The 63,718-nt window shown below is 43.0% G+C and overlaps 3 protein-coding genes across 7 annotated transcripts in view; 2 read left to right on the forward strand and 1 right to left on the reverse strand.

Moving 5' to 3' along the window:
* MLF2 (myeloid leukemia factor 2) overlaps positions 1-6,022 on the forward strand; it is a 22,625-nt gene extending 16,603 nt beyond the window's left edge. For 3 of the 4 annotated variants that reach the window (XM_075215832.1, XM_075215829.1, XM_075215828.1), the window contains exon 9: positions 3,276-4,102. The gene's annotated coding sequence lies outside the window, so the exon portion shown is untranslated. Of the gene's footprint in view, positions 1-3,275; positions 4,103-5,931 lie in introns of those variants that run through there. The other variant, XM_075215831.1, reaches the window with a different exon arrangement.
* A 16,030-nt stretch (positions 6,023-22,052) lies between these two features.
* On the forward strand, positions 22,053-42,842 carry PIANP (PILR alpha associated neural protein). 2 transcript variants are annotated; one of them, XM_075215834.1, is made up of 6 exons: positions 22,053-22,513; positions 23,467-23,547; positions 27,185-27,765; positions 27,841-27,922; positions 32,001-32,183; positions 42,302-42,842. In XM_075215834.1, exons 2-6 carry the CDS (start codon positions 23,510-23,512, stop codon positions 42,321-42,323), a joined length of 906 nt encoding a protein of 301 aa, XP_075071935.1. In that variant the 5' UTR covers positions 22,053-22,513; positions 23,467-23,509; the 3' UTR covers positions 42,324-42,842. The 2 variants fall into 2 exon arrangements, with proteins under 2 accessions (XP_075071935.1, XP_075071936.1); XM_075215835.1 differs by having other exon boundaries at positions 22,054-22,513; positions 23,467-23,517.
* Positions 42,787-60,303, reverse strand: LOC142160826 (uncharacterized). The gene is made up of 14 exons (XM_075215833.1): positions 60,197-60,303; positions 59,199-59,304; positions 56,414-56,517; positions 55,471-55,589; positions 54,445-54,550; positions 54,002-54,120; positions 53,834-53,917; positions 52,529-52,615; positions 51,967-52,055; positions 51,680-51,884; positions 51,344-51,469; positions 45,349-45,517; positions 44,918-44,988; positions 42,787-42,987 (listed from the first exon to the last, which is right to left on the reverse strand). Coding segments are annotated over exons 1-14 (1,476 nt in total). The 5' UTR covers positions 60,199-60,303; the 3' UTR covers positions 42,787-42,898.
* Between the last annotated feature and the right edge of the window lie 3,415 nt (positions 60,304-63,718).

A 63,718-nucleotide genomic window follows, 5' to 3' on the forward strand; every position in this document is an offset into this window, starting at 1 on the left:
CTGAATATGCTTCTACAGGTCTTGCACGTTATTCCTGTTTGAGGATCTTCATTCTGTTTCCTGGTGTGTTCTCACCTACAAGTACATTTATCAGTAAAGTGGGTTCTGAACTGACAACTCTTTCTCACAAGATTCCTTTGTCACATAAACCAGGCAGTCCCTCATTCCAGTCCTAAGGTTGTGTTTGGTATCTGGACCGTCTCTGTTCCTTATGACGGACATAAGACAGGATGCGGTGTCTCCTCTCAGTCGATCTCTCGCTAGTTTTGGATGGTAATCCAGCACACATTGTACTGTGTATGGGCTTCAGTCTCCCCTGGACTGATGGCACATTCAACCAAGACTGTCTATCTTTGGGCCATGGGGGTCGGCAGAGCCTTCATTTGGATGTCCCAGATAGCTTTTCCAGATTTTACAAAGTGGACATCGCTGTCTCTGCAGAAGCCTCCTGTGGCAGTAAGTTTCTTCCATTGCTAGACATTCCTCCCAACGATAAAGTTTTGGGGGCATCCCACTGTCTGTTCCCCCTGGCTTTTGAAGGAGAAAAGGGGAGCTTGTTACTCCCCATTAATCCCTACTGCCAATAAAATGTCAGTACTCCCTCTTTAATCCCCTAACGCCGAGTGGTTTCTCTAGGAGTTCTGCCAGCTGTAGACTGGTGTGAAGAATTTTTAGTAGCAGCTTTGTGGGTTGACCCAACATTTAGGAGTATGCAACGTTGATTATTCCTAGAAACCAGTGTCCTCACTGACTGACCAGTGTTTATGAGGTTCTGGTTCCTGGGGAACCGATGGGCTACATTCTCATGAATGTTAAATTGGTCCACAAATTGCTGCCTCCCTGGTGTAGGAGACACTATAAAGATCTGGTTCTCAGCCCTGTCGGATCGCCTGTCACAATCTGTTTTGTGTATCTCGTCCTAGGAGAGATCTGACAACTATGATCATGTGAGGAGACCACAAAGCATTCACTGTTGGTGGTATTCCATGTGCCGTACTGGCTGGAGAATTATAGATCTTTATCGGTAGGCAGGGGAGGATTGTGTATGTTTCAGAACACACCGAGTCAGATGACCATTCTTCACATTCTGTAGCAGAGCAAGAGTGATTCATGCAAAAGACAGAGGTACCAAGATTGACCCACCTAGGATTTTATTATTACGTTCATCCTCTAGCACAGCCAATATGTCCATTAGTAGCAGAGTCATAAAGGACCTACTTGTCACCAGGCGAGAAGTGTTCAGTCTATCTGTAATTGGTGAGATCAATGGACTGTGCATCAGTTTATAGGCTGAACACTATTCCCTACTTTTCATACCTTGGAGGAGAGGTCTGAAGAAAGCTGGGTGTGATTTTATGACAACATTGGCTTCATCAGATGTACCGGGTACTGCGTTTGATGACACGTAATTGCATTCTCTTGCATTTGCCCGCTCAGAGTTCAATGAGGTGGGTGTGGCTTGATGACTCAACAGATGACGCGATTTGCATCATCCCCACAAGAGAATTGGCTGCTCTTCACGGAGTCTAGAAGGTCTCCCCCCAGGTCAGGATTCTCCTGGACATTCCAGTAGAGTAGGAAACGATGGTCTGAGCCAACATTTATGAAGATGACACTTATCACAGTGACATCACAGCCATGGAGCACACAATACTTTAGTGTCGTCATTAGTTCATGCCATGTTAATAGGCTGCAGTTGTAAAGTATTTGATTAGTATTGTTGGTTGTGGTACACAGCAGTATTAAACTATTTAACATGTTCTATATCCCTCTCTCTGCTATCCGAGGGATTGCTTCACAACCAAGGTCCAAGCTCCCATTGACCAGCATACTGGGAGCGTAACCTCCTCTACACACTGGTGGTTCCATGAATGATCCAGTTAATCTCTCTATTCTCTGATTCCTCAAAATGAAACTTCAAACCATTCTTAGCCTCAGATGGTCCTGGTACTTCTGATCTAGACGGCTTCTCAATCAGTAAACTTTATATCTTGGGCCCAAGGCATATTCTTTCGATAGGGCCCGACAGTACTTGCTTTAACGGCTCTTGAAGCAATGACTTATAAGTGAAAAGGCCTTGCTGACACTGTTGTTCAAACTAGACTGGACACGAAGCCTCTACTCTTCCTGTGTCTATCATAGGTTTGGGGATTCTACCTAGCCTGGTACGAAGAACAGAGACCTCTGTCTGAGGTATTTTGTATCTCTCAATTACTCTAAAGAGGTGTCTGCCCTCTGTTCTTTCAGCAGAAGCTGGGGCTACTTCCTATGTTGGTGTTTTCACAAGTTGCCACCATGTTCGCCCACCCTTCTGTTCTTCACATTAGGCATTCTTCCCCTTCCATTGAAGGTTGCTTTGGGACATCCCAATATCTGTCTCCCTACTGCTGAGGGAGAAAAGGGGATTTTTATACTTGCTATAAAATCTTTCTCCAAGATTGTAGAGCAGTGAGGGTTAACGTGAAAGAGGTGAAGGGCCCCATGCGATCCTACGGAGGAAGGAGAGACAGCACAGTGCACCAAGTCCCCCTTCTCTGCATATGCTGCGTGACCTCCCCGCACTGCGCCAAGGATATCACATGACGCTGGGGGGCGCTGGTGAAGGCTTGGCCGGCCGCCTGTTGCCCACTGCCATTGTAGAGGAACACAGACCAAACAACCCAGGAGTCCATGGTCTGTTTTATTCTGATACTTCTATTGTTTCCCAGCTGGGCTAGTTTTAAACTGGGGAAGCGGCAAAGGAATATAGGTGTTATAGGGAGAAGCCTTTTTGGGGTATTCACATGTGTAAAACATTTCAGGAATCTACCAGAACTAAATATACTTTATAGAAGGGTTTGCTTGTGGTTGAAGCGGTTTCCTATGCAAACCAGATCTGATGTCAGCCTATTGAATAACATTACAGAGAGCCTAAATGGGTGATCACAGAGAACCACCTTTAAAAAGAAAGAGCAAATGCACACAATCATTGAATGCAGAATGGTGTTTTTGCAATGTTTTGTCAGGTATTCTTAATTTAATATAAACAGACATATTTCCATATTGCGCATTGCTCCTTGTATACCACCCTTGTGTCATACCACCAGGTACGTTGTCTTACAAAAGTGTTAGCTCCATTCTCTATAACACCACCCTCACTAGAATGCCTGTTTTGCTCTGTGCTCCAGGTTGGTGTATATTAAATGACTGTCAATGTCTTGTTGTATCTAGTCGCCGCCTCATTGTCTATTGTGAAATGACCTCTGACCCCCACCCTCTCTCGTTCTCTCTTATAGCTAATATCTGCACAAATGGGACAAGATTCCAAATATTCCCAAAGGGACCACTTCCCTCCTCACACCGCTCCATCATCTCCTGATGCTTCTCTTGTTATTCCCTCCCTACCCGCCCTGTTTTGGTTTTTTTTGTTTGTTTGTTTTCGTTTAATTCCCCCCCCCAAAAAAAATTTGGTTTCCCACATCTGCACTTTTTTCCCCCTATAATCTTGAATTCCGTAAAGTATTCTATACAAATGGGAGCTTCTGTAGGGAGGGGGTGAAACATTCTGTGGGGGTTGTAAATGGGGGTAGATGGAGTAAAATACTACACACGGGGGTGGGAAAAAGGCAGTGGGGGTAGAGGGGCGAGATGTCCTGTAAGTGAAAGAGGGTTTAATATTTAAGTTCTCTAGGCGTAGTTTTTAATGTATATAGGCAGACATGAGTTCTGTGGTTGGGGATGGGGGCGGGGGGGGAGAGTTCATGCAGCGGAGAAGTTCCAACGCATAAAGCGGACGTCAGTCTGTGGCTTTTAACAGGTTGTCCTAGGTGGGGGAAAGAAAGGCAGGACGGCCTCTTGTGCGCTACATGCGGGAACGCTGATGGATTGCAGCGGACGCGTTCTGCAGGTTGAAGGACGACGCGATGTTCTGCAGGACGAAGAGCGGGTGCGTTGCTCTGCAGCATGACTGATGGCGGGTGGGGGGGCAGTGACGGAACTATGCTCTACCTAGTAGGGGTTGTAGTATAACAGTTTTTGTTTTTTTTTTGTTTGTTTTTTGTTTCACAATGTTTAATAATAATAATTGTACAACTGACTTAATAAAAGGAGAATGTGTTCTGTTCGTTCTTTTGGTTTCTTAATCTCCAGCAATGATGTGTGTTGGTCTGACCTTCTAACTTATTGGGCACATATGGGTAAATTAGGAGCTTGAACTGGACCCATCTCTTACAGACCGTGGAGGCAGCCTTTCCCTGGTTGGTCAGGTATCCTTGAGATTGCAGCCTATCAAGTCGCTAAGAATTTAGTGCCCAAAATCTACTTGTTTCTTATCGGCCTTTCATTCTATAAAGGGAAAAATCAGAGTCCAGAAAATGCAGAATATTCCCTATATGGTAGAGATGGTTTAAAAACCGTATGGTCTCTTTTTCAAGCCTTTCATTATATAAATAAGTTCTCAGACATTACATTGTTACTACTACTGTTAACGGATATTTCACGGTCATACACTAGATGCCCGCGATCATTTTTACGGAGCTCTGGGCCTTTAAATAAATAAATTGGAAATCTGCACTGGTAATATCTGTAAATCTTCCCCAGCAAAAATAAAAGCAACAAGTGCTTATTAAAAATGCAATAGAACAGAAACGGTGCACTCATCCATCTAATTGTCAAAGGCTGGTAAGTCGAGGAACGAGCGCACGTCCCTAAAGAACAATAACTAGGCCGGTGTGTGTGTGTCTGTGGTGAGCAAACAGAGTTGACCTTTTCATTTATGTATCCCACCCATTTTTGCTAACCTGACTTTATTTTATTATTATTTTTTTTCCCAATTTGATGCTGTTTCTGATTTTCCAACTACAGAAAAACCTGGGCTTTATTATAAAATCATTCCAGCTACAGGCAGACATGGCGCAGCATCAGTCACAGCACGTGCCTCTTCACTAGGGAACCGTGGCGTCGCTGAGCCATGTAGAGGCACCTGATGTTACTGGTTCCCGAGCAATAACGGCCTCAGGCGAGGGCCTTGGGGATCGGAACCGCTGCCTTCAATTAGTGATCACAATGCTTTCTTGCCGGCATTACATACGGTCACCGCATTTTGAAAGCAAGGGGTATAGACAGTCTGTGACCCTTCATCTGTTGTGCAGCTACGCATCCCAGCGTGCCGAGGGGGGGGGGGGGGGTTACATGCTCCTTTGTATGGTGGTACTTGTAATGCCATAATTTATTCCGAGCAATAGTTTGCTGTTGGCATTTGGTATCCCTCCCCGAAACATAAAAAAAAAAAAATGTATAGTATTGATTTTCTAAATGAGTGTATTGGGTAATGCATCCAACAATTATTGCTCCACTTGGAAGTTCGTGTATAATGCAGAACATAAATATTCTGGCACAGGGCAGCCGTTGTGCTGGAGGCTAGGCAGCTAACGAATGTGATGAGCTGGAATCTCCGTTTCCTCTCTTGTCTGCTTTTGATCAGTGAAATAATAGCTCATTTACTGCTCTGAAGCACTTCTTGCAGTTCCTCGTCTTCTCCCGTCACAATCTGTTCTCTCTTGCTGCTTTCCCCCCCTTTTCATACTTAACCAACTGTGTCATTGGTCTGTGTCCTAGTGCTTCAGTGTATTTGCCCAAACTCTGACTCGGGTCTGGCAAATGATGCAGTCATCACTGTAGTGGCTGAAAATCTACCCTACTCAGTCAGGATGTGAATGCTGTATGATGGTGGGGGGATAAACACCTGATCCCAAATTACACACACGAAAAACATGTTCAATATGTAACCGTACTAGCAAAAGTTACCTGTCATTGCCAGGTGTGAAATCATTACTGAAAGGGTTAAATACTCATTTTTATTTTAAACTATAAGGTTGTACCTGTTTACCATGAATGTGATAATGTTTCTAGTATGTCCTAAAACGCAATCTCCCCTTTGCAAAACCTCTGTAGGGGGAACCTTGTATGACGGCACTGTTTCTCAGCAGCAACACATTTGAGTTTTAAGCAGTCAAGCTCGTTCCTGAGGAATGTGTCATCTGGTAAACCAGTTTGAGTCCTCCATCTACACGCTGGCAGAGGGGGGAGGTGGTTGGGGGGGATTGTGCTGAGAACGTGTATGCTAGAAAGTGGAGCATTCAAAAGCTCTGCACAATAACTTTTGTTGCGTTGCGTGACACTTGGCAACCAGTAAATCATTATTAGCAGCTTGAAGAATAATATGTAAGGAAAAGAGAACAATGTCCTGTCTATTGTAACTATTAACCACAATGATTTTTTATTTTATTTTTTTTATTAATGGGCTTGCAGCTTGAAAAGGATACTGTGAAAAGTGTTACTATGCCTGTGTTTTCTCTTGCTTGAGTATGCATATGTCTGTGTTTCGTGACGTAACCTTTTATTCTTCTAAAGGATTGTCAGATGTATCTATATGAATATAATTTGTGTAGGCATGGAAGTACTTGTTTCTTTTGTCCCAGCTTCTCTCCCTGTGTTTCCTTTTGTGCCTATTTCTGTGCATTTTTGTCAGCGCTGTTGTGTAATTGTCAGCAACATTTGTACTCTGTTGCTCCGCTCCGTTTTACACACATCCAGAAACTAGTCCATAATCCCCATTACTAGCCCCATTGCTTAGAGGTCACTTTCCAGGTTCTACTCCTAACCCCAATGCACAAAGATAATCCGGACACATTGTACAGATCCCGTTGCAAAGACACCATTGTAAGACTCATTGCACAGATCCCATTGCCAGCTACCTGCGAGGGGACAGGGCCGCTAGGGTTCATATATTTTATTTGAAAAAACAACCTTGGATACAGAATGGATTTACACAATGAAATGTCTAAGACCTTAACAATATTACAAACCGCAATTGCAAAGACCAACAGTCTTTGCAAAAGGAATGGATTTAATTGTCCTTGTTCTGTCTTGAGAATGCTGAGGTTACATGCATTAGGTACAGTCTAAGACAATGAGACGATAAAGGTTTTTCTGCCTCTGCTTTAATAACCAGGAGTAAGCAGGCTTTACACAAGGGATAGGAAACCAGGATACAACATAGATTAGAGAGGACACGGGGGAATGGATAGAACAAGGGACTAGTGAGAGGACGGGAGCAGCTGGATGGATCAGACTGAAGATCTAATGGTCCAGTGTCTGGTTGGGAGACGTTACTTACGAGACAGGATGTTACTCCATTCCAGAGCAGGCGCTGGCTGGACTGATCGAATATCTCCTGTGGTTATAACATCTCATTATCTGCTTCCACGTTGACTTATCACCTGTGCACAGGGAGGAAGCCATTGTGTGTGCAGAACAAGTGTGTCTCCAATCAATTTGCTAGGAACCAGTGACTTCACTGAGGCACAAACTGACTAATATTCATGAGCTACTGGTCCCTAATAAACTGATAAGCGGCATTCTCATTATTAAGCACACAAAATGGCTCTAGTACATTGTGTCTTGTGCAGCAACCGGGATTCCCTGTGACCTTGTTGGTCTGTGAGAGCTTTTAATAGAGATTGTGGTTTATGCACTATGCCCTGTCTAATCAATAATTTACAGGAGAGGTGCATTATTCCTTGTAGTATACAAGTTTTCCTAAAGAACTCTGATTACATCAAAATGCAGCACTTGCTTACTATAAGCCATTGTGAAACTAGTTACATTTTCTAGTTACAAGTTTCGATCCTCACTGCAGGGAGACTTTCTGTGGATTTTCCTTGGACGTTTTTGATCCAGGCAGAAGGTCATCACCATCCTCACTATTTAATTATATAGCGCCACTGATTCTGCAGCGCTGTATAGAGAACTCGCTCACATCAGTCCCTGCCCCATTGGAGCTTACAGTCTAAATTGCCGAACACACACAGACTAGGGTCAATTTGGCAGCAGCTAATTATCCTACTAGTATGTTTTTTGCAGTGTGGGAGAAAACCTGAGCACCCGAAGGAAGCCCACGCAAACACGGGGAGAACATACAAATGTCACACTGATAAGATCATGGTCTGGAATTGAACTCGTGACCCCAGTGCTGTAAAGCAGAAGTGCTAACCACTGAGCCACCAAGGTCTTTAGAGGTGCGCTAAACCCCACAATTTAAATATTAAATTGAATGGAGGTAAAATACCATTGTTCAGTGTTAAACTGGCATTCAATGACTGCTGTCATCTGAGTTAGTGTGACATTACTCCCACCCCTATATATGAATCAACCAATCCATACAGTGCATTTCTGAAAAGCAAGTCTGTCATGCTGTCAGTCACCCTGTATCTGATTTGTTAGTGAAGTGCTTCCCTCCTAACATAATTGTCTGCTGCAGAGGGGTGAACGAGAGCATGATCTGTATATGTAGTTACCGACAGTGCGGTTATTTCAGCTCAGTGAGGGCAAAGCACGGTGCTATGGGTTCAATTCCGAGCCGGGCATCATGAATAGAGTTGAGCCGTTCTCCTCACGTTCCTCCAGCTGCTCTGACTTCCTCCCACTATCCAAAAATATACTGACTTATTAACTGGCTTCCTAAGAAATTGACCCTAGTGCGTTTGTGTGTGCGCCTATGGTAGGGAAATTGGAGCTGTAAGCCGCATTGGGGACAGGGATTGAGGTGAGTGAACTAATTCTCTGTACGGAGTTGGGCGATAAGTTGGAGTTCTATAAAATATTAAAGATAATGATAGCTGTCAAATTGTGTCTTTAGCCGGTTCCTCTCCCTTCCCCTCTCCAGCTTACTTCTTGTTTACTTTCACTTGGTAATTCATCTGTTGAAAATGTTTGGGGTGTTTTTTCTTTTAAATCCAGAATCTCAGGGTATTTCTTGACAAGGTTATCTGGGTAGTTATATCATGCATAAGTTAGATCCAGCAGACTGGGCTGCAGGTGGTGCTGTGTACTGTGGTATTTATACAGAACGATTTACATACAAACATAGAATTTGACGGCAGATAAGACCCACTTAGCCCATCTAGTCTGCCCATGTTTTTAACTTCTGGTAACCTCAAACCCTTTATGATCCTTAAGCAGGGTACACACTACAGAATTTTCCACCAACTTTTTATGCCTATTGATTTTACATGCGATCGATGGTCCGATCGCTCGGTCCATGGACTGCATACACACTAGCCTTGTTTTAGAAGATAAAGGGAAGAGCAGACGTCCCTTTAGCGACTTTTTACAGCCATGATGTCGTCAGCAATGATTGCAATTTCGTACACATCGGTCGGAAGTTTATACACACTACACAACGGAAACGAGATTGGAACAAAAATATTTACCGGTACGACCAAGCAAATCAGGCGACAATCGTCCATTTGGGCAGACTTTCGACCATCGTGTCACTACACACACTGACCCGACTTTTGAACGAGCTGAGCAGTGTGACCCAACAGTCTGCGTATCCTTACAATTTACATAGCGGCTGATTGCTGACTGCAGATCAAAGTGCAGCCCCCAACTCCACTCCCAGAACCCCCCCCCCCACCTTTCTCTGTTAGAGGATGTTCTTATTACACATCCTCTATATAAGTAGAGATCAGGCCTGGGGCTATATCCATCAATGTGACACTTTTTATATCTCCCAGATGCTATGGAGACAGCAAAGCGCATTTGTACCAGTGTAATAAAAACAAATAAATGTACGATAGTGACACATGCAATAAAGAAAGATGTTCCCTCAGTCTCAGGATTAATTGAACACATAAATGAAGCTGGAACGGGCAATATTTTATTAAAAAAGGGAAAATGAATGCAGCAGATGGGTTGTAGCCTTAATCCTGCACTACTGAGTGCCCAGTACCTTTCAGGGGGCAGTTTCATGTATTCACGAGAAGAATTAATAGATGCATTTGTGTAAATAAAAATGTATTGCAGGACCCGTTTGTAAATGGGGTCTGACTGCAAGTTGAGAACCCCTCACTCTTAACGTTGAACTGCTAAAAGGCAACAAACAACCGTCTATATCACTGCACTGGTGTGGTGGCGGTGCACCCCAGTGCCACCTACCCAGTCATCTTCAGGCTAGTTCAGGCTGTGGTGGGTTTAAGTGAACAGCTGCCCCCTGCCCATACAGGTTAGATCGTGAGCAGCTGACACAGGTGTAGTAGCGCAGTACAAACACAGTTGTTGGAAGGTACAGACATCAGACCATATCGAAGGATGAAATAAATGCAAATATTTATTACCTCTCTCTTGTCCCTGCACCGTTAGTTACAGTATACACAAAGACAGGGGCTGACACAGACTGTCTCAAAAGCTGACACTCTCGGCCTCTACCCTGCCAGCCTCTGTACTTTCCCCCTTGCTCTCACTTGGCAACGGGTCTCTATTTGCTAGCTGCCACCCTGGGGAATCCTCTGCCAGGGTTTCCCATGTTGGGCTCCTCAGCCAATGCTATTTGATTCGTTTGACCGATCAGATTTGCTACGATCTGCACTACTCTCTTCGCGCATCTTTTATGCACTTGACATTTATGACTGCGCGAAGCATTCACAGAGGCCCCTTCTCGGGACGGAAGCTTGTAGTCGTATGGGCATTTGGTGAACTTTAGGAGCAGCAGTCCACGTGGGCCGGTATACAGTGTTTCCACTTCGACCTCTGCTTCGGAGAGTGACGTTCAAGACTTAACTCTCAAGGACCTGGACTTGACCACCTGCTGTCTCAGATCTCCCACATGCACAGAGCGAAGGTAATGAAGGAACAGTTCTCCATGGGGATAGGCCAGGTATCTTCTTAAACTCTATAATCCTATCTGTGACACTCGCTGCAAGTGGTACCTTGTACCCCATGAGCCACTGCCCATTCCTATGCATCAAAATGGGGTGTTACAAAAATGTAATTGCCAACCACAAACATTTTTTAATATGTTATTAAAAATCTGTATTTATAAAATCCTGCTGCCTCCAGCTCTATCGTCTTTCTTCCAGCACAGACGTCTGACTCTAAGGGGTAGATTTACTAAAAATTTGAAAAAGGGAAAGTGGAGGTGTTGCCCATGAACACCCAGCCTGCCTGAGATACAGCAATTTGAAACAGTTGGTCGTGACTGGAGCCACCTTAGTCACTTACCAATGAATACACCTTTTCTGCCAACACAAAGGATTTACCATGGAGTCCAGACTTTGGAAATTACAAATTTATTTTGGACTTGGATAACAGCCATTTTAGGATTAAAAGCTGCTAACGAAAGAAGAAAACTTCAGTGGTGAGTATAGGGAATTTATTATTTTTAATAAAAATATATGGTGTAAATGAGGGTGTTTACTGTTTTTATTATGGGTTTATTATTTTTAATAAATGTTAGTGGTTTTAATGAGGGTGTTGTGGTTTTGTAAACATTTTGGTTTGTGGAACTACAGGTCCCAGCCAGCCATGGGTGTCAGGGCATGTTGGCACTTGTGGTTCTCCAAGTGCCAACATGCCCTGGCTGCAATGGGTATGCTGGTGCTTGTAGTTATACCAGTAGCAGCATGCCCACACTATTTATGGCACCCTCCCTGGCTGGGACTTGTAGTTCCACAAAACAAAATGGTGTCCTTTTGTTCTTTTCACCTAAAATCGCCGTTATTACCCAACACCCACCATCCAGGAGTGTAGGAAGAGTCCTAGTGCTATCAGCACTGGGCTGGGTGTTCCTAGGGGTTGTTTTTTTTGGCGGACCCCACTCTCTAGGGAATCCAGGCCAGCGCTGAACAGCCTGGGGTTGGTTTGTCATTATGGCAGGGGGACCCCTGCCGCGTGTCCCCCCTGCTATAGTGCCTCCAACCCCGGCTGGTTTGCCTAGTGCTGGTTCCGTGAAAATAGGGGGGACCCCACGCAAAATTATTCCCCGATTTTCACGGAACCAGCACTAGTCAGGCAGCACTAGGGTTAAGACTGAATAGAGGGAGGGACCACACGCTTATTTTTTTAAAACTTTTATCTATTCTTTACAGTTTTGACAGCTGCCGGAGCTCCGGCAGCTGTATGACAGGCAGTGTAACAGTGATGTGTATACAACACGCTGCTAGCAAGCAGCGTGTTGTATCTGGCGTGTTTTACAGCAACCTCTCCTGAGTTTGCTTAATCGCAGCTTCATACATTTGAGACTTGTATAGCTGCAGTGGCAAACAGTCAGGAGTTTGATCTCTGGCGATTTTGGCAGAAGCACAACTCTGGCGATTTTACATGAAATCTCAGCTTCATACATCTGCGAGTTTCAACTCTCCCGAGAAAATCGCTGGATTTGTAAAATCGGAGCTTGATACATTTACCCCCAGGTGTTGTGAAACTACAAGCCCCAGCATGTTTTGCCAATATATAGCAACTTATTGCTGGAAGGGTTTGCTGGGACTTGTAGTTTCACAACACCTGGAGCCTCATAGGTTAGTCAAGCCTGTTCTAGAATGTACTGGCTAAATGATAGCTAGAATCTGATTGGTTGCTACGGGCAACATCTACACTTTTCCTATTTAGACACTTTAATAAATCTATCCCTAAGACTCGGTTGTCAACACCCTCTGTCTCTCTGTGGACTGTGATTGACTTCCTTCCTTCCTTCTTTAGAATGTGCCCAGAGGACTACCAACTACTGCAACACAGGTGAATCGAAATGGGAAACATATAAAGCCATTAACATGAGCCTCAAAGCCAGACCATTCAGGAAACAAAGACATAATGCCAGGATGCAGCAATTGCTCCCCTTGTGCCTGGCCTATGACACATACTTACCTGTTGTCGTGGGACGACTAAGCTGTACTACAGAGAACACTGCTGTTTACAGCCAGTGCACACACTGGAAGACACAGGAGGGCTTTCCGGACTCTTATGACACAATGATTTAAAGAATAAAACATTTTAAGGGTGTAATTTGTTGTTTGCAGTGTACTGAATTTCTTAAGGGTGGTTAGTTCCAGAGTTGTATACAGTAATAGGCTCCGTTTCTACTTCTTTATCAATACCCACGGAGGGCTTAGGGAAATATCAGCTACATCTGTAAGAATTTGCAGGAGAAATTGCAAAGGGAGGCCCTGGACAGGATTTCTGGTCTTTCTGTGCCAACCGTACAAAGAGAAACAGAATCATAGAAATGAATCGTAAGGCCTGTGTGGCTCTCACTCACAGAACATTATATTTACTGTAGTTTGGTTAAGAAATCCCCTCCAAAGGCAGGGAGGGAAGATATTTTGTATCCAGCCCACAATGAAACCTTTTTACATTCATGGTTTGTATATATCACACCTGCCAACATACCTGAATGGACAGTCAGGACTAAATACGCCATATACCCAGTCATCATCATCGTCATTTATTTATATAGCGCCACTAATTCCGCAGCTCTGTACAGAGAACTCATTCACATCGGTCCCTGCCCCATTGGAGCTTACAATCTAAATCCCCTAACTTACACACACACAGACCAAGAGAGACTAGGGCCAATTTAATGGCAGCCAATTAACCTATCAGTGTGTTTTTGGAGTGTGGGAGGAAACCGGAGGAAATCCACGCGAACACGGGGAGAACATACAAACTTCACACAGATAAGGCCATGGTCGAGAATTGAACTCAAGACCCCAGTGCTGTGAGGCAGAAGTGCTAACCACTTAGCCACCGTGCTGCCCATTTTCATGCAGGTCATCCAGTTTTGACAGCTGAATTTCAGGACTGGCTTAGCCAAATCTGCACCATTGGCAGCTATGTTACACGCTAGTGCAGAATCATATTCTTTTATCAGCTTCTCCTATGAAACCATGCCCTGACTTCTGAGGCTGGAGAGCAAAACCTACTAATGATCACACCCTTGTATTCTATTACTGCCACAAAACCAGACGTGTGTTATTGTAGTGGGGAACCTACTGATCTGGCCCATACTCATTTCAGGGCCCTCCATCAAAGATTTAAAAAGATAAGAAAACGACAAAACCCCAGAGTTATATGCTTAAAGATACTTACAATCACCTGGTAGGATTCCGCCATGATATATACGTGGCGGAATGTTTTTTTTAAGTACCCTATACATACTTTGAATAACAAGCATCAGGCATGGTACTACTTTAAGCAAGATTGAGAGGTCCGCCATGCAGAAAGATCATTAATCACAGTCCACAGCGAGTGAGTGACAAGGAAAAGAGTCTAAATTGCCAGCCTGGGAGGAAGAGACATGATAAGCCAGTAGGACGTCATGCAGATTGTGAGCCTACGAGCCAGGCCCTCCGTGTGTTCCCACAATGTGTTTCTCCTGTTCTCTAAAGCAATGTATGAACAGCATGTCATGTTATGTAAGGGAAATATTAATTGAAACAGGGACTGCAGCTAAGCTGCATGCACTTGAAAGGAGACAATGCAAAACAAAGACACAGAATGAAAGTGATAGCATCTACCGCTTGATTGATGTCAGGGGAGAAAGACCCCCCAGCCAGTGAGGGGGAACTGCATACATACCTTGCATGAATTAATTCACCAGCACATTAACACATGGATCAGTCAGTGTGTGCAAGCAGATGCTTAAATTAGCAGCTACTTACAATGCTTTTTTTTTTTTTCTTATGGATGTGAAAAAACAACTTCCCCTCTAAGGACTATATATATCATATAAAGGCATTGAGGACTTCATTTAAAAGAAGGGTATAATTTTCCTTTAATTATCCTGCCAGGAAATAAAATGATCACAAGACTTGGCTGCACAGTATGTCAGACAGATATCTCCCATGAACAAAAATTCTGAGACATCTCATTCATTATTAAAGAGACCAATACCTATATAAAACCATGTAACATATTATTTCTTCATATTAAGAATATTGTTGGACCAGAATGACACTAAGAACAAAGTCATTTCTTACCCACCTCTAGACCTATCCGGGCTTTACGTTACCTATACTAGATATACAAAAATCAACATTTCGTGATTGCCCAGCATAGATAGAAAAACAGAAAAAACAATTGCCCACACAGAGGAGATAAGAAAGTGTCCACAGAGAGGATAAGAGTGTGCCAAGGACAGGTCTGAGACAAGTGTCCACAGAGAGAGAGAGAGCGGAAAAGAGTGTGCCCAGAGATGGTGTTGATGACCTTTTCATAGAGGAGGTAGGGGGAGTGCTCACAGAGAAGGTAGAAGAGCACCCACATCTTATCTAAGCTCAAGATAGAGAAGGTAGCAGAGTACCCACATCATATCTAAGCTCAACATAGAGAAGGTAGGAGAGCACCCACATCATATCTAAGCTCAAGATAGAGAAGGTAGGAGAGCACCCACATCATATCTAAGCTCAACATAGAGAAGGTAGGAGAGCACCCACATCATATCTAAGCTCAACATAGAGAAGGTAGGAGAGCACCCACATCATATCTAAGCTCAACATAGAGAAGGTAGCAGAGCACCCACATCATATCTAAGCTCAACATAGAGAAGGTAGGAGAGCACCCACATCATATCTAAGCTCAACATAGAGAAGGTAGGAGAGCACCCACATCATATCTAAGCTCAACATAGAGAAGGAAGGAGAGCACCCACATCATATCTAAGCTCAACATAGAGAAGGTAGGAGAGCACCCACATCATATCTAAGCTCAATATAGAGAAGGTAGGAGAGCACCCACATCATATCTAAGCTCAACATAGAGAAGGTAGGAGAGCACCCACATCATATCTAAGTTCAACATAGAAAAGGTAGCAGAGCACCACATCATATCTAAGCTTAACATAGAGAAGGTAGCAGAGCACTCACATCATATCTAAGCTCAAGATAGAGAAGGCAGGAGAGCACCCACATCATATCTAAGCTCAACATAGAGAAGGTAGCAGAGCACCCATATCATATCTAAGTTCAACAAAGAGAAGGTAGCAGAGCACCACATAATATCTAAGCTCAACATAGAGAAGGTAGCAGAGCACCCACATCATATCTAAGCTCAAGATAAAGAAGGTAGGAGAGCACCCACATCATATCTAAGCTCAACATAGAGAAGGTAGGAGAGCACCCACATCATATCTAAGTTCAACATAGAAAAGGTAGCAGAGCACCACATCATATCTAAGCTTAACATAGAGAAGGTAGCAGAGCACTCACATCATATCTAAGCTCAAGATAGAGAAGGCAGGAGAGCACCCACATCATATCTAAGCTCAACATAGAGAAGGTAGCAGAGCACCCATATCATATCTAAGTTCAACAAAGAGAAGGTAGCAGAGCACCACATAATATCTAAGCTCAACATAGAGAAGGTAGCAGAGCACCCACATCATATCTAAGCTCAAGATAAAGAAGGTAGGAGAGCACCCACATCATATCTAAGCTCAACATAGAGAAGGTAGCAGAACACCCACATCATATCTAAGCTCAACATAGAGAAGGTAGCAGAGGACACACATCGTATCTAAGCTTAACATAGAGAAGGTAGCAGAGCACCACATCGTATCTAAGCTTAACATAGAGAAGGTAGCAGAGCACCACATCGTATCTAAGCTTAACATAGAGAAGGTAGCAGAGCACCCATATCATATATAAGCTCAACATAGAGAAAGTAGGAGAGCACCCACATCATATCTAAGCTTAAGATAGAGAAGGTAGGAGAGCACCCACACCATATCTAAGCTCAACATAGAGAAGGTAGCGGAGCACCCACATCATATCTAAGCTCAACATAGAGAAGGTAGCAGAGGACCCACATCATATTTAAGCTCTACATAGAGAAGGTAGGAGAGCACCCACATCATATCTAAGCTCAAGATAGAGAAGGTAAGAGAGCACCCAAATCATATCTAAGCTCAACATAGAGAAGGTAGGAGAGCACCCACATCATATCTAAGCTCAACATAGAGAAGGTAGGAGAGCACCCACATCATATCTAAGCTCAAGATAGAGAAGGTAGCAGAGCACCCAAATCATATCTAAGCTCAACATAGAGAAGGTAGGAGAGCACCCACATCATATCTAAGCTCAATATAGAGAAGGTAGGAGAGCACCCACATCATATCTAAGCTCAACATAGAGAAGGTAGGAGAGCACCCACATCATATCTAAGTTCAACATAGAGAAGGTAGCAGAGCACCACATCATATCTAAGCTCAACATAGAGAAGGTAGCAGAACACCCACATCATATCTAAGCTCAACATAGAGAAGGTAGCAGAGGACACACATCGTATCTAAGCTTAACATAGAGAAGGTAGCAGAGCACCACATCGTATCTAAGCTCAACATAGAGAAGGTAGCAGAGCACCCACATCATATATAAGCTCAACATAGAGAAGGTAGGAGAGCACCCATATCATATCTAACCTTAAGATAGAGAAGGTAGGAGAGCATGCACATCATATCTAAGCTCAACATAGAGAAGGTAGCGGATTACCCACATCATATTTAAGCTCAACATAGAGAAAGTAGCAGAGCACCCACATCATATCTAAGCTCAACATAGAGAAGGTAGGAGAACACCCACATCATATCTAAGCTCAACATAGAGAAGTTAGGACAGCACCCACATCATATCTAAGCTCAACATAGAGAAGGTAGGACAGCACCCACATCATATCTAAGCTCAACATAGAGGAGGTAGCAGTGCACCCACATCATATCTAAGCTCAACATAGAGAAGGTAGCAGAGCACCCACATCATATCTAAGCTCAACATAGAGAAGGTAGCAGAGCAGCCACATCATACCTAAGCTCAACTTAGAGAAGGCAGCAGAGCACCCACATCATATCTAAGCTCAACACAGAGAAGGTAGCAGAGCACCCACATCATACCTAAGCTCAACATAGAGAAGGTAGCAGAGCACCCACATCATATCTAAGCTTAAGATAGAGAAGGTAGGAGAGCACCCACACCATATCTAAGCTCAACATAGAGAAGGTAGCGGAGCACCCATATCATATCTAAGCTCAACATAGAGAAGGTAGCAGAGGACACACATCGTATCTAAGCTTAACATAGAGAAGGTAGCAGAGCACCACATCATATCTAAGCTCAACATAGAGAAGGTAGCAGAGCACCCACATCATATATAAGCTCAACATAGAGAAGGTAGGAGAGCACCCATATCATATCTAAGCTTAAGATAGAGAAGGTAGGAGAGCACGCACATCATATCTAAGCTCAACATAGAGAAGTTAGGACAGCACCCACATCATATCTAAGCTCAACATAGAGAAGGCAGCAGAGCACCCACATCATATCTAAGCTCAACATAGAGAAGGTAGCAGAGCAGCCACATCATACCTAAGCTCAACTTAGAGAAGACAGCAGAGCACCCACATCATATCTAAGCTCAACACAGAGAAGGTAGCAGAGCACCCACATCATACCTAAACTCAACATAGAGAAGGTAGCAGAGCACCCACATCATATCTAAGCTTAAGATAGAGAAGGTAGGAAAGCACCCACACCATATCTAAGCTCAACATAGAGAAGGTAGGAGAGCACCCACATCATATCTAAGCTCAACATAGAGAATTTAGCAGAACACCCACATCATATCTAAGCTCAACATAGAGAAGGTAGCAGAGCACCCACATCGTATCTAAGCTCAACATAGAGAAGGTAGCAGAGCACCCACATCATATCTAAGCTCAACATAGAGAAGGTAGCAGAGCAGCCACATCATACCTAAGCTCAACTTAGAGAAGGCAGCAGAGCACCCACATCATATCTAAGCTCAAAACAGAGAAGGTAGCAGAGCACCCACATCATACCTAAGCTCAACATAGAGAAGGTAGCAGAGCACCCACATCATATCTAAGCTTAAGATAGAGAAGGTAGGAGAGCACCCACACCATATCTAAGCTCAACATAGAGAAGGTAGCGGAGCACCCATATCATATCTAAGCTCAACATAGAGAAGGTAGCAGAGCACCCACCCACATCATATCTAAGCTCAACATAGAGAAGGTAGCAGAGCACCCACATCATATATAAGCTCAACATAGAGAAGGTAGGAGAGCACCCATATCATATCTAAGCTTAAGATAGAGAAGGTAGGAGAGCACGCACATCATATCTAAGCTCAACATAGAGAAGGTAGCGGATTACCCACATCATATTTAAGCTCAACATAGAGAAAGTAGCAGAGCACCCACATCATATCTAAGCTCAACATAGAGAAGGTAGGAGAGCACCCACATCATATCTAAGCTCAACATAGAGAAGTTAGGACAGCACCCACATCATATCTAAGCTCAACATAGAGAAGGCAGCAGAGCACCCACATCATATCTAAGCTCAACATAGAGAAGGTAGCAGAGCAGCCACATCATACCTAAGCTCAACTTAGAGAAGACAGCAGAGCACCCACATCATATCTAAGCTCAACACAGAGAAGGTAGCAGAGCACCCACATCATACCTAAGCTCAACATCTAAGCTTAAGATAGAGAAGGTAGGAAAGCACCCACACCATATCTAAACTCAACATAGAGAAGGTAGGAGAGCACCCACATCATATCTAAGCTCAACATAGAGAATTTAGCAGAACACCCACATCATATCTAAGCTCAACATAGAGAAGGTAGCAGAGCACCCACATCGTATCTAAGCTCAACATAGAGAAGGTAGCAGAGCACCCACATCATATCTAAGCTCAACATAGAGAAGGTAGCAGAGCAGCCACATCATACCTAAGCTCAACTTAGAGAAGGCAGCAGAGCACCCACATCATATCTAAGCTCAAAACAGAGAAGGTAGCAGAGCACCCACCCACATCATATCTAAGCTCAACATAGAGAAGGTAGGAGAGCACCCACATCATATCTAAGCTCAACATAGAGAATTTAGCAGAACACCCACATCATATCTAAGCTCAACATAGAGAAGGTAGCAGAGCACCCACATCGTATCTAAGCTCAACATAGAGAAGGTAGGAGAGCACCCACATCATATCTAAGCTTAAGATAGAGAAGGTAGGAGAGCACCCACATCATATCTAAGCTCAACATAGAGAAGGTAGCGGAGCATCCACATCATATTTAAGCTCAACATAGAGAAAGTAGCAGAGCACCCACATCATATCTAAGCTCAACATAGAGAAGGTAGGAGAGCACCCACATCATATCTAAGCTCAACTTAGAGAAGGCAGCAGAGCCCCCACATCATATCTAAGCTCAACATAGAGAAGGTAGCAGAGCACCCACATCATATCTAAGCTCAACTTAGAGAAGGCAGCAGAGCACCCACATCATATCTAAGCTCAACATAGAGAAGGTAGCAGAGCACCCACATCATATCTAAGCTCAACATAGAGAAGATAGCAGAGCACCCACATAGAATGCTGATGTGAATTCCCACAGAGAAGGCAGAAGAGCACTCTGGGATTATTTAAGTTCCAACAGAGAAGGTAGTAGAGAACCTACATACAGAGGGTAGGACATTTCTCTATATGGGCACTGAGATAAGTGCCTACATAGAGAAGGTAGGAGAACTGCCCACATAAAGGAGGTAGGAAAGTACTCACATTGAGGGCTGAGGCAGTGCTCACACAGAGAAGATTGAAAAATGCCAGCATAGAGGACTGAAGAGTGTGCCCACATAGAGGTGAGTGCCCACATAAAGGTGGTAAGAGAGTGCTCATATAGAGGGCCCAGAAAAGTGCTTACAAGACCGTCCACATTCAGTGAGTGCCATTAAAGAAGTGGTAGGAGATTGCTCACATCGGGGTGAGGCAAGAGCCCGGAGATAGGAGAGTGCCCGGAGATAGTGTTTGATGACCTCCTCGTAGAGGAGGTAGGGGAGTGCTCACAGAGAGTTTATCCGAGGGCACACAGAGAAAGTAGGAGAGCACCCACATGGTATTTAAGCTCCAACATAGTGAATGTAGCAGAGCACCCACATAGAAGGTTGAGGTGAGATCCCTCAAATAAGGTAGAAGAGTGCCCACCTGCAGAGCACACATAGAGGGCCCAGGTAAGTGCACACATAGCGAGGGTAGGAGAGTGCCCACATGCAGTGCACACACAGAGGGCCCAGGTAAGTGCTCACATAGAGAGGGTAGGAGAGTGCCCACCTGCAGGTAAGTGCTTACATAAACAGGGTAGGAGAGTGCCCACCTGCAGTAGTGCTCACATAGAGAGGGTAAGAGAGTGCCCACCTGTAGTGCACACATAGAGGACCCAGGTAAGTGCATGCATAAACAGGGTAGGAGAGTGCCCACCTGCAGGTAAGTGCTCACATAGAGCGCCCAGGTAAGTTCTTACATAGAAAGGTAGGAGAGTGCCCACCTGCAGGTAAGTGCTTACATCATGGATGTTATGAGAGCACCCACATAGGGTAGGAGAGTTGCCACATAGAGAGTGCTCACACACAGTGTTGCATACATAGTACTATACTACATGTAAACATGGTAATACTGAACTTGAGAGTAAGATGAGGAGACACTTGTGTAGAACAAGAGAGAGATAAGGCACATACAACATAAGAATAACATAATATAAGATACTGTCTGCCTAAATGAGAGAGACAGTCATAGGGAGAGTACACAGGCAGGACACGGACTGGACAGACTGAGGGGCAGCTGCCTGGAAAAGAAGCAAATATTGGACAGACACCTTGGGGGGAAAGGGCCATTTACGCCTAGATATAGACAATAACCAGAGAGATATTCAATGATTCGTACAACTGAGACTCTCAGGCAGATAAGCCAGGACGACAGACATCCAGACCACAGTTACCAGAGGGAGGAGAAACGTGCAGAGAGCAGGTAGGACACAGAGACCTGCAAAATAAGAGACAGACCAGACAGAGAGAGATCAGATAGTACAACATGCAAAGAGAGAGAGAGAGAGGAGGACATTTGGGAGGAGAGGAGACAGCTGGTACCAGAGATGTTCTCTCCTCCGTCTCCATGGTAACCTCTAGGCATCTTACAAGGAGACAGGGAAGAGATGGGGGAGAGCGGGGGGTGGGAGGTTGGGAAGTGGGGGGGGGGGGGGGGGTGCATTGAAGATGGAAAGAGACTCAAAGTGTGATGTAGAAAGAGAGAGCCAAGGAGTGAGTGAGATACCGAGCAACATCACAATGTGACAAAGTGTGACTGAGTGACATAAAGAGAGACATACTGAGTCATTCACAGAAAGTGAGTGAGTGAGACGCAGAGGAGATACACAACGATGGGTCTTCTGTTCTGTACAGAATGTGCCCAAACCTGCAATAACTTGTTGTATTATCACCGTCGCAGCCCTGCAGAATATATAAAAGCTGTGTATCACTGGATTAACCCCTCGCTTACCAGAGACCTACTAGACATTGCTCAATTTAACCCATGGGGCAAAGTTATTCTTCTCCGAACTCGCTCTGCAGAGCATCGCTCCTGTAACCCAGGTTCCCAAGGCACTGCAGAGTGTTGCATCTTGCATGCAACAGTGGACAAGGAAGGGTAAAGACCATAAGAGAAAGGTGGAGACAGACTGCGAGGGAGGGAGAAAGATAATATGAGTGGATGGAAGGGAGAGGGAGAGCACTGTGATCCTGCCAGACAGAGCGAGAAAGAGAGAGAGAGCAGAGATAGAGCGAGAAACATCACACTCAGCTGCTCCCCCCTCAGCACCCCAAAACCAGCCTGCACCCCAAACTGAGGTCAGAGCTGTGCATGTACCAGTGCACTAGTTGACTGTTTGTGTGTGTATGTGTTTGCAGCTGTGTAACCAGTTTTGTATATGTGTGAGTGCAAAAAATGCATCATTGGTTTATGTGGCAACGAAGCCTTCTGCATGTGCAACAATCCACCTGTTGTACATCCATGTAACATGTGCACTAGCTGGGTATAGCTGCAGCAGTATGTGTGCGTGTGAGACACAGATAGTGCATGCTTTGTGGGTGTGTGACACCCTGACTTGTGTGTATTACCTATTAGTCTCGTTGTGGGTGTGTAACAGTAAATTGTGCATTTGTGCTAGGAACACCAGTTGCTTTTCATACACGGATATATTTGTGGGTTTTCCATATACAGTTAGATGATGAAGACAAAACATTAGTGCAGCTACAGTCTTATCTAAAAAAGGTTTCATACGTCTCAATCAGAACAAGTATTAGTGTGATAAAATATTTGCTGACATCTTGTTACGTTCACAGGAGTCTCAACCTGCAACAATTGCACATCTTAATGGTTTTCTTACATGCAGAAACGGGCAATCTATGGCTCACCAACTGTAGGGGAACTACAAGTCCCAGCACATGCAGGACACAACAGTTGGAGAGCCAAAGGTTGCCTATCTCTGTTATAGCAGCTGCCAATTTTGGGGTGCAACTTTGAAAGCTGATGCTCTTGTCTACAGTTAGCCTTTGTACAAGCTCCCACCTATATCCAATCCTTGACCTCCCTTTACATTTAATTCTAGAATATATTTGGAGGGCATTTTCTTAACCCCTATTTGCAGATATTAGCGAACAGAGGACCTATATAACAATATTGGGAGGGCTCTGGAGGTACATGGGCTCGACTGGAACGATCATTTAGATAATAATGTGTAATCAGGGAAGTGTGGGCTATTCTGCAATTGCCTCTGTGTAACTGAATTCCCGTCCCACAGGCAATGATCATCTCGTCTTGGGGTTAACTCTGTGCGGTCCAAGATGAAGTGGTATGTAAGAGCCCTTGAAGGGGCAGCAGTGTAAGTTGCAAGGGCAATATAAGAGCAATTAGTACATAGGAAGCAGGGAAAGAGATTGAAGAACGAGTGCTGCATGGTAAAAGAGCTGAATGACTAGGGAGAGCTTAATGTAATGGTTCTTCAGTTTGTAGAGCATTTATGTAGGAGAGCAGTTTATTAGATTTGAGTGTGAGATGGCTGTGAGCTACTGTATTGTAGTTGGGTTTGTGGGTGGAGGGGGGCAGTCTAAGGTGGTAAGGTGAAGAAGCACTTTTAGCATGGACATATGAGAAGAAACAGTGTTACAGGATTTGGGAGGAAGTGTTGGAATGTTCAGTGTGTGGGGAAGCAGTGATTGAATGTTCCGTGTGTCCAGAAGTAATGCTGAATGTTCATTGTTTGGGGAAACAATGTTAAATTATTGAGCTGGTGGGTAACCAATGTTAAATTGTCCACAGCAATGTTCAATCCTCAATGTATAGGAAAGCAATTTAAGAATGTTCCATGTGTTGGAAACTAAAAGAGAATGTTCACTGAGAAGGGAAGCAATATTAGAATGCTCAACTTTTGGAGATGTAATGTTAGAATGCCCCTTGTGAGGAGAAGCATTGTTAGAATGTCCAGTGTAAAGGAAGTCAATGTTAGAATGTCCAATGTGTGGGAAAAGAAGGGTTGAGGGAAAACAATGTTACAATGTCCAGTATGTGGGGAAGCGATGTTAGAATGTCCAGTGTGTGGAAAAGTAATTTCAGAATGTCCAGTGTAAAGGAAAGCAATGTTAGAATATAAAGTGAAAGGGTAAGCAATGTTAGAATGTCCAATGTGTGGGGAAGTAAATGTTGAATGCCCTGTGTGCGAGGGAAAACAATATACCCACCTAAGGAAAAGCAATTTTTGAATGTCAAGTGTAAGGGAAAGCAGTGTGAAAATGATCTGTGTGTAGGAAGCAATTTTGCAATCTCTAATGTGTGAAGAAGCAATGTTAGAATGTTGAGATTGCAAGGGGTTAGAATGTTGAGATTGTTGAATATGTGGGGACACAATATTAGAATATCCAGTATGTGGGTAGAATGTTACAATGACCAGTATATGGGAAGAAATATAAGAATGCTCCATTTGCAAGTTAACATTAGAATGCTGAGTGTATGGGATAGCAATATTAGAATATTCAGTGTTCACCTTGAAGCAATTTCCAGTGCGTAGAAACCTAATTCTAGAATATTCAGTATGTGTTAGACTATTTAGTGCATTAGAAACTGTATATAGGGAAGTGTATAGGCAAGCAATATTAGAATGTAAGGAAGCAATGTTAGAATGTATATTGTGTGGAAGCAATAGTAGAATGTTCAGTGAGTATGGAAGCAATATTAACATATCCAATGTATGGGGAACTGCTAGACTGTTCAGTGTGCAGAGAAGCAATGTTAGAATGTCCAGTAGGAGGGAAAACAATATTAGAATGTTTTGTGCGGAGGGAACAGTGATATAAAGTGAAGTGGAGGGGGCATTGCTAGAATGTTTAGTGTTAGAATGCCCAGTGGTGGGAATCAATGATGAAATGCATTGTGGGACGGAGGCAGCAGTGTTTGATGTTCAGAATGTGGGGAAGCACCTTTAGAATGTCCAGTATATGGTATAGCAATGTACGAATATCTAATTTTTGGGGAAGCAATGATATAATGTCCAGAGTGTGTGCTGAATTAATGTTACAATGTCCAGTCTTGATGAAGCAATGCTAAAATGTCCAGTGTGTGAGGAAGCAATGTCATAATCTGCCATGTCTGGAGAAGCAATAGTGGAATGTTCAGTTTTTGAGGAAGCATTGCTAGAATTTGTGGGGAGCAAGTGTTGAATGCCTGTGCTTGAGGGAAAACAATGTTACCATGTTCAGTGTGTAGGTCAGCAATCTTACATTCTCTCTGTGTGAAGAAGCAATAATAGAATGTCCAGTATGAGGGAAAGCAATGTTAGAATGTTTAGCATGTGGGGTACCAGTGTTATAATGTCAAGTGTGGGGGAATATTGCTAGACTGTCCAGTGTGTGGTGAAGCAGTGTTAGAATGCCCAGTGGTGGGAATCAATCCTTAAATGTCTTGTGTGCAGGGGAGGAGCAATGCTAGAGTGTCCAGTGTGTGTGGAAGCAGTGTTAGAATGTTCAGTGTGTAGAAATAATGTTACAATGTCCATAATATAGGGAAGCACATTTAGAATGTCCAGTGTATGGTAAAAGTATGTCTAGTTTCTGGGGAAACAATGCTAGAATTTCCCATGTGTGCTCAAGGAATGTTACAATGTGGAGTATGTGAGGAAGTAATTGCATAATCTCCAGTGTTTAGAGAAGCAATAATGTATTGTCCAATGTTTGGGGCGGCACTGATGGAATTTGTAAGGAAGCAATGAATGAATACCCCATATGTCAGGGAAAACAGTTTTCCAATGTCTAGTGTATGAAGAAGCTATGGTTCAATTGAAATAAATGGTAGAATGACCAGTGTAGGGGAAAACATTATTGTGTGTAATGTTCAGTGTGTAGTGAAACATGGTTACAACAACCAATATATGGGGAGGCAATATTAGAATGCTGCAAGTAAACAATTATGTTACCATGCATATTGTTTGGGGTAGCAATTTTAGAATATCCAGTGTGGGATTAAGCAATGTTACAATATACATTGTTTGATAAAGTGATCTTAGAATAGCCAGCATGTGAATAAGTAATGTTAGCTTATAGTGTGTTACAATATTCAGTGCAAAGGGAAGCAATTTTAGAACTTTTAATGTGTGGGAAGCTATGGTAGAATGTTCACGAGAAGGGAAGTAATATTAAAATGTCAAAAGTTTGGTGAAGCCATGTTAGAATGTCCACTGACAGGAAAAGCAATTTTGAATGTTCATGGTAAGGGAAAGCAATGTTAGAATGCCCCGTGGTAGGACTAAATGCTGAAATGCCTTGTTACAATGTGTTAGAATGTCTAGTGTGTGGGGAAGCAGTGTAAGAATATCCAGTGTGTGGGGAAGCAATGTTAGAATGTCCTGTGTGTTCGGAAGCAATGTTAGAATGTCCAGTGTGTGGGGAAGATAGTGTTAGAATGTCCAGTGTGTGGGGAAGCAGTGTTAGAATGTCTAGTGTGTGGGGAAGCAGTGTTAGAATGTCCAGTGTGTGGGGAAGCAGTGTTAGCATGTCCAGTGTGTGGAGAAGCAGTGTTAGCATGTCCAGTGTGTGGGGAAGCAGTGTTAGCATGTTCAGTGTGTGGGGAAGCAGTGTTAGAATGTCCAGTGTGTGGGGAAGCAGTGTTAGAATGTCCAGAGTGTGTCATGCAGTGTTAGAATGTCCAGTGTGTGGGAAAGCAGTGTTAGAATGTCCAGTGTGTATGGAAGATAGTCTGTGAGTAGGAGTTGGAGATGTGTTTAAGTAATGTAAAACAGGAATAAATAAAAGCAGTCTATAGAGAAATGTTTTGAGATGAGATGTGTGCGTAAAGCAGCAGTAGCAGTTGGGAGTGAGGGGAGTAATATAAAGCCACATGTTATTGAGGGACAGATTGAGAACAGGGCTTAGAGTAAAAGAGCTGTTGTAATAGCTGTGTTAGAAAATTGAGGGGGGGAGGTGTAAGAGTTGGTGTTTAGTCAATTTACTAATATCCTCCCTCTCTCTCAGGTCTGGCTGTGGTTCCACCTACTGCATTTTCTATTGTTTACTCCTCTCAAGCACATGTTCTTCACTCCCCAAACTCCTACACCCCACAAAATTTCCTCACCCTGGTGCAATACGCCCTTCATACTCCCCTCTCCTACCAGCCCACCAGCATTTACACTCCTTCCTTCATCCTGCCCCCAAACCCTCAGGTTCTACTCACCATCCTGACCTTCAACATACTTTCCCTGTAATAAGATCACAGAACTTCCCACCAAAGATCACATACTTCCCCCACAGGAACATCCAGCACCCACATCAACACTCTGTGCCCACACGGGGCAAACGCCAGTCCCCTGCGTCCAGCTTGCTGTTCCCTGCAGCCCTTGAAGGTGCAGTTCCTCCTTCTCAATACCCTTGGGCCATCTTGTGGGACCCAACAATCTCAGATGAGGAAGGAGCTCAAAGCTCTTCTTCCTTCACTCCTCGACCATTTTACCATCAAGAGTGGGGCCTCTTGGAGCATGATGAACCTGCACGAGGATTGGACCTGAGAGGGGTTCCCACCACCCTCAGGCCACACACTTTTTCTCCAAAAGATGAAGGTAAGCAGCTATGGCATTAGTGTCAAAGTGCTTTTATCACATATAACATTTCTGTCTCTCTCTCACGCTCTCTAGGAACAGATCCCCAACTGTACGTCACAATTGTCATCTCTGTAGTCATTGTGTTAGTGGCTGCTGGAATAATCATCAAGTTCTGGTGAGTAAACAACAAGAAGGTCCATGTAGTGGCCCAACTGTAATATATAACAATCAATGTAACCAGAGATGATGCAGACACCAGATGTCTCTGGGGCTCTGGTGCAGTACAAGATGGTAACTTGCACATGTGATACTTGCAATTACTGTACAAGTGTATATTGAAATCTAGCACTTGAGATGTGTAAACAAAACAAATGGCAAGATGACAATGAGCCATGCAAAATTGGCCATGTTTCTCTAGCTAACATAAGTTAAAGGCTAATGTCACTAAAAAATGATTTTGCTTAATTAATCCTGGTACAGGAAAAAGGGGTTCTGCCTGAAATTAGCTATTCAATACTGAGAAACACCTTGTGGCTGCTTATTGACAGGTTGTCAAAAGCTGACCTTCCTTAGTCACTCCACAGTCACCATGGAAAGAAACTGTGGACAGCAACAACTGTTTCCATGGTTAAATAAGTTGATAAGAATGCTCACAATTTATCTGTTGAATGACAGCAATAGTGTGTTTCTGAGAGTTCAACAGGTGATTTCAGGCAGAAGTCCAATTTAACATATATATGTAATTTGCAGTAACCCTTTTTCCCCTTCCCCCCAAGTATGTGGAAAATATTTAATGTGTCCACTGAATCATATTGTCAGTGTAGTGCACCTCATGTATATACATGTAAAATGTGCTACTAATTTTCTGATGTATGATGTACCGCATACTGATTATGTATTTACTCTGAGCACAAAGGAAAGGTGATGGTGTTACCCTGGCAAACACATTATTTTGTTAAGGCTGCTTACCAAAAACTGCAGGAGCTCTTCCTGTGTCAGGACGGCTAGTTAGAAAAGTTATCGCAATAGTAAATGTTTACAGTTGTTTGGGACCCAAAAAATACTGTAATACATTTTTTTAAACCTCTTTGCAGACAGTCGGTTGTTGCTCGTGTTCAAAGCTACACCATGAATGCCAACTGTTAGCATGTTATATCACTGTGCCGAGAGCCATCCTGCTTACAATGGCTCTGTCCTCAAACCTGTCTGGAGGAGAAATGAACTGCACATGAGCAAAACGTCCGTGCCCATTGGCCCAGACATTTCTAGTCATGATTGGGTGGCTCAGTGCAACCTACCCTCTTTCCCGGATTGACCAACCTGCTCACATGACCCCTTAAGATCGATCAAGTTGTTCAAGTGCCTATTTGAATGTATGGGAGGGGTGGCAAACGCTTTTGGCTCTATATAAGAAGGGCTTGCAGGCTGTGTTGTGAGCACAGCAAATATCTACCGCATACTTACCAACTTTAGAAAGTTGTTTTCCGGGAGCCTGCCGGGGCTCCAAAATGCGCTTCATTTTGGACCCGCCCCCATGATGTAATGATGCAAACGCGATTCACCTGGAATCACGGCGTTTGGGACCTAATTCTGCCCACTTCACTAGGAAGTGGGCACTTCTTAGTGAAGTGGGCAGATCCGGGAGATTGCCACACTCTCCCGGGAGTTCGTGAGACTCTCGCAAAATGCAGGAGTCTCCCGGACATTCCGGTAGAGTTGGCAAGTATGATACCGTCAAGTGGTGCGTGACAGCTCTTGTAAGAGCTATTGACGCAATAAGCATCACTACAAATAAGACCCTACTTATTTGTTGTTATATGGCTGTATGAGCTGTGTTACGGTGACCAACAGATTGCAGCTCACACTTAAGACCTTTCCCCAACTGTCCTGTATTGAGCCCATCCAGCCTGGGTGCTGTCCGAGCTACCCAGAAGTCCTGATCCTAAGTAAGAGGTCAGGAGGGTTTACCCGAAGCAGCCAGCAAAAAGCCGCTGCAGCAGCCAAACAGTACCCAGATGCCTAAAAGATTCCAGGAGCCGGTGAAGGAGCTGGGTGGTGACCAAACTAACAGTAGAGTAAGGAGGAACAATGGACCTACAAAAACCTCCAAGAGCCCAACACCCTCTCCCAGCAGCAGGCCTGCCCCACGGGATGCACCGGCATCTGGATCCCACAGTCGTCATCATCATCATTTATTTATATAGCACCACTAATTGCACAGCGCTGTACAGAGAACTCATTCATATCAGTCCGTGCCCCATTGGAGCTTACAGTCTAAATTCCCTAACATACACAGACAGACAGAGACTAGGGTCAATTTTGATAGCAGCCAATTAACCTACCAGTATGTTTTTGGAGTGTGGGAGGAAACCGGAGCACCCGGAGGAAACATACAGATAAGGCCATGGTCGGGAATCGAACTCATGACCCCAGTGCTGTGAGGCAGAAGTGCTAACCACTTAGCCACCGTGCTGCCACAATCAGTATCATTTTCATTAGGCAAAAGAGCTTTTTAGTGGAGTTACCCTTAATACCTTTGAAAATAAATATAACTCCATCCAAGTTCTCATTCCAAACACAGGTACTTCTTTCTGGAGAAGAGGTGGAAGTAGTAGAAGCCACCTAGACGCACCACCATATTCCCGACACTTTTCATGAGAGGCAGTATTTGCCTCACTTGTTTAAAGATATAACCCTCTTGTAAAGAAGAACAATTACCCCTTACCCTTCGCTTTAGGGGAGATGCGATTTGTTAAGCGGTTTTGCTTGCGCTTGTTGGCGTCCAACCTTCACGCAGCGCACTCACTGAAGTACCTGGAGTTGGATCAGCATAGAAAGTGGGTCGAAAATTCTAAACATGGTGTGAAAAAATATTTTGCAACATTCAAATGCTTATTTGTAAACCTCCCTAAATCACCGACAAATATACACAGTATGTGAAACGCGTGCAGTCATGTTAAATAAATAATTGCAAGCCATTATGCACAGCTAATTGTGGCACCTCTGAGTGGCTCCCCTGCTGTGTCCTTCAATATCCTTACTGTGCGACTTCCTCGCAGTAAAGCAGAGGAAACGTGCCCTCCCCCCCCACAGAACAAATTACATTACAAATATACTCAGCTTGGACATGACCTTCAATTGTTATCTATCTATATCAAAAAAAGCTTTATAATATGGAGACTTGTATCTTAGATGTGTTTTCACTGTGATTTATATCTGTTTGCATAGAACTATATTATGTAGTACTGTACAGAGATATTTATTATTCACTTCGATCCCCACTGCAGCATGCAGACTAAGTTCATTAACACACTAATGCATACAGACTAGGGTCCAGTTTAATCAGCAGTCAATTAACCTATCAGTATGATTTTGGACTGTGGGAGGAAGCCGTATGACACCCACACAGACAGGATCGAACTCACGACCCCAGCGTTGTGTGGTAGCAATGCTAACCACTGTGCCACCACGCTGCTGCAATAACTTTTTAACCTCGAAACACATAAAACAAATCGTTGAAGGAAGCAGAAAAAGAGATGCTCTCTGTGCTGGATCATGACAGTCATTCTCTGTATTGCGGGTTGCAGTAATGTAAATTAAGCCTGATTTTATATAGCGACCAATAAGCAGTGTCCATATAGTTTTCCTGTCATTTCAAAAACACTTCGATTCTAGCATCAGCTCCGGGTCTATACTGTAAAGGAGGTGAATATTATACCTTCCAGATGTAATTTGGCGGACAAGTGTATTTTCTAGGCTCACTTTGTCCTATGTATAAATTAAAAAAAAAAAAAGCTTTGATGACGCGTTTATACTTTTGCACCTCGTGCCTCTTCAGAATTTTAGGGCTCGCTGCAAACTTAACTGCAATTCTAGATGGCAAATGTGCCTCTGAAAACCGAAGGCATTTACTTTGAAATGCGCTGGGAGACAACAAAGGCTCACCGGTGCAACACCAAAGTCATTTGCAGAGTAATACTAGGAGGTTGCTGAAGCAACTCTTATATAGTAACTACAAAAGCATAAACATCCGGTAGTGGCATTTAATTTAAAGAATATTCATTGCGCTCTGCTAAAGGCCTATTTAAAAACAGCTTTGGAGGGACATAGAGTGTATTTATTGCAAGTTTCATTACAAATATTGTGACAGTACGAGAAAGATGAGGGTTAAGATGTTGGGACAGTCACATAGTTTAATATATTATGTTCCTTGGAAGAATTTACACCTTATACTTCTATTTCCTCTTCCTCAGTTGTGAGCGCAGACAGAAACGGAGGCGTCATCGCAATGACCGTTGTCCGTTACCAGAAGAGGGGAGCCTGCAGCCCCTCACCGACCTTTCACCAGACACGGACATCCCTGGGCTGCATCCTCTAAAACTTGGGGACTTCAAAAGTGGCCTGGATGAGAGAGGTGTCCCCAGCAGGACGAGCAAGTAAGGAAAAGTCTACCACTTCCCGTGATATATCACCTGCTTCTACTGCTACACCAGTGAAAAGTCCCCCAAAATCGATATTTTCAGTATAAATCATGTGGGTAGAATACTTTATTCAGTGTTAACTTGACATTTTACTGCAGCTTTGTTAAAAAGTATTATATCCCCATTTCAATAGGGGCAGCTGAATCTCTTCCCTCATCTTAAAGTTGAGAATGCAGTCATTTGAGCTACTGTGACATAATCTTAAGGTTGAGAATGCAGTCATTTGAGCTACTGTGACATAATCTTAAGGTTAAAAATGCAGTCATTTGAGCTACTGTGAAATAATCTTAAGGTTGAGAATGCAGTCATTTGAGCTACTGTGACAATTTTAAGGTTGAGAATGCAGTCATTTGAGCTACTGTGATAATCTTAAGGTTGAGAATGCAGTCATTTGAGCTACTGTGACATAATCTTAAGGTTGAGAATGCAGTCATTTGAGCTACTGTGATATAATCTTAAGGTTGATAAAGCAGTCATTTGAGCTACTGTGACATAATCTAATGGTTGAGAATGCAGTCATTTGAGCTACTGTGACAATTGTAAGGTTGAGAATGCAGTCATTTGAGCTACTGTGACAATCTTAAGGTTGAGAATGCAGTCATTTGAGCTACTGTGACATAATCTTAAGATTGAGAATGCAGTCATTTGAGCTACTGTGACATAATCTTAAGGTTGATAATGCAGTCATTTGAGCTACTGTGACATAATCTAATGGTTGAGAATGCAGTCATTTGAGCTACTGTGACATAACTGACCCCGCCCCTGTGTAAGAATCTACACAGTGCATTTCAGTCACTCTGCGATACAGAAGCACCTCCCTCTCAACATGGCAACCTGTTGCACAGGATAAAATGCTGCACTGTATAAACACGCCAGTTATTACATGTATGTTATTCAACTTCCAGCCTTTGATACATATGAATGTTATGTGACGGTTTTACGTGCCCTTTAAACATGGATCCTCATATACCTCTGAGTTGATTTGTGGAAAAGTTATTCATAGGTATAAACAATTATGGATTCTACAACTTCCCATGACAATCTGTCCTCTGGGGATGCCGTGCTATTGAAGACCGATGGGGGACATTTGTGAACCGAAGCTGCAGTAAGAGTGTTCAAGAACTGTTGTGCCAACAGGAAAGTGTATTTGTGGACGGTGCATCTTTCTTTAGGGAATTTAGGGCATCGATTTGTGCGGCAAAACGAGTACTCATCAAATTTTTCACAGGAATTTGAATAGAACTATAATAGATGTTCCTCAACTCTACGCTCTAGGTGCAGTGAAGTGCCAAATAATGCTCCCAATACATAAAAAGGGTCATTTTGTTTTGAAGATCTGAATATTTAAATGAACGGGGAAAGAGGTCATAAATGAAGGTGTTCCTGATTTTGATATTGTTGTTGTCCACCAGTCAGCTTGTAGCCGTCTAGTGTAGACATTGTAAAAAGAACATATTCACAGAAGGTAGTTCAGAAATAGATGATCTGCTGGGGATTGAGGTCCAGAAGGTGAAGTAAGGTCTAGAAAGAGATAGCTGGTGGGCAAGGGCGGATTGGGAACTTAAAGTGGCCCTGGAAAAAATTATTGAAGTGGCCTCATGTGGGCAGGACCAAAATAACTGTAGGTGGGGCCAACACAAAAGTAGGCGGGATTTAGAACTACAGGAATTTGGTTGTAGTAACATTTAGGAAAACCTAGATGTGATGACTTTACACACAGTGGGTCATATCTAAAGCCATGTAGGGCAAATGTATAGTATATTATAGGCAGCCCCCTCTTAGTATAGTATAGGTAGCCCCCCTTAGTATAGTATAGGTAGCTCCCCTTAGTATAGTATAGGCAGCCCACCTTAGTATAGTATAGTATAGGCAGCCCATCTTAGTATAGTATAGGCAGGCCCCCCTTAGTATAGTATAGTATAGGTAGCCCCCCTTAGTATAGTATAGTATAGGTAGCTCCCCTTAGTATAGTATAGGCAGCCCCCCTTAGTATAGCATAGTATAGGTAGTCCCCCTTAGTATAGTATAGGCAGCCCCCCTTAGTATAGCATAGTATAGGCAGCCCCCCTTAGTATAGCATAGTATAGGTAGTCCCCCTTAGTATAGTATAGGACCCCCCCTTAGTATAGCATAGTATAGGCAGCCCCGCTTAGTATAGCATAGTATAGGTAGTCCCCCTTAGTATAATATAGGCAGCCCCCCTTAGTATAGTATAGTATACTAAGCCCCCCTCACTTACCTTCAGTTGCTCTGAGCAGCGTCTCTTCTCACATCAGGCAGACAGGAAGTGAAGTCAGACTTCCTGTCTGCCGAACAGCACCGTGGGAGCCTAGCAATTGGCTGCCTGTTGCTGCCCACTGAACACCAATATTTTAGATTGCTTTCCTGTACATGCCTCCCCCCGCCGCATCCAAACGCGCCCCCTGGGAAAATCTGAGGTGGCCTCCAGGTGGCCTCGTTAGGCCATCGGCCTACCGGGAAACTTCCCTGTAAGGTCTATGGCCAATCCGCCCCTGCTGGTGGGCCTCCATAAGTGTAATTGAGTTTCAAATTTGTTGGTGAGAAGTTTAGTTCACATCTTATTATAAAATTATTTAACATGGCAGAAGCTTTAAGGTGACGTAAACCAATAGGAAAAGTCTCTGGTTCACCAGGATGAACCATGATCTATCTTTGTTATAGCTGGAGAAGTCTTAGTCTACTCAGCAGCGAAACATTTGTTCCTCCATATGTAGAAACGTTAAATTTGTCCCAAAAGAATGTATCAAGTGCACAAAGTAAGAACTATGGAACCCAACTTCCGAAGTGAACTCCAAGGCCCTGTGTTGATGATACCTGGGTCTCACTACTGTTAAAAGAAAATGTTATCTGTTGCCAACTCAACATCATCCTTTATTTGTTAGGGCCACAAAACTCTGCAGCGCGGGACAGTTTACAAGTCATACAAATAGCTTGTAAAATAAGTACATACGAGGTGGATGAAAGAGGTGCATGCATGATACAGAGGGTAGAGAGCCCTGCTCGTGAGAGATTATAGTCTAGACTCTAGAGGGACCACACAAACATATTTTGTCGGACAATCTGGCATGAAACCGTTACAGCCATTTATCAAATATCAATAATGAATGAGAATGATTAGAGTTGGATTTAATCATTCCTGGCTAAATATGTGTTGAGAACAGTGATTGATAGATCTGTGTGGTAATCAATCACGCTGATGGGGCTCCATGTGTTCCCGCTGTTGGTAGGCCACTGTATTATATTTCACTTTGTATCCTTCAGCAGTCTATCTTTGTGCTCTGTGCCTCATTATAAAGAAATATCTGGTCTGTGAATATTGTTGTGTCAATCACTGAACTTCTGTCTATAGGTAGAATAACATCTTCCAATTACTGGCAGTACTGACAATACCACTACCTATATGTACTATTAGGCCATAGAGTGCGTGCTTCATGTAATACATTTACCAGTCATGTATAGATGTAGTTTTCACGTCTGGTTTGTCATCTGTGATTGTTCACTCAGTTTAAGTAAAGTTTCTGCCAATCCATAATTGTGTCAAATTATGTCTACCGCTCGTTCTAACTTTCATGTATAGACTGTAGATAGAATAGACTATCTGACAGTTTAATCTGAGTGTTTGTCAAATCCTGAGGGCTGTACCTCAATGTCACACTTGTCTGTAGTATCTCATTCTCTGTCACTATTCTCTTTAAAGTGGGTTTGAATTAGAGATGGTCACTGACCCCCGTGTTTTGGTTTTGGATTCGGTTTTGGATCTGGATTACCGTCGTGTTTTGGTTTTGGTTTTGGTTTTGCAAAACCGCCATTGCGTGTTTTGGTTTTGGTTTTGGTTTTGTTTGGTTTTGTTTTGCAATTTGTTATAAAAATTACATTTATTGGTGCTAAAATAACATAATTTAGGTATTATTTTGTAGCTACATTATTATTAACCTCAGTAACACTAATTTCCAGTCATTTTTTATTCAATTTTGAACACCTCCTATGTCACAATATGATTTTCATACACTTGAAAAGAAAAATTGTTTCAGTTCTTGCCAGTGATAACAAAAAGGCCATTGTCATGCCTGGGCATAAGACCAAAAATCCACCTCTTAAGTGTGGAATTATTTTTACACGAATCCTGGCAAGAGTTGTCTATCCATTTGTAGCATTTTTAAAGCCACACTCAGTAGAGGTAGGGACCTTAACCATCTGGGATCCTCATCCATGTTTCGTCATTTTTCAGCGAGTTATTGGAAAACTGTTGGGAAAATCAGAAACTTCGGTTAAAAAAAAAATAACAACAAGCATTCCAGCATAATCTACCTCCCTTCTCTCATCTACATCCCAGCACCTGCAGTCTTCCCCCCCCAACAATTGGCAGTTAAACAATCCTCTGCAAGAGGAAGCAAGAATGAAACCTGTCACCCAGTCGCAAAGCGGATCACAGACGCCCTGGGTACTATGCTAGTGTTAGATCTGCGTCCAATGTCCACTATTAATACAGTTGGTTTAAGACATTTAATTGAGGTGTTATGTCCCTGTTAGCAAATGTCATCACTATACCATTTTACTAGAAAAGCTAATTCTCTCCTGTACCGGAAAGTTCCTAAAAATGTCATTATTGGGTGACAAAATGGTATTCTACCCACTGTACACTTAACCACAGATATGTGTACAAGCGTAACTGGGCAAACAAAAGATTATATGACTGTGAAAGCCCACTGGGTTGGTCATTCGCCTTCCCCAGCATGGACAGCAGCAGCATGGACAGCAGCAGCATGTACCCAGGTACATCACATTTTTGAGAAGTAGGCTACTCTGTGTATCAGCAGCTTCACTAAGAGGCATACAGCTGACAAACTGTTCCAAAAACTAAGGGATGTCATTGAAAGATGGCTAATCCTGCTTGGAGTCTCCTGAGGATATGTCATTTCTGATTACGACCCCAATATTGGTCCAGCATTACAGCGGGGCTGAATTCCATCACATTTCCTGTTTTGCACACACTATCAACTTGGTGTTACAGAACTTTTGAAAAATGACATGCAGGAGATGCTGTTTGTGTCCATAAACATTTAGGGTCAATTTGTGGTTTCTGCAACAGCATGTAGGAAAATACAGCAGCTGCAAGAATACTAGCATTTGAGGGGAATATACTTTAGTCCAGCGAAGTAGTTACCTGTGAAGAAAGTGCAGACACGGTTAGCTTGAGTCAAGTGATTGCCTTAATAATAGATTTTGAAAAGGTGCTACATAAAATTATAGTGTGCAATAAAACAAAGTAAATGTGCTAACTATATTTTAATTGTAGATGAAATACTTAATTTTCTTTGCAAGGATCCCAGACTTATCAACATCTTGTTGGGACGTCTTCTCCTTCAGTTTCTCTGGCAACTGCTTGTAGTAAAAGAAATTGCTTTCCCAAGACACCCAGTGGTGATGCAGATGAGTCCGCTAAACATTTTGATATTTGCTGTGCTGTAAAAGAATTGCCCAAAAACCGTGACAGCTCTGCCCTAAAATCAACTAGTCATTCCCTTTGGAAGGCCATTATCAGCAATTACATCATACTACACAGACTTCTATGATATTGGGATATTGGGATGAATTAGTATTGTTGGAGGAAGATTATCACTAAACCCTGCCACCTCTCCAGTTTCGCAGTGAGCTATGGTACAATAAAATGTAACTGCAGATTTAGATCAAGACTGTCAGCCCTATTATTTCTATTTCAGCAATTACAATTAGCAATTGAGCAATGGAGCTCTTCTCTTTGGGTGTTACCTATATAACGCAGCACAATTTGCCTGCAAATTCTACAGACAAGCCTGCTTGTCTTCCTCTCCATCAATGACTCTTAGCAATTGAGCACTCGTCTTTGGGTGTATATTACACCCAAACATTAATAGTGAAAATTATGAAAAATACAGTTTAATCCCTGATAGGCCCTCCACCATCCTTTGCATGTTAATAGTAGGATTGGTTGGAATTATGGTCAAGGTCACACATTTTTATGACAAATCCTTCAAACCAGCCCAGATGTCAAACTGTTGTGGTCTGCCCCCTGCGTCATCCCTGCTTGTGTTTGGAAAGTGCATATTGGTGCCAGAACCTCACATGCCAGAACTGCTCCCACTGGTGCCACACTGCTGCAGGACTTACACAATCAACCGCATCCTCATCGTCGGATACCCAAATCTCCCCCACATCCTCTTCTAAAGACAAAGTGTCATCCTCACTTGGTGTATCACCGGCTACACTCGGGCTGTTCAGGCACACATCAGCAGAACTGCTGAAAGGGCCCTTCTTTATGGGTAGACTAACAGAATGGTCACGATTAGACATCCCACTGTTGGATGGACTCTCCACAGGGATTGTTGTCATTTGTGAATCAGAGCAAATATTCTCCTGTAATGCCTCACTGGTATCTTGCAGCTCAGCTTTGACGCGTAACAGTAGTTGTGCACCAATTGTAGCCTGGGTAACTTTTTGGGATCTGCCACTAATAGCCAAAGGTGAAGGCCTCATTCTCTCTTTGCCACTGCGTGTGTAGAATGGCATGCTTGCAATTTTTTTTTTATCGTCACTTAACTTTTGCTCAGTTACACTTCTTTTTCGCTTCAATACAGTAAATTTTTTTTTGGTTTTTGTTTTTTGCACTAATTTGAAAACACTCTGTTGTTTGACATCGCCTTGGCCAGATGACGTACTGGGAACACTAACATCAGGACTGGTGACAGAACCTGGTTGCTCATTTAGATCATATGTGGACTGCTTTGAATCCATTCTGAGCGCAAACCACTGAGGAGTGCTAAAAATTATTGAGTAGATACTGCTGACAGATATGACTTTTGACAGCCAGAAATATTAATGCACAATTAGGGAGGACACCCCAAAAACACTGAGGAGTGCTAAAAATTATTGAGTAGATACTGCTGACAGATATGACTTTTGACAGCCAGAAATATTAATGCACAATTAGGGAGGACACCCCAAAAACACTGAGGAGTGCTAAAAATTATTGAGTAGATACTGCTGACAGATATGACTTTTGACAGCCAGAAATATTAATGCACAATTAGGGAGGACACCCCAAAAACACTGAGGAGTGCTAAAAATTATTGAGTAGATACTGCTGACAGATATGACTTTTGACAGCCAGAAATATTAATGCACAATTAGGGAGGACACCCCAAAAACACTGAGGAGTGCTAAAAATTATTGAGTAGATACTGCTGACAGATATGACTTTTGACAGCCAGAAATATTAATGCACAATTAGGGAGGACACCCCAAAAACACTGAGGAGTGCTAAAAATTATTGAGTAGATACTGCTGACAGATATGACTTTTGACAGCCAGAAATATTAATGCACAATTAGGGAGGACACCCCAAAAACACTGAGGAGTGCTAAAAATTATTGAGTAGATACTGCTGACAGATATGACTTTTGACAGCCAGAAATATTAATGCACAATTAGGGAGGACACCCCAAAAACACTGAGGAGTGCTAAAAATTATTGAGTAGATACTGCTGACAGATATGACTTTTGACAGCCAGAAATATTAATGCACAATTAGGGAGGACACCCCAAAAACACTGAGGAGTGCTAAAAATTATTGAGTAGATACTGCTGACAGATATGACTTTTGACAGCCAGAAATATTAATGCACAATTAGGGAGGACACCCCAAAAACACTGAGGAGTGCTAAAAATTATTGAGTAGATACTGCTGACAGATATGACTTTTGACAGCCAGAAATATTAATGCACAATTAGGGAGGACACCCCAAAAACACTGAGGTGTGCTACAAATTATTGAGTAGATACTGCTGACAGATATGACTTTTGACAGCCAGAAATATTAATGCACAATTAGGGAGGACACCCCAAAAACACTGAGGAGTGCTAAAAATTATTGAGTAGATACTGCTGACAGATATGACTTTTGACAGCCAGAAATATTAATGCACAATTAGGGAGGACACCCCAAAAACACTGAGGAGTGCTAAAAATTATTGAGGAGATACTGCTGACAGATATGACTTTTGACAGCCAGAAATATTAATGCACAATTAGGGAGGACACCCCAAAAACACTGAGGTGTGCTACAAATTATTTAGTAGATACTGCTGACAGATATGACTTTTGACAGCCAGAAATATTAATGCACAATTAGGGAGGACACCCCAAAAACACTGAGGAGTGCTAAAAATTATTGAGTAGATACTGCTGACAGATATGACTTTTGACAGCCAGAAATATTAATGCACAATTAGGGAGGACACCCCAAAAACACTGAGGTGTGCTACAAATTATTTAGTAGATACTGCTGACAGATATGACTTTTGACAGCCAGAAATATTAATGCACAATTAGGGAGGACACCCCAAAAACACTGAGGAGTGCTAAAAATTATTGAGTAGATACTGCTGACAGATATGACTTTTGACAGCCAGAAATATTAATGCACAATTAGGGAGGACACCCCAAAAACACTGAGGTGTGCTACAAATTATTTAGTAGATACTGCTGACAGATATGACTTTTGACAGCCAGAAATATTAATGCACAATTATGGGGGACACCCCAAAAGCGCTGGGGAGTGCCAAATATGAAGAAAAAATAATAAACCTCTATCCTCCTCTCTGCACTAGCGATTTTGGTTAGAGCAATTGCAAGAACAATATGGTATTCTCTGTCCCTGCTCTAATTAGCCTATGACTACACCCTGCTCTCTCCCTCTGTCAAATGGCGATGGATTGCTGTGGAGGCGTGTATTTATAAAGTTGAAGTATCGCGAGAACCGAGTCCCGAGATCCGACGACGTCACAATGACGTTCGGCCTCGATTTGGATTCGGAATGGGCGGGAGAGTACCGAGCTGCTCAGCTCGGTACTCGGATACCCAAAGTTCGGGTGGGTTCGGTTCTCGGAGAACCGGACCCGCCCATCTCTAGTTTGAATAGGGTGTGAGTACTACATTGTACGGTATTTGTGTCTTGCGCATCAGATCACTATAATGTTCACAGCAGCACAGATTATATCAGGAGATGAATGTGCTTATCTTGTGGGCATCAGTGACCGGTCCAGTCCTGTGATTATGTTGGTGGGTACAGGGCTACGTGTGACAGAGGTACTATCATGATGTCAGGAGGGGAATGGAGACAAACTGGGAACCACAGTTATATAATGAAAGGAGCAGAGTCTCCCAGCAGCACAGAGTTCCATTCAAACAATGAAACAAATTTACAACATTCAACTTGTTTAATATTAGTAATATAACATTATCTCACAGGCAGATGCTCCAGTATTGTGGAACAAGTCATTTATATGACTTGAAAAAAAAAAAATGTTCCCTGATAATACAATGACAGACATGACATAAGAAGATATGGAAATCCAGCTTTTTGGAGATTTTACCACCTTTAAATGACCTGAATGTATTCTCGCCTCTGACTATAGCTAAATACACTGTTATATCTCCTGGCTCCCCACTGTGCTTCCCATGCTTGTGTTTATATGATCAGGCAGAGTTGTTCATTTTCCTTTCTCAGAGCTATGAGACCGATCTTACCTCGTGGATACAGTTACTTTCAGATTACAGCCTTGTGATGTTACCCAGGCCTATGAAAATAAACAGCCATGCCTGATGATATAAATAAATGGCTGAAAAGTCCAGAGGGAAGTTAGAAAGAAAGGCAAACAACATGGCAGCCTCCGATGTGTTTAGGTTGTGGCTACGCTTTAACTCTCAGGGGTAGATTTACTGAACCACCTAATAAGGAATAGTGGAAGTGTTACCCAAAGCAACCAATCAGATTCTAGCTATCATTTATCTAGTACCTACCAGAAAGTGATAGTTAGCATCTGATTGGTTGCTATGGGCAACACCTCCTCTTTTCCTTTATAGACGGTTTAGTAAATCTACCCCTGGGTATTTATTTCCTCCACGTCAGTCCCAATTACTACCCATGGCTTCCATGCTTGGGATGGCTATATTAAACATTGATACGCCCTTTGCCGTGCTGCTAGCCATTAGTCTATTTTCTCCTCTTTCCCCAGGATCCCGGTGGTGACCATGTGAGCGCATTTGTCAATGGGATGACGTAGTAGAAGAGCCGCTGTGAAGGACTCTCTGGGTGAAGACGAACCCACCTGACAGCCGGTGGTGGCACAACCCACATTTCTCAAACCACTGCACCCCCAAACACAACTGCGTGAGAGGAGTTTGGCCTCAGTAGCGTCCAGCCAATGGGAGAGGACCTCACGTAGACAGGAGTAGCCCCCAAACGTAGGGTTGTATGTAAATATTCCATGTACGTATGCATGGGCGCACTTAACCACCGATCCAGGAGAAGACTATAATGCCCTGAGGCATAGAGATAGAAAATGTATGTAATAATAATATATATATATATAGATAAATGTATGTATGACTGCATGTATGACTGTTAACATACAAGCAATTTCACTAAGGGCTTAACCCCACGTATGTGCTGTGACTGTCTCCGTCTACCCAAAAGAAAAAAAAAGTGTATCTCCTCATCTTTTGGGTTTTAATCACAGTTTTATTTTTAATAAAACTAATTTTAAGTGTAACAAAGGAACGTAAGGAACGTTGGTGTGATGAGATGGAGGGCGCTGAAGAAGTCTCTCCCTTTACAATAGTACACACCACTGCCAGCCGTGGGTCTTAGCTTTCACGTCACAAGCCGCGTCCTTACTCTCCACCGCCCACAGATCTTCCTCTGAAAAAGAACGTCTGATCAGTGACCCCGCCGGGGAAGTAACCGTGACAAACCTGTGCAACTCAACAGCAAATTGTCCTATAGAAAGGAGCAACCGCTCAGTAATATTATCATTAACATACTTTTATAGCGCCCACAATGCTGGGCTTTACAATACGGCTTCTGTGGACATTTATTTCTTATATTCTTTAGTTTTTGACCCATTACAAAATTAAAAACTTACCCAGTTACAGAAAGATTATTGAGCCCCTTTAGGATTTTTAACTCTGTGTGTAGGTAAATAACGCAAAGAGATTGGTAATAACCTGTAATCACCTGTCAAAGACCACTTAACCTAATGCCTTCACAAATACATATGGAAACGTTTCAGACGTGTATGAGAAATTTAGATATCTGAGCTGTGATTTGCTTCCTGTGCACAGACTGTCTCACCCCACCCTCAGCGGCAGCTCAAAGATGAATATCATTTCATATATCTCAGATTCTGCCATATAGGTACATTACCGAATATTATTAGTAGATCTTTTATACAAGGAAACTTGGATTTTTAGGCTTAGTTGCCCGTTAAGGGACATTATACTAACAAACTAGAATTTATTTATTTTAAAAGAAGTTTAGGGCTAATACTGATGATTAGAGTCTCTGTGAAGGTTCTACTGAATATATAGATGAAAAATAGTGTGATAAGAACAATTATTAACTGTGTGATGACTTCCCTTTAATGGTTTATAACGATGTGCTAGGACCTAGTGTCCCGGTCTTATTTCTCTCTCTTCACATGAAGACAGTGCGATGGTGTTGGTGCTTTGCCCTTCTATAGACTGTTTTAATGTTTTTGATCACTGCATCTAAGCCATCTATACATATGTACACATTGAAGAGACAGCGGTCATGTTTTCTGCACACAAATAAAATAAGTTTGAGCGTTACTGCCTAACGCAAGGAAAGTAAAACCAGATAGTCATATAGTTTGTGTTTAAAACTTCCTGGTGACAAATGTCATTACTTATTAGAAGTAAAAATTGTATATTTTAAAAAAAACTTGATGCATTGAATTAATATCAGCGTATTCCTTGGAACCTGCCAATGTTATTTTTTACCATTTTTTTAAAGCAATCCAACCCTCCTTTTCCCTAAGTCACCAATGGTTATCGTGCTGGGTAATTACATCAGTGACCTGAAGTTGTATTATGACGTAACAAGAGGTTGGGTCAGTGGAACTGCTGCGGGACATTCAGAAATCGGACACTCCGACTAATTCCATCAGGGACTGTAGCAGCGCAAAATAAACTGGGTCACAGGGGTTAGACCCCACAATTCAAGTAAGGGGGTTAGAAGTGGATTTATTCTTTAACTTTGCTGGAGGACACTGCAATCAGTCACCACTAGAAGCCACTGCCGTCCCATACAGCAAGGCATGACAGCTCTGCGGGTCAAAACGCGTGGAGCCTATTCTGCCGGATGCATATAGTTGTCTTGTCATGTGACAAGAAAAGACAAGATAATGTGGACTTCATGTACCGTCTACAGCTCTTGTAAATAGGGCCACTATTATCTTATAAGTGGACGAGTCATCTCATCACTCACGTTAATATGAAGCTAAACTTTTAACCTATACTGGAATGTGATTCTGACACTAGACCACTAGAAAAGTCCATATAATTAAAAACGAAAAAGAACTCCATATCGTTATATAACATAACATATAACTGTGTGCTGGATCTTTCGATAGACATGTATCAATTGAGTTTGAAAAGATACCAGTCTGAGCTCTCAGCTCATCCTTTGCTCCCTAGTCACAGTCACTACAACAGAACAGGACAGGCGGCTTCCACTATGGGTAGTTTTCAGAGGGCTTGGAAATCAGGACTGCTGGTGGGTTCGGTTTCCCATTACCTTACAAGGACTCACGGCCCTCACGTTTCCTTACCTTCATTTTCTGATTCACTGTCTGGAGCAGGAAGCAGGAACACTGCACGGAACTCAACCTGCACAGCAGATCTACAACAAGAGAAAAGTAGGGATTACTACAAAGACAGGGCGGGAGGAGTCACTATTGTATGGATGTGAGGTTCAGTGAAGAAACAAATCCCGTATAGAGGAAGGTAGCCAGACTGAATAATCCCAACAGACAGAGAGGACGCTAGTAACGCACAAAGGTCTCTCTAAAACTAAGGTCAACCCTACTGAGTGATAAATGATGGTTCTTACACAATGTGCATAGAAAATTAGTAACTTGCAGCCAATCAATTCATTAGCGCCAAATCTGAGGCGTCAAACACAACAGACAACAAAATGGCCATTATGTGGAGGTGATGTGTCCGCTCTAAACGTACAGGAGCGGGACAGAACAGGACTCACCTGTCCATTGGCGCTCCCTTTGGAAGCTCCTCCCACAGCAGCAGCTCTCTGCCCCCCGTCACCCAACGACAGAGCCCATCCGGAGTACAGGAGACGGCCACACGCAGGATGCGGGATATGCCAGGATCTGAGAGCGTGCTCAGGTAATCGCCTGTTTTCCCATCTCGGACTGAAAGGAAAAGTGTGTTATATGACCGAAGATAGAGAGCAAATATATAAAGCAGTGATAGGCAGCCTGATACACTTCTAGGGGCAGCATGTGTGGCCCTCTAACCTTCAAAAGCGGTCCGTCCTTATACATTTAATGAAAGAAAGAGACACCCATCTGTAATAACATATCCGCAAGGATTTTACAAGACATAACAAACACATCTGCCAATAAAGCATGAGCTAGCTGCAGGGTGCAGGTGAAGGCTCGGAGGGCATAGGGCGGCCTGTTACCTATCACTGGTATAAACAATTATCTATTTATTACCTCCGCGCTGCACTCTATTTGGACACGGTCTACTTGATTGCAATAGTTGATTGCCATATTATTATTATAGTTTATTAACACAGCTACCACAGAATGCAGCACTGTACAGATAATATTTATCATTCACATCAGTCCCTGCACCATTGGCGCTTACGGTCTAATTCCCTAACCCACATGCACTAGGGTCCTTTTTAATCAGCTACCAATTAATCTACCAGTGTGTGGAGTGTGGGAAGAAACCGGAGCACCCGGAGGAAACCACGCAAACACGTGCAGAGCATACGAACGCCACAGATAGGGCCCTCTGCATAATATTCATAATGGAGCTGACTGCTTAGGTAAACTGAGGGGGATTCCTCGTGCCTGGAAACCCCCCTCCAAGCCTGGGGCACTGTATAATTGAGGTGGCTGGACCCTGCCCCTGCTTCACACGGCTCCGCTGGAAAAGAGAGAGCTGTGTGCACCTAACAGTAGTGCACGCAGCATTGCCCATGTATATTATGGGGATAGGGAGAGTTGGAGAGCAGCCAAGCACTGGCTAATATTATAGCCACACCCTCATGCATGCTGGTCACGCCCACTGGCGTTGTGGTGTAGAAACCCCCCATAGCAAATCCTGCATTTGTCCCTGGACTGTGGCAGGTGGATGCTGCAAGACTTTGGTGGGTACACCCATAAAAGCAACAAGGAGTCTGAGTTTCTTAGTGACAGCAGGATCCTAAACACCAGCGGACACTTCTACTGTGTAGCAGAGGCTGGCTGTCATTCCCAGGCATAAGGATGGCTGTCTTATTAGAACAACACTACGCCAGGCTCAGATTCTTACTTGCTACATTTCACTCTCATCCTCACAGAAGAAAAAGTTCATTTCAAATAATCTGTCCCTAGATAACACATAAAGTAATAGCACTATTGTACAATGGCTCACAAAATAGGAGGCAATAAAAGCAGATTAGTAAAGCAGCATGCAGAAAAAGTATTTGAATAACTGATGAAATGATCTTCTGAAAGGCTGCAGCGTCTGGAACGCAAACATACAAAAAGACACTCAGACTTCAGATGTCAGAGATCGGAGAGTCCATCTCCCTGCAGTAATCTGTATCTGGTATGATGAGTCTCAGTAATGCAGGGCGTCATCAGATTGAGTTTTGTCTTTTTTTCTCTTCTCTAGTAAAATATTTCTAGGAATAATTTCTAAAGCGACATTGTTGTTACCTAGGAGACAGTAAGCCCTCCGACAGCTGCACAGATTTTAGTTCCTGTTAACTCTAACAAATAAAAAGTGATAGCCATAAAGATTTAGGTAATGCAGTATTATTTGACGAGTGGCAAAACAGGCTAAAACTACTACAAAAAAAATTATCCTGATATTTGGTGAATTGTGAAGTCACTGTACCACATGGCTCACTGTGAGAGATGGAACACAGAAATGTCAGTGAAGGCAAAACACAACTATATAGGAGGATCATCTCATCATCATCACCATTTATTTATATAGCGCCACTGATTCTGCAGCGCTGTACAGAGAACTCAGTCACATCAGTCCCTGCCCCATTGGAGCTTACAGTCTAAATTCCTTAACACACACACACAGACAGAGACAGACTAGGGTCAATTTTGATAGCAGCCAATTAACCTACCAGTATGTTTTTGGAGTGTGGGAGGAAACCGGAGCACTCAGAGGAAACCCACACAAACACGGGGAGAAAATACAAACTCCACACAGATAAGGCCATGGTCGGGAATTGAACTCATGACCCCAGTGCTGTGAGGCAGAAGTGCTAACCACTGAGCCACGACTCATGCAAATAACTCGTCTGGTTTCAAATAAAAGTTTGTGTATTTTAAGAAATAATGCACCCCCTTAATTGAAAGCAACAAGTTGATTGTATAAACTTCATTTCATACAGAATTTGACACCATGATCTTCCTGCATTAGTTTGATTGGAGCCTCACGTCACTAATCTATTAGTGCTAATGGGGACCCTGCTCCTTCCACTATATAACTCTGTCTGTGACTTCCTGCTGCCTCCATTCCCCTCCTCACATCATGTCACTGCCCCTGTCACATGCAGCCCTGTCCTCACTAACACATCACTCATCTCCTGATATACTCTGTGCTGCTGGGGGACCCTGCTCCTTCCACTATATAACTCTCAGTCTGTGGCTTCCTGCTGCCTCCATTCTCCTCACATCATGTAACTGTCCCTGTCACATGCAGCCCTGTCCTCACTAACACATCACTCATCTCCTGATATACTCTGTGCTGCTGTGGACCCTGCTCCTTCCACTATATAACTCTCAGTCTGTGGCTTCCTGCTGCCTCCATTCTCCTCCTCCTCACATCATAGCACTGCCCCTGTCACATGCAGCCCTGTCCTCACTAATACATCACTCATCTCCTGATATACTCTGTGCTGCTGGGGACCCTGCTCCTTCCACTATATAACTCTCAGTCTGTGGCTTCCTGCTGGCTCCATTCCCCTCCTCACATCATGTCACTGCCCCTGTCACATACAGCCCTGTCCTCACTAACACATCTCTCGTCTCCTTATATACTCTGTGCTGCTGGGGGACCCTGCTCCTTCCACTATATAACTCTCAGTCTGTGGCTTCCTGCTGCCTCCATTCTCCTCACATCATGTAACTGTCCCTGTCACATGCAGCCCTGTCCTCACTAACACATCACTCATCTCCTGATATACTCTGTGCTGCTGTGGACCCTGCTCCTTCCACTATATAACTCTCAGTCTGTGGCTTCCTGCTGCCTCCATTCTCCTCACATCATAGCACTGCCCCTGTCACATACAGCCCTGTCCTCACTAACACATCTCTCGTCTCCTTATATACTCTGTGCTGCTGTGAACCCTGCTCCTTCCACTATATGCAATATCCTTATATTTTATAGTATAAAGTCCATTATTCTCATTATATTATCCAATGATGGATTAATTCCTCCGGTTTGTGAGCCGTCCGCCCAGGTCTGGCCGGCAGCAAATCATTCACACGATTCTTGTAGGAAGCATTTTCTACTTTCAGAATCTGTAACCTCTCTTGCACAAAGCGTTTAAGTTTATCTCCACCTGATAGGTTGTGCTAAACCTGCACATTGGTTTTAGTGCTTTCCCTGTGATGCTCAATAAAACCCCTCAGGCGTGGATGATTTCAGCTCCATTTGTAATTTTCCGCCTGAGCTCAATAAAACAATAATTTAATGATCTTGTAGTTCGACCTACATCATGCAGGTTACACTGTGTGCAGGGAAGGGGATCAGCTAAATAACCTGGCCTGGTACCAACTGTTTAACTGAAATACAGTTTTCTCTGGAAATTTACTGATGGGGCACCAGCGGCAGAGCTCAGCGAGCTCATCAGTCGCTAATGATAAAAGACAGGACAGGAGAATCGCTCCGCTGTAGGGAGAGGACAGGAGTCACAGTCCTATGACATGGCAATCTAATACAAAGCACCGGAGTGACCGGGTATGAAGTTTATTGCTGAGCCAACGCTTTATAACCACCCTCCCCATGGCACCGTAAGACCTCTGCTGAAGCACGCAGTAATTATCTATGATGGACCGTTTTTCCTTAGTGGTGGCCTAACCTTCCTGGGGAGAACCAAGGAGAAATCCTGGGCTGAAGGATCATAATTCCAATGTTTTAACAGTAAGCAGAAATAACTGTGGGGCCCCCTGGCCTGGTGAATGCAGCGGCTCAGTGCAATTTTTGCAAATCCCAACAGTTGTCCACTGCTGAACAGATAGTAGGAACCAAGGAGGCATTTTCCCCATAAACAGAGGAGGGAGTACTGCCCGCACCCTTTCTTTAAAAGCCGCAACACCGAAGCACAGGACCTGTAAACGTAAGGCTTGCTCTCCGTACTTTGAAACTCTTTTTACTTATTTTACAAAAGTGTAAATAACCATTTAAGAACATAACACGCAAAAAAAAAAAAAATGAACCCAGACATATAATGGAACCCCTACGAAGAAACGGATGATGACCAACACGTCGGCCAGTATCCCTGCGGCCATGTGCGTCGCCTTTCTCTGGCTGCAATAATAGACCGTTGGCAATACTGCTTTACAACTACTTTTTCAACCTTTTTGCATCACGTATCCCCATCCCCTTATGTAGGTAAATGTTTACCAAGTGTACTAATGTATCCGATGTAACCCCTAAAAAGCATTGATTTACTCCATGTACCAGGAGCAGACCTAGTCTTTATTTTTAGGGGAGGGGTGGCGATTTAGCATAATCTTCATTCTGATTGGCTGGCCCCACCCCTCCCGCGATTGGCCCATCCCGTTTTGATCGGCTGTATTTTGGAGCAATGTAAAATTTGGTTTGTGCTGCTAGGGGGGGCAGCTGCCCCGATCGCCTCCCCCCCCCCCCCCATGTACCCCCAAACAGGTATAAATGTTTGCCAAGTAATCCTTTAAGTCTTTAGATGTTTGAAAGTATAGCCTTGTTATTTTGTTTTGAATGTTTTATTCATTACCTACATATTATTTTGAGTTTCATTTAACTGGTGGAATTACCTCTTGCATCTGTCGGAGGTTCCCCTTGGCTTTTAGAATACACCTCTGCGCAACGTCCACTGATGTATATTTGCCGTCAGGAGACGAGAATGAACTAATTAGTAAACCGCGCCCATTGTCCTCCAGAAATAAAATTAAATAGAAGTTTAAAGCTCAGGGGGCACTAAGAGACTGCTGTGGAAGGGGCTAGTCTAGCAGAGAAGGGGGAGGGGTTGTCTTTATAATTGCCCTGCAAGAGGGCATTTAGATGGTGAGCTCCACGGGGGCAGGAACTGATAACTGAACATCCTCTGATTGTACAATGCTGTGTAATATACTGGTGTTATATAAAGTATAATAATAATTTAAAAGAAACGGATACATTTAATACTCGTAATGCCTGATGTCAGAAGGATTACTAACCCGCTTTATTTATTAAAGCAAATCACAGTAAAGGGAGATCTGAAGTATTGAAGTAAGAATCTGTTTACTTATATGTGATTACCTCGGACACAAGTATAGAATATTGTTTAGTCTTTTAACATTCATGTGATACATCCGAGGTTCCAGCGAGACAGAACCAACTCCTGTCGTACTTAAAATTGACAAACCGGAGTCTGTGTTACCTAAATACGACTAACAACATATACAAACACCTGGACGGTTCTACAGAGGCCGCATTTTACCTTCAAAAGTCCAATTCAAGTTCATTACAGACATGTTAGTCTCTGAGAATCCCAATTTACTTTACTAAATTCAGGCTTTAGTTATATCTCCAAGACTAATCATCTTGGCACACGAGAAAAAGTTGCTGTCCAGAAGGGGACAATGACAATACGCAATGATATAACACACCATCAGTGTAGGGTACGCAGCGTTATATATATGTATCTGGTCCAAGGTACCCCTGTTGTATACTGTAAGTACCACAAGCTGGTAAACTGTGACCGGTGTGATGATATCACCCACCAGCACAGACACTCCTGGTAACAGGAGACTTACCATTCAGGTATCCATGTCCCTGATCAATATTAAACCCAGAGGTGACAAGAAGATTATTAGGTGTGACAGCGACAGCATCAACAAAGCCGTTGCCTGCGCAGCGATTGGACAAGCGAGTGAGAAGGTCTGGAACAGAGAGAGAACAAGATGAGAGCACTCACAGGAATGGGACACAGCTTATAAAATGGTTTAATGCATTGTTACCCCAGTAACTTACACAAAATATAGTTCTTCCATGTAAAGGATTGTGTCAGGCAAGGCCATGACATATAAGATCTTCTTACTAAGCTAATCTTTCCCCCAAACCTGCCCCACACATAAGAAAGTGGACCTGACCTTGCTTCCAGTTGACGGCCTTTACGCAATATCCCTGTGTCGTCAGGTAGACTTGGTCCGCAGTAGCGCAAAGTGCGTACAAGCCCTTCAGAGAGGGGGTCAGAGCGTCGCAGGAGTGCAGGAGGCTCAGGGAGCCAGAGGAAGAGACTCTCCAAACTTTCAAGCAACCCTCTGAAGAACCGGAGTACAGTAACCCTGAATGAAACTGAAAACAAAGGAATTGTAAATGTATCATCGTTTCGACTAGTGACCAGCGCACGGCTTACCCTGACCCCACTCCACCTTACCTGCAGAGCTGACACCTTCTCTCCGTGCGCTTTCTTTGACTGCAAGTTTTCTTGTGTTTCCAGATCCCAAACATCAATCTTTCCACCATCTGCAACACAACAAGTGTTACTGTGAAGACTTGACAAGAATGGACCATACCACTTTCTATTTCTAGGTAGTAAACTGCGTGTTAGACCAGCGTCTACTAATATTACACAGGGAGGATCTGTACAGGGGAACACAACCCCTAAAAATACTTTAGGATTATTTTACTTTGTGTTTTATTGCAAATTTCTAGAACAATAAAGGAACAGTTCATTCTGAAAAGGAACTAAGCAAAACGTAAAAGAAATGTTTGCATATATTGTAATTTTAATAAGTATTTTTCAGTGCACATAGTGGCGGCAGCCTCCAGTGAAACGTAAAGAAGAACAAACAGAGAAGCTAAGGGTCTGCCTGTGGCTCAGGTACAAGGCAATGGCTCAGTGTGTCCACCCTCCCGATGCCGGCCTGGCCTAGCGTGGTGGAATATTGGCAAAGAGCAAGGGAACGTATTCTTTCCTAGTAAGGATAGAGACTCACCTGATCCGGATATCAGCAGCTTTGTATCTGGAATGTACGTGAGGGATGAAACCGCTGAGAATGTGTATATGCTGAGCACAGGCTGACCTGAGAGGAAGAGGAAAGAAGCATGAGAGCGGGATACGTGAGGGTCCCTAATCCGTGACTGCTGCCACCAATAGCAGCACACTGCTTGTCCGTGACCAGTAAGAGGAGAAACGTGGACTGTACAACAACGTAATCTGTCTTCTCCTGCACAACCAGGAAACCAGAAGCTGGAATTTGTGTCATCTATAAACCGACGTCATCCAAGCTGTATGTCCACCAGTACATTGGTGTCTGCTACTAAAGACACCTGGAGACCCCAGCAGCAGAGAACATCTAGATCACCGAGATACTGTCCCCAATTCCTCTAGTATATTAAGACCTGACGCTAATTATTTGCCGTTTAAGTAAGTACAGTATTCCTCAAACCGCTTCATGTGTACCCGTAACAATATTTACTTGTGCTAAAATAGGTAATCCATTAAATTGTGTCTCGGTATTAGGAGAAACAGATTGTGAACAATAATCAGCAGTTTCTCTATCCTCAGCTGAAGACTTCCTGGAATCCACAAGTTAATCAAACTCCTTCTCCTTTCTTTAACCAGAATCTTACTTCTCACAGCCCTAATGAGGTTTATGGGAAATTGCTTGATGTCACTGTCCTATCAGTGGCCACCTCTTATCTTTATCTCCCACCTATGTCCTGATATGTACTTCATTGTCACACGTCACTATGAACATATATTCCCTGAATATGTCTTCTTATCTCCTCTCCCCACAATATATCACTGCCTGTGTTCCCCTAACCTGTATGCGCCCCATCCTTTTGCTACTGCTGATATCAGCTGCTGTAGTTGTCACCTGTAATCAGACGCCACACTTTAATGCTGCTGTCTTTCCTGTTTCCTTGTTACATTATCTCTCGCCACACTGTCACACGCCACTAAGAACGTATACTCCCAGAATATGTCTTTTCATCACCTCTCCCCACATGATATCACTGCCTCCCTTCAAACCTGCACATAGCACATCCTTTTGCTATTGCTCCTATCAGCTGCTGTAGTTGTCATCTTGATCAGACACCACACTTTGATGCTGCTGTCTTTCCTGTTTCCTTGTTACATTATCTCTCGCCACACTGTCACACGCCACTAATAACGTATATTCTCAGAATATGTCTTCTTATCACCTCTCCCCACATGCTATCACTGCCTGTGTTCCCCTAACCTGCACGCGCCCCATCCTTTTGCTGCTGCTTATATCAGCTGCTGCAGTTGTCACCTGTAATCAGACTCCACACTTTAATGCTGCTGTCTGTTGATCCACTGGAGACAAAATCTTCACAGGCTGGCAGAAGACTTGAATCTGTAAGTCAAAAAAGTCACTTATGACCTTCAATACGTCACGAATTTCAGAAACCTGCCCCATCAACTTATCTGCATCACTTACTGAACTTGTATGTCCCCGGTGAGATTAGTGCCAGGCATGTGACTCCTCCGGTGTGGCCAGAAAGCATCTTAAGCTCCAAGCAGGACGATATATCCCATACACGAATGGAGGTGTCCCAACTGTCCCAAGACAGAGGCAAAAAGAGGGATGTACAAAGAAAGCAGGAAAGGAGAGGACATACAGTTGTACGGCACATAAGATGTATCAAAAATAATTAGAGAGCTGCCAAGTATTCTCCATTGAAACGCCATTAGCGCATTACGTCTAACAAGGAAAATATTGATGAAGATGAGAACAGGTTAACTGGGTAATTTAAGGCAGAGGCAGTCAACATGTAGCTCTATGGCCCTTGTAGAACTATAAGTAACAGCAAGTTCTTACTCTTGTGTTTCCACAGTGGCTGGAGAGCAAGGAATTTGTTAGAGATTAACGTAATGTCTCACCTCCCAGAGATTACGAGTCTGTCATGGATGAGGACGCTTGTCACCAGATCACTGTGTCCTTCCAGGCTGTGAACAAGGAACTGTGAATCGTGTAATGGCGAGGGGTCTAGGTGGAGTGTGGGGTGGACAGGAAAATAATTAAGGTGATGAGAGACGTCAAACCCAGGAACCAAAAAAGTTTTAAAGGGGCCGGGGTGGGGTGATGTCACAAAGAGTGTAAAGTAAAAATACATATAAGATACATATAGAGAAGAAAAATTAGATGGACAAGAATGGGTGAGAACAATGGAAATTAAGAGAAAACAGAAGAGAACGTTATATACAATACTGGATTACAGCATCATTTATTTATAAGGCACCACAGATTCCGTAGCGCAAGGCAATCATCTTACAGATATGACAAACATAAGTACAATTAATATAATGCCAGGTACAGATAATAACTCTAACAAGAATATAATTAAGCATAATAACGCCTCCATGGATGGTCATGAGCTAGTAATAATAGCATGAGGTAGCAGAGGATTCAGCTTAATACATGACAATGAGGTCATATAAGAGAAGCAGGCATGAGACATAAGGAGGAGGAGGGGGCCCTGACCATGAGAGCTTACATTCTAGAGAGAGGGGGTAATGAGAGACAGTAGATGCAAACAGGGCAGGAGTGAATTTAGTAAACGGATGAGGCAGAGGGAGACTTCCACTCCAGTCTCCTGGAGTGGGAGGAGGTAATGAGGGGGGGAGAAAGTTACAGAGGTGGAGTGAATTTAAAGTGTTGGTGAAGGACTACGTAAGGGTGAGCAGTTTGAACTTGAGGAGTCAGTGAAGGGAGTGGACCAGGGTTTTAGTTACTTCTGGAGTGAGGAAAGAAATTTTGGCCATTCTGGGGGGGTGGAGGCAGCAGGACTACGAGAGGGAGGGAAGTGAGGGGAAGAGCTTAGAGCGAAATCCAAATCGAGGATGACATGGAGGAAGCGGGCGTGAGGAAGAGTGGACAGAGTAATTATACAGAGTGTGGTGCCTGACCTGGACCTGGGTGCTTTAGTTTTACTCGTGGAGCAGACTCAGGCAGTCCTGGTTTAGCAGCAGCTTCAGGTGCGGGGCCCCTCTTTACCGAGGAGTCTGGGAGAAGGGGCCCGTCCACTCTACAAGGACAGACATAGGTCACTAACACAGGCAGGAAGAGACACGAGCTAATAAACCGCAAAATTAAATAATGACATGTATAATCTCAGTTACATACTATAACACGGGGCCAAGTATGCATCCTATCATTTTTCAAAATATATTGACCACGGGATGGTGCTTTTTCTCTATTCCAATGTAAGGCTAAAGACAGCAATTACATATGGCACCCCCTACTGGCTGGACTCGATATCAACATCTGACATTCTAATATTCCTGATTTCATGTGGAGACAGTTTCAACGTTTTCTGTGTATTTAAAATCTGTTTTGGTGTTTTTTTGTAATTAAAATTTTTTTTTTTATTAGTCCATACGGCAAACAAAGTAACAGCGGAAAATCATGCATGCAACAAATCTCTTCTCAACAGATCTCAACCAGTATGCACCATGTTTACCATAAATTGTTTAGTTATTTTTTTGTTTTTTTTTAACAACGAGCAATAGTAATTAAAAAACGTCCCTTTAGCCCAGATGTTTCTGTTCTTCCAAAGTAGGTGGGACCAAAAGTTGGATGTAACATATGTGACCTTCTAGTCAGTATTGCTGGTCCCAGCTGTGGGTAATGGACTCCAGGGCGTGCTTCCAAGGGGACAGCCTGTTATGTGCACGCGTAATTATGTAAATTATATGCAAATATGAAGACGACAGTGCTACAGCTGCTAATAGAGGAATCCAAGTGTACAGATTGCAATACCCTGTTCTCTAATTAAGTAAATGATGTCTCTAATAGCATGTAATAGCTGGAGAATGCCACAGACACACTGATTTTTAGTGAAATGCTGACCTGTAGGTTCCACTTGTCTCCACATTTTCTTCCCTCTGTGTCGCTCCCGCAATTCGAGACAACAATTCCTCTAATTGTCTCCGCAGTAAGGGCTTACGAGACACCTGTACTTAGGAGCACACAGGATTACTTGCAGAACTCACAGACTCTTCCAGCAGCTCAGATGCAGTAGATGAAGAAGAGATCACATCAAACATATTCTTAATGTACCCTCACAGCACATTTCATTTTGCAGTAATGCGCCTCTCTATCTGCCTCATGCATACAGAGAAGCATGCCCACGTTCCGGACTTATCATGCATCCTATGTAGGGGACACACATTAACCGTGGGGTATAGAGGGCGCTGGGCTGGGAGAACTGGCCTGGAAAAGCGCTAAATTTTGTGGGATTTCAGCTCCATATGGAAATGCAAACAGTGGAAAGCATAGAAACATCATATAAGCTCTGCCTACTACCATTGCAGGACAACAACCTTCATTCATTTAAACCTTTCTTATTCTTCTGAAATACAAATCAGTTTGGCGTTATGTCTTATATAAATCATCAGTGCAATATTTTAACGTGTCATTATTGTAGATCTTAATGTTTCTGTAACATTAGTCGAAATGTGTATAAACATGTGCATTCCCGTATAAAGCACAACTGGAAGGTGTCTAAATTAAAGTTGCAGTGCCACCTAGTGCCCCTTCCCCTAGCTCAGGGGTAGGCAACCTGCGGCTCTCCAGGTGTTGTGAAACTACAAGTCCCAGCAAGCTTTGCCAGTAGATAACCAGCAGATAGGTGGAAAGGCATGCTGGGATTTGTAGTTTCACAACACCTGGAGAGCCGCATGTTGCCTACCCCTGCCCTAGCTGGAGCCCAGTGGGCTGCATGTGTTTAGAGCAGGATTCTCCTGGTCCTGTAATAAACAACCAGCAAATCAATTAGGCCAACCATATTGAAATGGCGACAGAAGGAGGGGAGCAGGAAGCACTAATCACTAGCTGCAATACCTTGATTTCAGCTTGTGATCGGACCTCCTGCTCAGACTCCCCCCATCCCGGTTTTCAGTCAGGGCTGTAAGAGGAACTATAAAGCCCAAGAAAAAGGTCTGCAAGTAGCAGCCCCGGGGCTCCAGCTCGGGACAGAGGCACCTTAGTAAAACATTTTACCAATTGTTATTGCAGCTTTAAAATAAAGACTTGGGGCTAGATTTACTAAACTGCAGGTTTGAAAAGGTGGAGATGTTGCCTATAGCAACCAACCAGATTCTAGTTACCATTTATTTAGCACATTATTATTATTATCATTTATTTATATAGCGCCACTAATTCTGCAGCGCTGTACAGAGAACTCACTCACATCAGTCCCTGCCCCCATTGGGGCTTACAGTCTAAATTCCCTAACACACACACACACACATTATACAAGATGACAGCTAGAATCTAATTGGTTGCTATATGCAACATCTCCACTTTTTCAAACCCGCAGTTTAGTAAATATACCCCTTGATCTCTGCCACATCTGAAGACATCTAAAAAGCAAGGTCTGTTACAGGGTAGAAAAGAACTTTGTGACCCCCCACTGAACAGCGAAATGTCACTGTAAAAGTGCCCTCTCTAAAATAATCTAATTTTTGCATGTAGGAGCGACCCCTACCATATACTGGTAGGTTAACTGGCTTCTATAAAAATTGATCCTAGTCTGTGTGTATATTAGGGAATTTAGACTGTAAACCCCAATGGGGCAGACACTGATGTGAGTGAGTTCTCTGTGCAGCGCTGCGGAATCAGTGGCGCTATATAAATAAATGATGATGATGACATATGGCGACGATGATGAACACGGCCTGTATTCAGAAGAGCCCTCTAATCCACCCAGCCTCGTCCTATCATTTTGCTGTACACAGCATGCAGAGTAAACAACAAGTTCCTGCCAGACTAACGCTGCGGCTAGAGAAAGTGGAGTCAGTGGAAGCAAATGAGTTGTCACTGGAAGACAGTATAGTGTAGGGAGGAATGGACTTCTGGAGGAGAGCAGCCCACACTGGGTATATCCTGCAGATGTACATAGGAAAATAAAATAAAAGAACTAGAGTGTAATTGGAGCTTAGTCAGTGACTGGGGGAGTACTGTGATATGAAGTTACAGATGTAGGATGAGGGAAATTGTGGATGGATTTATAGTTTAAGGATAATATTTTAAATGATATCCCTAGAGGAAAATGGAGCCTGTGTATGGACTGGCAGAGTGGGCAGCTGAGGCTGTATGGTTGGCGAGGTAAATCAGCCTGGCAGCACATAATGTCCATAATGGACTACAGTGGGTACCACCTGTGAAAGAGAAAGCCAGTAAACAGATAGTTACAGTGGTCAAAAATGAGTGAATGGACTAAGACCTTTGTGGCAGAGGGAGGCATATTATATACATATTGAATGAATCAAAGCAGCAGGATTTAGGCATTCAATTGACTTGGGGATGGAAGAATCAAAGATGAATCTTAAAATATTGCTGTGATAATTGTGTAGCTGACAGTGATGGAAAACTCTCTTTTAGGTAAGATCATTTTAAGATGTTGGTGGGACATCTATGCTATAATGGCAGATAGAAAATCAGTAATACATGATGGCAAAGAAGAAGTGAGCAGAAAAGTACAGATATTAACTTGAAAATTGCAGCGTAGAGGTGGCATAAAAGAAACACAGTGAATGAACTATTATATAGAGAGATATTCAATTAATAATAATAAAGCAAGACTTTAAACTCAATATTACTCGCTCTAAAACAAGGGACCACAATAGTTCACCTTTGCGATCTCGCTGCCGGTCAGGTACCGAGGGAGGTACTCCAAAACCTCAATCTGTCTAAGTTTCTTACGCACCTTCCGGATCTCGAGCAAATCCGTCTCATTCCTGCAGGAAAATGACACACGTGTTGAGGTAAAGACAGTAACAGACCTCAGGGTCTGCTGGTGTATACAAGTGGATATGAAGCTGGTACACAGATATGGAAAATATAAATAGCCAGAGAGAGGTGTTATATAAAGATGATCTCTGACAGTGGTGTATAGGGGGTAAAGACATGCAAGGAGAAGTAGAAACACACTGCATGGCTATAGGTGTCCAGTGCAATGACAGACAGATGGATAGAGAAGTGCAGGAGGGGATACAGAGAGAGTTATGCCTGTCAATCTCAACTATTACAGAGTGTAACTGGTCTCCCTCCTGCTTTCCCCACTTATTTTCCAGTTTAAAATTCTTTTCATCTGTGTGTTGTGGTTTCATCCCAAAGTCTATAAACATATTGGTAGGGTATTGTTAGTGTGTGTCTGTGTGATAGAGAATGTACACTGTAACATACACTGAGCAGGGACTGATGTGAATGGATAAACATTAATCTGTATGAGTAAGTCAATAAACATGTAAATAAACAATATATGAGGAACAATATGTGAGGGAATTATATATATATATATACACAGAAGGTGATAGAGATGTTTGAGGTGATAGTAGAGGAGATGACACAGTGATAGATATATAAATCTATGTGATACTCTATGGAGAGATGTGTGAGGTTATATATATATATATATATATATATATATATATATATATATATATATATATATACAGAAGGTGATAGAGATGTATGAGGCGATAGTAGAGGAGATGACACAGTGATAGATATATAAATCTATGTGATACTCTATGTAGAGATGTGTGAGGTAATATATAGAAAGGGGCACTGTGTATATAGTGCTATATAGACGGAGATTACGGAGATATAATTATCACTGATAGTTACATGTCTATGTGTCACTTATCACAAATCCCCCCAGCGCACCGGAAGGTAAATAAACCCGGAACCCGGAAGTACAACCAGCAGCAGCCGGGGCGATCCCTGAGCACCGGAAGTAGTGAGATGCAGCCGGAATGTCACTGCCTCTGTCACCTGGGGGGGGGGAGCAGTGGTGATTTACCCCCTGGAACTGGAGGGGACATGATATTCAACATCTGATCAAAACCTTTGTGCTTCAAAAACAACGCTGAAACTGAGATTTTCCTATACAACATTTTATATATAATGCTTTCCTGTCTATGTTAAATACATAAGTGAACTTGGAAACTGCACTTAGTTGTTGCCCAAGTGCCAAGAAATTCCATAGCACAATAAGGAGAGAAAAGAAACATTGGTTACAATGCAGGTGTATAACTTGAGACAAATTGGATGAATTCCCTGCTCACAATAGGTTAGACTCCAAGGGGGGTATTCAATTGTTCGTCCGGACCGCCGAAAAACTCGCGCTCTAATATTACTGTTAATACGGTAATATTGCGCGTAAAAACCGTTCATACGGTAATTTACTCGCTGAATTTCAGCGAGTAAATTACCGTATTAACGGTAATAGTTTTAGAGCGCGAGTTTTTCGGTGGTCCGGACGAACAATTGAATACCCCCCTAAGAGGAGTATAAAGTAGAAGGTAAATGATACAAAAGAGACAAGTACACATTCTGGTTCCAGGTGGGGTTATAGGAGTGTAATATTGGTAAGTTCTTGGGAGTAATAAAATAAACTCATGCTTTCTGATTGAATATAAAACGGAAAGTGCTATAAACAGGGCACGGTGTTCCCAGAAGAGAACCACTTGGCTGGGGTTGCTTCGAAGCAGGGCCGGATTAAGGGAATGGAGGTCCCTGGGCTAAGGGGGCCTCCATTCCCCCATGAGGTCGTACCCCCCCTCTCCCTGATCCGAGCCGCCCCCAAGGCACTTACCTCCTCCTGGCATCGCAATCCTTCCCCGGCGCGTTGTACGCTCTTTACTGAGGAGATCTTGTGAGAGTGAGACTCACGAGATCTCCTCAGTAAGGAGACCACAGCGCGCCGGGGAGGGACTGCAGTGAAAGTGCTCGGCAGCATTGATCGCGCCGGGGGCACCCCGCCCCCCGACCGATCAATACTGCTGCTGAGCACTTTCAAGGGCCCCCTGGATGCCCGAGACCCCTGGGCTGTAGCCCAGTTAGCCCTAGGGTTAATCCGGCCCTGCTTCGGACACACTGTGACCAGCAAGCCGCTTAATCCTGAGAGGACGAGTTGTGAGGGACAAAGCTATAGTTGATGGGTTGGAGAAGGTAGAATATTGATGGACAAAGAGGCAAATGAAAACTAACTTGAATCACCAGCAGAGAGATTAAATTCCAACTTTGTCATACAAAGCTTGTTACGAGCAAAGGCTGCCAATGGGTGAGGTCTCTTAGGGCTAGATTTACTAAACTGGATTTGAAAAAGTGGAGATGTTGCCTATAGCAACCAATCAGATTCTAGCTGTCATTTTGTAGAATGTACTAAATTATAACGACAATCTGATTGGTTGCTATAGGCAACATCTCCACTTTTTCAAACCCGCAGTTTAGTAAATATACCCCTTAGTCTTGATTGACTTGATCTTTAGCAAAGTGCTGATTACAGTAAGTGAAAAGGAATGTGCAGTTTTCAGTTTTAACACTGCACTGCCTCCTGTCATCTGTAGCTGGCATTGTGATGGATCCTCACAGTGCCTAGATGAGGGGATATAACATTTAATATAGCGGTGGTAGGACTTACTGATGATCAGATAATAAAATGTGCTTGAGTACTATCTCCTGGATCAAATTATCATTTTAACGTACTAAGGTTATTATTACTATTTCACACATTGCTTCTTCATGTTGGCATATTGAATAAATGACAATGTATAATCTTATGAATTATTCTCAAAATTATATTAGATTGATCAAATTGTAGGACCTGGTGAGGACAAGGTGATTTTTAATTATGACCTATTATTTAGAAACACAAATTTGAAAGAAGTGTGTTTAGAGAGAGAGAGCGAACAGAAAGAGGGTGATAATGACCGTAACACATCTTCACACAAACTTGAAATAGTTTGAGGCAGGATTGTACTAAGTATGTCACATGGCTCACTAATGACAGACATGACCGAGAGGAAGTGCTCTGAGCCCAGCTCAACCATATAGAACTACGGTCTGTCCAACATACACACGCTTGTGAGTCTATAGTCGGCACCTTGTTCTTTTGTGTATGACGCTGCTGTACTGTGGTCGTATTTTATGACTTTAGGAAAAAAAGCTTTTTGAATCCTATTCTGAATGTTGCATGTTCTACATCCTGCACAATGATGACCACCTGAGTCATATGTTATACTGTTTCCTGACCTCTGATTTCAGGTGAGTACCATACCCCCTTATTTCTACTCTGGTACAGAGAGCACAAGATTGCCTTCTTCTCTTCCACCTATAACCACCTTCTCTGCACTGGAGCTACCTTTTTTGCATCTACTACAAAGGAAGGAATGTGATCCTCCCAAACCAAGCAGACTGGATCAATGGAATGTGAACTTTTATTTTATTTGGATCATTCGTTACAGCGTCTCTGCCTCCTCCAGGGACCCTCCTTTCTACAGGGTCTTTTCCCTCCCACAGGTTTTCTCCCTTCTACTGGGTTCTACCTTCTCCTTCCCACAGGGTCTTCCATATGCTGCATAATTGCTGTGTTTGTCGCACACACACACACAGCGTTCAAGTTCAACTAATTCCTGGTTGCTGTATAGGATTGCCACTGCATTTAAAATCAGATAAACGTGAATAATGGGGCTGGAAGACAAGACTGGTGCATGGCTACGAACCAACAGTAAAAAAAAAAGAGTTGTGTAATTTATTGGTCCTATTCATCCCATAGCATCGATACTCCCGCATAGCCTCTTGATAAACTCCGGTATTACATAATACATCAGTAAATGTTTGTGACACACTACACGTTGTGTAATAATCTAATGATAACCATATTCACACTTCTATACAAGATTCTGATTGTATGTTCTCATACTGAGGAATATGTAAACGTGTTATTATATGAGCACATTACTGAATTTGAATCAGAATTTTTAAGGGAAAGTGATACATAACAGAAAAGATGATTATTTTGTATGGAATAGTAACATGGTGGAATAAAACCCCCTTCTGATAACTAATAGAACTAAACTCCCTTTGAACAGAAATATAACATAGATAAGATCAACAGCAATAAGTTTTTGGATGAGTATCCTAACTACTATTTTAAGGACCTTTGAGGGTATGTGATTACAAAAAATCCAATATTTCGCTACGGCGGACAAGGTGTGGAAACATATTTTTAATTATTATAAATAAAGGTTAGTATTTTATTTAGATATTGGTGTAGACCTTAATAGTGCTTCCATATCTGAATCCATGCTCTTTCTTTTTGTTGTAATGAATATATTATTCTAGCACAGCATCCCCTAAACTATG

This window comes from Mixophyes fleayi, chromosome 6, assembly GCF_038048845.1.
Source record: "Mixophyes fleayi isolate aMixFle1 chromosome 6, aMixFle1.hap1, whole genome shotgun sequence".
Classification (NCBI taxonomy): domain Eukaryota; kingdom Metazoa; phylum Chordata; class Amphibia; order Anura; family Limnodynastidae; genus Mixophyes; species Mixophyes fleayi.

What these genes read in the sequence shown, in the direction of transcription:
- LOC142160826 (XM_075215833.1), bottom strand. An exon ending in AGTGTGGAGTCTGATTACAG is followed by an intron (nt 52,616 to 53,833) that starts GTGACAACTGCA and finishes TCTTCCTCTCAG; the next exon opens with GTCAGCCTGTGCTCAGCATA. An exon ending in GGCCGTCAACTGGAAGCAAG is followed by an intron (nt 51,470 to 51,679) that starts GTCAGGTCCACT and finishes TCTCTGTTCCAG; the next exon opens with ACCTTCTCACTCGCTTGTCC.
- PIANP (XM_075215834.1), top strand. Translation starts at nt 23,510, where the DNA reads ATGAAGTGGTATGTAAGAGCCCTTGAAGGGGCAGCAGT. An exon ending in GCCCTTGAAGGGGCAGCAGT is followed by an intron (nt 23,548 to 27,184) that starts GTAAGTTGCAAG and finishes CCTCTCTCTCAG; the next exon opens with GTCTGGCTGTGGTTCCACCT. An exon ending in GTCCCCAGCAGGACGAGCAA is followed by an intron (nt 32,184 to 42,301) that starts GTAAGGAAAAGT and finishes CTCTTTCCCCAG; the next exon opens with GATCCCGGTGGTGACCATGT.